At 38.0% G+C, this 71102-nt stretch overlaps 4 protein-coding genes, 1 long non-coding RNA gene and 1 pseudogene across 11 annotated transcripts; 3 read left to right on the top strand and 3 right to left on the bottom strand.

The window, feature by feature from the left end:
- Positions 1 to 3839: 3839 nt before the first annotated feature.
- On the bottom strand, positions 3840 to 7133 carry LOC149987897 (uncharacterized). The gene is made up of 2 exons (XR_016505956.1): positions 6305 to 7133; positions 3840 to 6184 (listed from the first exon to the last, which is right to left on the bottom strand). It is a non-coding gene; the product is annotated as an uncharacterized LOC149987897 (long non-coding RNA).
- An 8230-nt stretch (positions 7134 to 15363) lies between these two features.
- On the top strand, positions 15364 to 30230 carry LOC112290653 (dnaJ homolog subfamily C GRV2). 3 transcript variants are annotated; one of them, XR_016505955.1, is made up of 25 exons: positions 15364 to 15778; positions 16206 to 16909; positions 17201 to 17336; positions 17497 to 17727; positions 17944 to 18031; positions 18195 to 18400; positions 18589 to 18690; positions 18919 to 18981; positions 19206 to 21440; positions 21760 to 22122; positions 22435 to 22575; positions 22724 to 23116; positions 23479 to 23964; positions 24153 to 24376; positions 24480 to 24640; positions 24878 to 25061; positions 25453 to 25744; positions 26065 to 26571; positions 26853 to 27198; positions 27556 to 27899; positions 28065 to 28547; positions 28781 to 28967; positions 29212 to 29335; positions 29477 to 29545; positions 29737 to 30230. XR_016505955.1 is itself a non-coding variant. In XM_090255168.1 (25 exons), exons 2-25 carry the CDS (start codon positions 16524 to 16526, stop codon positions 29929 to 29931), a joined length of 7884 nt encoding a protein of 2627 aa, XP_090111294.1. In that variant the 5' UTR covers positions 15364 to 15778; positions 16206 to 16523; the 3' UTR covers positions 29932 to 30230. The 3 variants fall into 3 exon arrangements, 2 of the variants coding, with proteins under 2 accessions (XP_090111294.1, XP_024392940.1); XM_090255168.1 differs by having other exon boundaries at positions 28843 to 28967; XM_024537172.3 differs by having other exon boundaries at positions 15565 to 15870; positions 28843 to 28967.
- A 3884-nt stretch (positions 30231 to 34114) lies between these two features.
- LOC112290552 (phospholipase D zeta 1) lies at positions 34115 to 40793 on the top strand. Of its 3 annotated transcripts, none has more exons than XM_024536926.3 (5): positions 34115 to 34601; positions 35190 to 35384; positions 35722 to 35922; positions 36284 to 37432; positions 37659 to 40793. In XM_024536926.3, exons 4-5 carry the CDS (start codon positions 36311 to 36313, stop codon positions 40137 to 40139), a joined length of 3603 nt encoding a protein of 1200 aa, XP_024392694.1. In that variant the 5' UTR covers positions 34115 to 34601; positions 35190 to 35384; positions 35722 to 35922; positions 36284 to 36310; the 3' UTR covers positions 40140 to 40793. The 3 variants fall into 3 exon arrangements, with proteins under 3 accessions (XP_024392694.1, XP_024392692.1, XP_024392691.1); XM_024536924.3 differs by having other exon boundaries at positions 34116 to 34450; positions 36274 to 37432; XM_024536923.3 differs by having other exon boundaries at positions 34116 to 34601; positions 36274 to 37432.
- A 1577-nt stretch (positions 40794 to 42370) lies between these two features.
- LOC112290646 (V-type proton ATPase subunit a3) lies at positions 42371 to 50046 on the top strand. 2 transcript variants are annotated; one of them, XM_024537161.3, is made up of 18 exons: positions 42371 to 42552; positions 42694 to 42941; positions 44239 to 44283; positions 44437 to 44667; positions 44945 to 45061; positions 45216 to 45389; positions 45864 to 46001; positions 46334 to 46441; positions 46615 to 46722; positions 46854 to 47002; positions 47142 to 47295; positions 47411 to 47586; positions 47760 to 47969; positions 48229 to 48412; positions 48570 to 48653; positions 49080 to 49273; positions 49436 to 49495; positions 49742 to 50046. In XM_024537161.3, the coding sequence occupies exons 2-18, from the start codon at positions 42819 to 42821 to the stop codon at positions 49947 to 49949; spliced, it is 2463 nt and encodes an 820-aa protein (XP_024392929.1). In that variant the 5' UTR covers positions 42371 to 42552; positions 42694 to 42818; the 3' UTR covers positions 49950 to 50046. The 2 variants fall into 2 exon arrangements, with proteins under 2 accessions (XP_024392929.1, XP_090111293.1); XM_090255167.1 differs by having other exon boundaries at positions 42377 to 42552; positions 45225 to 45389.
- Positions 50006 to 54016, bottom strand: LOC112290647 (phosphoethanolamine N-methyltransferase-like; annotated as a pseudogene). The gene is made up of 11 exons (XR_016506175.1): positions 53965 to 54016; positions 53488 to 53600; positions 53100 to 53237; positions 52673 to 52954; positions 52414 to 52521; positions 52138 to 52285; positions 51724 to 52001; positions 51332 to 51493; positions 51107 to 51160; positions 50913 to 50987; positions 50006 to 50710 (listed from the first exon to the last, which is right to left on the bottom strand). The product of XR_016506175.1 is annotated as a phosphoethanolamine N-methyltransferase-like (transcript).
- A 2152-nt stretch (positions 54017 to 56168) lies between these two features.
- LOC112290791 (uncharacterized) lies at positions 56169 to 58471 on the bottom strand. Its single transcript, XM_024537474.3, has one exon. The coding sequence runs from the start codon at positions 58221 to 58223 to the stop codon at positions 56265 to 56267; it is 1959 nt and encodes a 652-aa protein (XP_024393242.1). The 5' UTR covers positions 58224 to 58471; the 3' UTR covers positions 56169 to 56264.
- Positions 58472 to 71102: the final 12631 nt, after the last annotated feature.

Raw genomic sequence — 71102 nt, 5'->3', positions numbered from 1 at the left:
ACGCGTTTGGTATCACGATTTGGGAAGGGACTCCCGATGTTTGGTGATTTTGCTAGAGGTAGGAACAACTCCTGATGGTGTTCCAAATATTCTATTCGAAGGAAGTTACGAAGGCCTCAACAATGATCAAATAACTGGGTGGTCTTCCCGCCCTGGTATGGGACACTACCGATGGTTGAGAGGCCCTATCAATCATCTTCGAAGAGAACAGAGATCAGAGTATGTGGCGAATACAATTCGTCGCATCATAGATTTGTTCAACATATGATGACCGCTCCTCGTGGAACTCGTCTCTAGAAGGGGGGGTAATGTCACGGCCATAATCATGTAAGCTAATAATTACATATAGGAATAGGTAGAAGTAAGTAAAAGTAGATAAAAATAAGTTAATTCTATAATATTTAATATAGAAGCTTCCTAGAAACTTCCTAGATGCTGCTTTGACTTCATAGGTGTCTTTAATTGACTTTTTGGATTAGAAACGTGGTCAACAAGTTGGCCATGTGCCACACATGTTGTTAGCTTGAAGATTAAGCTAACTATGTGGCCCACACGTAGAAAAACTTGCCTTGTAAGTCAAGGCATGTGTCCTACAAAGTCAACACATATTGGAGGTCCTATAGAACATCGCCACGTAGCCCCTTGTTAGATAGTATATATAGAGACAAGAGTGAAGGCTTCTTCACTCTTGTCAACTCCTTTCTTGCTTCTAGTCCAGGTTCAAGAGTCTTTAGTTTCTTGTCTTGTGGCAATAGCCATTCCAGTTTCCTTTTAATATACCTACTTGTTTATATTTTGACTTATTATATCGAGATAACCTTTTTGTGTATATTTTCCCTCATCGAGTCTTTGTCCTTGACATGAAGGAACACAAAATTCTTCAAATACTTTGTTACATTTTTTACACAAATTTATGGATTATCCTTTTGTTTGATGAATTAATTCATTAGCTGATTTTATTGAAGAACAAACACTTTGAAGACACAACACCTAGCATCAGCAAGGTTGCATACAAAGAGAGTATGGAATAAGATGTCTCTCTCTTCAAATATCTATTACTTAAAGGTAGTGGTTGCTGTCCTAAAAGACAACTTTCACTCTTTGACTTTTATACATGTGGCCCTAGGATCTTTTTGGCATCTCACGAGCCTCGAGGGTATCCTATGACACATACCAATGACTCATACTTAGTCTTTGGATATTTTCTTATTAATACTTTATCCTTTTGACTTTGACTCTTGGACCATGACTTCGTATTATATCCATTGGATGCCCTTACCATATACCAAGAGTCAAACCTTTGACCACTAGTAACATACCTAAGTTAATATCCTCTATAAGGTAACTTATTCTACTTCTATTTTAACACTCCCACTTTGGTATTGGTCAAATGACTTTTAATCCTAATGCCTTGTCAACATGTGGTGTCTATCTTTTACTAATGCCTTTGTCAACAAATCAGGAAGCATTTCCTCCATTGTACAATACTTCATATCAATCACTCCCATTTCAATCTTCTCTCTTATAAAGTGATGTTGAATGTCAATGTGCTTGGTCTTTGAATGATGCTTTGGGTTCTTCATTTGTCCTTTAATGATGCTTGGGATTCTTTGCAGATGCAAGACATCTTTGATTGTCACATTCCATTAGAGCTGCTTCTATTTGTACATCTCTAATGTCTTCCAAAAGTTATCTCAACCATATTGCCTCCATTGCACCATGGCTTGCTGCCATGTATTCTGTCTCCATTGTTGACATTGCAATTATTGGTTGTCTCTTACAATTCCATGAAATTGCTCCCACTCCAATAAAAAATACATAGCCTGTTGTTAACCTTCTATCATTTATATCTCCAGTCCAATCTATATCTCAATAACCATGAAAATTAATGTTATCACCTCCAAGGCATAATTTGAAGTTCAAAGTGCCTTTTAAATATCTCATGATTCTTTTGATGGTTGCCCAATGGATTGGTCTAGCCTTTGACATGTGTTGGCTCACAACATTCACCGCATATGCAAGATCCACCCTTGTGCCAACCATTGCATACATTAGTGAGCCCACTTTTGTCTTGTATGGAATACCTTGCATTTGACCTTCAACTTTAGCAAACTCTTCATCCGTGAGCTTCATCAACTTCAAGTTTGCCTCCAATGGTGTTCCAATAGGCTTACACTCCTCTATGTTGAATCGTTTTAACACTTCTTCAATATACTTGCTTTGGCTCATTGTAATGGTCTTCTTAGCACAATCTCTTACAAACTCTACTCCTAAATAATAGTGAAGCTCTCCCAAATCATTCATTTCATATTTCTTTTCTAACTTTACCTTCAACGGATCCATCATCTTCAATGTATTGATTAAAATGATCAAATCATCAACATAGAGGATGACAATCAATATGAACCTATTTGATTGCATAGCATATAAGGAATGATCAGCCTCACTCCTTACAAATCCTTCACTCACAAAGAATGTATTAATGCATTGGTACCATGCCTTTGGTGATTGCTTTAGTCCATATAAAGATTTCTTCAACTTACAAACAAGGTATTGTTTGCCTTCTTCAACAAATCCTTGAGGTTGCTCCATGTAGATGTCTTCTTCCAAACTTCTATTTAAGAAAGCTGTCTTCACATCCATTTGATGCATCTTCAAGTCCAATGCTGCCCCAATTCCTATAATGGTTCTAATGGTGGTGAATTTGGCCACGAAAGCAAATGTCTCATTAAAATCCACACCAACAACTTATGAGTAGCCTTTAGCAACAAATCTAAACTTGTATCTCACAATATTATCCATTGCATCTCTTTTGGTTCTAAATATCCACTTACAACCAATTGAAGATCAATTTGGTGGAAGTTGAGTCAATTACCATGTTCCATTGTCCTTGAGTGATTTTTATTCTTCTTCCATAGCATTCTCCTACTTCAACGCATCCGTAGATTTCATTGCATCACATAAACTCAATGGATCAGTAAGAAATGCAACATTGGCATGTTCTTCACTTACTTGACCAAAGATGTGGTCCTTCCACCATTCACCACGTGGTTTTCTCTCTCTCAAAGGATATGTTCTTTTATTTGAAGAAGACCCTTCTTCTTGCATTCCATCCTTCTTCTTTCTCAGTGCTTATCTTTTCTAACTCAAAGATTGATATTATTCATCATCATCATCAACTTCAATATCTTCATTGTCTTCATTGTTGGTTCTAGCAATTGAAGGCACACTATGATTTACCTTCTTTGGCACATGATCTTGACTTCTATTTCCTCCATCCTCATTGTCATCATCATCATCTTCTTCTTTTTCTTCTTTTTCTTCTTCTTCTTTCTTTGCTGAACTTGAAGATGTATCTACAAACACACCTTCACTCCCACTTAGATACTCTTCCAAGTGTTCAAAAGTACTCTTATGCTCCAAAAACTCTACATCACAACTTTTGATGATCTTCTTGGTTTCTAAATACATTAGCTTATATGCTTTGGCACCTTCACAACATCCAACAAATATATATTTTGTACTTTTTGCATCAAGTTTGGATCTCATATAATCTGGTACCTTTGCATAAGCAATACATCCAAAAATCCTCATGTGTGAAACACAAGGTTTCTTCCTACTCCAAGCTTCTTGTGGAGTCATTGATATAAGTACACTTGTAGGGCACCTATTCCTTGTGTACACCGCATTTACTACAACTTCAGTTCAATACTCATGCCCAAGATTTTGTGTATGAAGCATATTCCTTGCCATCTCCACAATGGTCTGATTTACTCTTTTAACAACTCCATTTTGTTGTGGATTGTTGTCAGGGACAAGAACTCGATGAAAGCTAAAGAATAAGTGAGACTTTTCTCAAAAAGAAATAGGACAAAATAGAAATATGTATATTAAGAAAGAAACTGGAATGGCTATTGCCAAAATACAAGAAAACTAGAGACCCTTGAAACTAGACTAGAAGCAAGAAAGGAGTTGACAAGAGTGAAGAGGGCTTCACTCTTGCCTCTATATATACTATCTAACTAGAAGCCACGTGGCGATGTTCTATAAGACCTCCAATATATGTTGACTTTCTAGGCCACATGCCTTTGCTTGCAAGGCAAGTTTTCTATGGATAGACCACGTAGTTAGCTTGTTCTTTAAGCTTCCAACATGCGTGGCACATGGCTAACTTGTTGACCAAGTTTCTAACCTAAAAGTCAACTATAGACTCCTATAAAGTCAAAGCAGCGTCTATGAAGCTTCTAAGAAGCTTCTCTAGAAGATATTACACAATTAACCTACTTTTACATACTTTTATCTATTCATATAGGTAATTATATGTATGTCCGTGATATTACCCCCCCTTCTAGGGACGAGTTCCACGAGGAGCGGTGATTATATATTGAGAAAATCTAATATGCGGCGAATTGTATTTGCTACATACTCTGATCTTTGTTCTCTTCAAAGATAGTTGATGGGTCCTCTTAGCCATCGATAGTGTCCCATTCCAGGGCGAGAAGACCACCCTGTTATTTGATCACTGTTGAGGCCTTCATAACTTCCTTCAAATAATACATTTGAAACACCATCAAGAGTCGTTTCTATCTCCAATAATATCACCAAACATCGAGAATCTCTTCCAAGGTCGTGATACCAAACGCGTTGTATCTCACCATCTATTCGAGGAAGAACATGTCGTTCTTGACGGTCTTCATCTCGGTTGCGTCATCTTGAAGGTTGTGACAATCGCAATGTCTCATCCGGTAAGTCAGCAAACGAAGGTTCTTGAGTTGAATCTGCTGGTTGTTGGCTTTCCATCTAATTAGCGTCACAAAATGCAAAGAAGTTGCAAACAAGGATAGGAAATTGAATGTTATCTTGCCTCAATCTTGTCTCTTTTATAAGAGAGGTTTTCATCTTGGTTTTAATGGATGTCGTTGATAAAAAACTTTGACTTTAGCTGATGCATTTGCTAGATTCCTGGATGGCTCCCATGTGCGCTCACTAATATCATATCCGCACCAATGAACAAGATATTCCAGCTTATTTCGGCACCGCCTTGAGTCTAATATCTCTTCCACCTCAAATTCTTCATTATTATCTACTTCTACAGGAGGCGGTGGCATTTGTCTTCTTCCTTGTATATCCACTGTCTTATATGGTTCAAGAAGAGACACGTGGAATACAGGATGGATCTTCATTGACTCCGGTAGATGTAACCGATATGCAACTGGGTTGATCTGTTCAGAAACAGAAAAGGGGCCAAGCCTACGATAGTCCAATTTGTCACAAGGTCGAGTGGTCTTGATATAGCGACGAAGTAGCCATACCTTATCACCCACGTTGAGTTGTGGTTGCTCTTTACGATATACATCTGCATTTATCTTTTGTCGTTCTTGAGCTTTCTTCAACTGCGCCTTCATTATTGCATGTAACTCTGACAACCGATTTGCCATATCTTCTGCTGCAGGATTATCAACTTTTGAAAAATCAAAAGTATCAAGTCGTGGATGATAGCCATAATTGGCAAAGAAAGGTGTTTGTTGCGTGGAGGAATGTACCGTATTATTATAAGCAAACTCTGCCAATGGCAGAAGGTTTGTCCAATCATCTTGTTGGTAGTTGATGGTACACCTTAAATACTGTTCCAAGACTTGGTTTACGCACTCTGTTTGTCCATCAGTTTGAGGATGGAAAGCTGAAGATAGCTTTATGTCCACTTTTAAAATCTTGAAAAGAGTCCTCCAGAATCTCGACACAAATTGAGTTCCCCTATCCGATATGATATCTTTAGGTAATCCATGATAGCGATAGATATTATCAATGAAAAGCTTAGTTGTTTCTTCACCTATGATAGATTTTGTACATGGCATAAAATGTGCCATCTTGGTGAAACGATCTACTATCACAAATATAGAATCATAAGATCTTGAGTTTGGAAGATCTGTGATGAAATCCATAGAAACAGAAGACCATGGTTGTTCTGGTATAGGTAATGGCTGAAGAAGTCCGTAAGGTCGATGTCGAGGAATTTTTGATCTTGAACAAATATCACATGATTGTACAAAGTCTTTGACTGACTTCCACATTTGTGGCCACCAAAAATCTCTTGATATGAGTTCCAGGGTCTTATTATATCCAAAGTGCCCTGCTGCTGGAAAGTCATGACGTGCTTGAAGAACACGCAAACGTGCTTTTCCTTCTGGAACATATAGGCGTCCTTCAAAATATAATAGATTATTCTTGAACTCGAACTTAGAAGAATCATGAGACTTGGAAGAATTATTCTTGATATCATGAACAAGAGGGTCTGAGGACATACTGGACTGGATTTGCTTGAGAAAAGTTGAATCAACAGTCAATGTTGATTTCACTGCTCGGAGATGAAATTGCTCCGGTTTCAAGAGGACCGTTCTTTGTTGCTCAAAAGCTGCATCTCCTTCTTTTGGTGCAAAATAAGAACGTCTAGATAGGGCATCGGACAAACCTTGTTGTTTTCCTGGCCGATAAGTGATAATGAAGTCGAATCTTGACAAAGACATACTCCAACGAGCTTGACGACAATTCAACATGCGTGCTGACATGAAATACTCGAGGTTCTTGTGATCTGTATACACAGTGACTGGACTAGAAGCACCTTCTAGATAATGACGCCATTCTTGAAAGGAATCCACGATTGCAAGAAGTTCTTTATCGTGGATCTCATAATTGATCTCGGCTGTTGAGAATTTTCTTGAATGAAAAGCTATCGGATGAAGTTTGTCATCTCTTCCCATTTGTGATAAAACTGCACCCAAGGCAAAATCCGATGCGTCTGTTTCCATAAAAAATGCCTTGAAAAAGTCAACACGATATAAGACTGGTGCAGAGACAAACGATGTCTTGAAGGCTTCAAATGCTACTTCCGCTTCTTGATTCCATTGGAATTTATCTTTACTAGTCAAGCGTGTAAGTGGAGCTACAACTCGTGAGAAGTCTTTGATGAAGATCCGATAGTAATTGGCAAATCCCAAGAAACATTGGACATCTCTCACAGTCTTTGGAATCTTCCAATCCATGATTGTTTGGACTTTCTTAGAATCCATCATAAGACCATCATTTGAAATGATGTATCCTAAAAAGTCAACTTGAGTAGTGTGAAATACACACTTTTCCATCTTGGCGTACAATCCTGCATCTCTGAGTTTTTGTAATACTTGACGAACATGTATTTCATGTTCTTCAACATTCTTAGAATAAATCAGGATATCGTCTAGGTAGCAGACGACAAAATTGTCTAAGAATTCACGAAATACATCATTCATGAGATGTTGAAAAGCAGCTGGTGCATTCGTGAGTCCAAAAGGCATGACATTATATTCAAAATGCCCGTACCTGGTTCGAAACGCAGTCTTCCATTCATCTCCTTCTTTGATCCGTACTAGATTATATGCTCCTCTTAGATCTATTTTTGTATAGATCTTAGCTTGATTTAACTGGTCAAGGAGTCCTGATATCAAAGGTAATGGATACCTGTTCTTGATTGTGATCTTGTTGAGTCCTCGATAGTCAACACACATTCGTAAAGATCCATCTTTTTTCTTTACGAATAAAATTGGAGCTCCTGCTGGAGATTTTGAATGGCGTATGAAATTCTTCGCTAAATTCTCGTCAATATATGTCTTGAGTTCAGCCAACTCATCTTGCGATAAACTGTAAATTGGTCCAAATGGTGGCTGAGTTCCTTCCTTGAGATCGATTGAACAATCGTATGGGCGATGCTCAGGAAGAATATCTGCATTCTTTTTCTCAAAAACGTCTTGATAATCCTGATATTGACTTGGAATGCCACTTGAAGTCTTTACGCTTTCAGAAATAGGTGCAGCATAAATAGAAAAAGTTGATCCTTCTTTTGCTGCGTGTATAAATGCTTTTGCACCTATAGGTGCGAGTTTTACTATACTAGACTCATGGTTTTTTACTTGGTTAATAGAACTGTTACTAATGCTCTGAGGAAAATCAAGTTTACGAGAAATCCAATCTATTCGAGGATTATACTTTTCTAACCATGATAAGCCTAAAATTACTGGATTAGAGGGAGATCTAATTATATTAAAAATTACGCAACTACTATGAGCATTTATTACTACATCTACAGGAAGTGTTTCGTGAGTTACATCTCCAGAAGACAACGGACGACCATCTATGACTTCTACATGTACAGGTTTAGTTTTTTGTATTTATGATATTCTATGACAGCTAGCAAATTCTTCATCTAAAAAACAAGATGAGGCTCCTGAATCTACCAAGGCAGAGGCTTTGTAATTATTAGGTCCTAAACGCACATCTATTATAAAACAAGGAGATGGTTTTGAGGAGAAGATAGGACCTTTATTAGAAGTTGTACAAGATTCCAGCCGCACGGTCCCTATTGTAGCTGGACGTACTCGTTTTCTGACATACTGTCTTCTTTGACAGCCGTACTCCTCATTTTGTAGTTACGTCGCTTCTTTAGACAATGTTGAGCAGTGTGCTTAGGTTCTCCACAATATAAGCACAATCCTTCTTGTCGACGACGAGACTTTTCTTGCTCAGTAAGAGGTTTGAAACGTACCGCATCAATTTGCATATCCTCTACTTCCGAAGGTATGTGTTGAGGAGACGTCGGTGTTGCCATTGAATTGTAGTAACGTTGAGGCCCACTTGTGCGACTCTCGGATCAAAATTCAAAAAGTCGATTGTCGCACTTCACAACAAAGTCAATTGCTTGACTCAATGTTTGAGGATCAGGTAAATTAAGCATCAATTTCTTTACCTCATATTGTAATCCGTAGAGAAATTGACTCACAAGTGCGGCATCATCCCACTTGATATCAGTTGCAAGTTGTCGAAATTGCGAAGCATATAATGTTACTGATCGATTGCCTTGTCGCAAAATACGGATCTTGTTGGTTGCAACACGAATTGCATCATGTTCTCCAAACATGGATCGAAACTCCGCCAAAAAAGCCTCCAGATTATCCAATATTAGATCTCGTCGTTCAAGAAAAGATGAAAACCATGACAATGCTGAACCTGAAAGAAGTGTACCAATGAATCTTACTTGTGACCCTGGAGTTGGATAGCTCTGGGGTTGAAGTTCAATCACTACTTGGACCTGATTGATGAATCCTCGAAACTTGGATCTGGTACCATCAAACTTCTTGGGCAAGGCAACTCTCGGTTCTCTAACACTCGAAGGGTGTTCCATTCTGGGAGAAGGGACATGGTTTGGTGCAGATGTTGAAGCAGCCCCAATCATCTCTATATCTTCACTTCCTACCATTCTTGTTGCTCCTTGTGGTGGTAAATTGAGTTGATGCATCGCAAGCATTAACTCCCTCAATTGTTCTTGCATCTGTGCCATTGCACTCTTCATTTCAACAAGCTCTGCCATAGTAGCACTTAGAAAAGAGAAGATGTCTAACAACGCTCAAAACAAATAGAAGAGAGGAATTCATAACAAAGAAAATACTAAGAACAATATCAGTTTAAAAGAGGGTAATCCGCAACTTCTAATGCGCTTATGTCTTATCAAGAAAAAGGGGTAATCCACTCTTAATCAAGAAAAGACAAAGCTCTGATATTGTAAGTGTACTCTTGTCAATCTGTCAGGGACAAGAACTCGATGAAAGCTAAAGAGTAAGTGAGACTTTTCTCAAAAAGAAATAGGACAAAATAGAAATATGTATATTAAGAAAGAAACTGGAATGGCTATTGCCAAAATACAAGAAAACTAGAGACCCTTGAAACTAGACTAGAAGCAAGAAAGGAGTTGACAAGAGTGAAGAGGGCTTCACTCTTGCCTCTATATATACTATCTAACTAGAAGCCACGTGGCGATGTTCTATAAGACCTCCAATATATGTTGACTTTCTAGGCCACATGCCTTTGCTTGCAAGGCAAGTTTTCTATGGATAGACCACGTAGTTAGCTTGTTCTTTAAGCTTCCAACATGCGTGGCACATGGCTAACTTGTTGACCAAGTTTCTAACCTAAAAGTCAACTATAGACTCCTATAAAGTCAAAGCAGCGTCTATGAAGCTTCTAAGAAGCTTCTCTAGAAGATATTACACAATTAACCTACTTTTACATACTTTTATCTATTCATATAGGTAATTATATGTAAGTCCGTGACAATTGTAAGGAGTAGAGGTTTGTCTTGCAATACCTTGAATCTTTATGAATTCATCAAAATACTTTGACATATATTCATCTCTATTTTTTATTCTCAACTCTTTGATCTTACACTCACATTGTTTCTCTACAAGAGTCTTAGACTCCTAAAACCTTGAGAAACATTCACTTTTAGCTTTAATGATGTAAATCCACATCTTTCTTGAAAAGTCATCTATGAATGTGATAAAGTACCTTGTTCCTCCAATTGATGCTATCTTCATTGGTCCACAAACATCAGAGTGCACAATCTCCAATAATTTTGTTGCACGTATTGCAATTCCACTTGAAAATGAAGCTATTTGTTGTTTGCCTTGTATACATCCTTTACAAGCAAGTGTCATGGCATTGTGGCTGAATTAACTAAGATTTCAATCACTTACCATGGATTGGAGCTCCTTCATGCATTTGACATTCAAATGACCAAGTCGTTGATGCCAAATTCCAAACTTGACTTGATCTTGTGGAAAATTACCAAATGCCGCCACTTCAACTCCATTCACCTTCTTGCAATTGATGAAGTGGAGATTTCCATCTCTAAGGTCTTTGGCAACATTTCGGCCATTCAATGTCTTGACAAAATATCCATTCATATCAAATTGAATCTTATAACCATGTCATACAACTTTGCTCACCAAAAAGAGGTTCTTCTTCATTTTTGAAACATGTAAAACTTCCTTCAATGTGATCCTCTTGATTTGGTCCTTCACAATTATCTCCACCACAATGGAGCTAATTCCAATGGCTTGCACCATGCCGTTGTCTTCCAATCACATTTTTGTTGCTGGAATTTCTTCATAAGTATTAAATGAACACTAGTATGGTGTCATGTACTTAGTAGCACCTGAATCTATAATCCACTTTGAAATAACAGCCATGGAGGCTCCTTCCCTTGCCATGAAAGCATACTCATCTCTACCAAAACTATCACTAGCATTATTTGCATTCTCTCTATTTCCTTTCTTGGCCTTGTAGCAATTTTTAGCAAAATGACCTAGTTTTCTACAAATATAGCAATTTCTCATATTTCTTTGTGAATTATCACGTTGGTGAGAATAGCTACCTTTGCCTTGTCTTGAAAATAGAGCCGAATCATCACTTGCAAGCTCATTTTCTTTGCTCTTGATCATTTCATAGGCAAGTCTTGATGTGACATAGTTCATGGTAAGCTCCTTCATGTTGATGGACTCCAATGCCACAATGAGAGAGTTGTAGGATTCGGGAAGGCTCATGAGCAATGTCAACACAATGTCCTTATCATCAACTGATTTGTCAACAACTTCTAGTTGGTTAGCAAGTACTTTTACCTTATTAACATGAGCCATGAGGTCATCTCCTTCTTCCATCTTTACTGCCAAGAACTTTCTCTTTGTCCAAAGGATGTTGGCAAGGTTTCTACTCTCATAGACGTTGCAAAGAGTCTTCCATGCTTCCGCTTGTCAGTTGCAAGCTATAATATGTGAAAAGTTTGCATCATCAAGGTTTATTGCAATCATCCCAAAAGCCTTCCTTTCACGACGTTTGTACTTCTTCTTCACCTTGATATCAACATTGTCACTTGGAGGGTCTTCACTTTCATCAACAATGTCCCAAAGGTCCAATGAAGCCAACAAAAGCTCCATTTTTTTCTTCCAATGGTAAAAGTTATCACTTCTAAACTTTTCAATCACTTTCAAGCTCTTACCTTCACTTGAAGCCATGTCTAGGGAAGGAATGTATGAAAGAAAATCAAGAAAAGAAAAGATAGAACTCTCAAAATCAACAAGAAGGTGTTGTTGCCTTAGAAACCCAAAATGCCCTCTTTGTAATTATACAAGTGATTTCCCTCTTGTACCACTCTCAATTTTACATATAAGACTTTTCACAAGTCTTATAATCTATCTAAACCTCTTTCATAAGCTTTGCCACTCTTCAATCACCCCTCTAACCACACAAAACACTTCTTATAATAATAGGAGAATCTCTTATGAAGTTAAGTATATGAAAGCACAAAGTTAGAGCACCAATTATGAAACTCAGCAAAGAATTATCATACTCAAGTTCTAAAACATCATTAAATGAAGTCTAACAACAACCAAGACTATCAATGCACTTTACAACAAGTAAGAGCAAAAACTACATCAGCAATTAGATGTATAAAAAGGGTTAGAAGAGAGCAAACTCAAACTTCAGCAACAACCATAAGATCTATTCCTCACAATAAAAAAAGACTTCAAAGTACTTCAAAACTCATAAGTAAAGGTGAATAGGCCCATAACTTATTGAAGAAACAAGCACTTTGAAGATACAACACTTAGCATCAGCAAGGTTACACACAAAGAGAGTATGGAATAAGATGTCTCTCTCTTCAAATATCCATTACTTATAGGTAGTGGTTGCTGCCCTAAAAGACAACTTCCACTCTTTGACTTTTACACATGTAGCCCTAGGATCCTTTTGGCATTTCACGAGCCTCGAAGGTATCCTATGATACATATTAATGACTCATATTTAGTCTTTGGATATTCTCTTGTTATTACTTTATCCTTTTGACTTTGACTCTTAGTCCATGACTTCGTATTATATCCATTGGATGCCCTTACCATATACCAAGAGTCAAACCTTTGACCACTAGCAACATACCTAAGTTAATATCCTTTATAAGGTAACTTATTCTACTTTTACTTTAATAGATTTCACATGTAACAAAGTATAAAAGAATAAAAATTAATTAATTAATGAATTAATGGAGGATTTATTCATTGTAAACAAAAAAGTTGGTGAACTCATGAATTCATTCACAGTTCACATGTAACAAAGTATGAAATGAAAAATAAATAAATTAATGGAGCATTTGCTTATTGTAAATAGAAAAGTTCATGAACTAATGAGTTCATTTATAATTTATATTTGACCTTGTTCACATATAATAAAGTATAGAATTTTAAAAATTTTAAAATTAAAATTAAAATTAATAGGATATTTGATCATTATAAACTAAAAAGTTGATAAACTGATGAATTCATTCTTAGTTTACATGTAATGAAGTATGAGATGAATTTTGAACAAATATTGTGAATAAAAATATATGAATCGTGAACAAAAATTATATACTTAATTATTCAATTTTAGTTTAAAAAACTATATGCACAATATTTTGGCTTTGCAGTATATCAATGAACTAGATTAGATGACCAAATTTGGCTGTGCAATACATAAATGAATATTACATGTTTATTAAGGATTCTTACATTTGAACTAGGTTAGGTGACCAAACCTAGTCATTTTAGTAAAAATTCATATTAATCTATTAATTTCTTATATATATTTATATTATATGTATATATATATATATATATATATACATACAATATAAATACCATACAAAGAAATAAATTAAAAATAAATAATCAAATAATTAATATCTGGTAATTTTTTACAATAAATAGATATTTTTTTATATATTTTTTTACTTCTATAACTTTTAAATTTTGACTTTATTATATTTATAAAAAAAAGAATTTACTAAGATTATAATATTAGCATGATTTTAATAGATATATTAATAATATTTAAATTATTATATATTATAAAAATATGGAATAAATTCTTAACTATGAATAAAATAAAATAAAAATTGCTATGATCTTAAAGCAATAATGAAAATTTGAATTCATCATATTAGAATTTTAAAAATAATCTACATAATCTTTAGTGAATAAATAAAATATCATAACCATTTAAATTAATTTGTAATAAAATAAACTTTGTACAAGATTTAATATTGTGTATTTATCTGAAGTTTAATTTGAGATTATGGCTTTAGAATTACTTTTTTTAGAAATCTATTATTCCAAACTTATTATAATATACTATCATTTTTATAATTTAAATAATATTTTGTAGGTTACACAAACTACATCACCTTAAATAATTAAAATTAAGATTTTCTTCCTTTAATACATTCTATCATTTTGGTATCTTATTGCCTAAGGTATATTTTGATTTCCAAATACATCCTATCAAGCCTAGGTCAAACTTGCCTAGTCAATTCTATATATTTCAAGGATTTGGGGATCATTGAGTGTCTCTAAAGGGATTCAATGGGGGCCCAATGCTATATATTTAACTGTCTTCAATGTACTTAAACTAAGAATGTTGTAATCTTATGTTAGAGTATGTTATTCTACACGACATGGCATAAAAATTTAAACTTTCACAACATAAAAAAAATATTTTTACAACGATGGCCATTACAATATAAACAAAATATAAAAAAAATATAAACAAACATTAAGAGGTTTAAATGACGAACATGAGATTCATGAAAGCACAACAGTCAGAGAATTGCCATGTATTTCACAAATACCTTTTAGATTTCATTTCCACTTTTACCAGCTGCAAATCAACCCTCACACAGTACGAAAAAAAACAATACTGCATTCATGTGCTCTTCAAAGCTTGCACCAGATTGGGGTTTGGTTGATTCTACCAATGTTGTTTTATCACTTAAAAAACTTGCAACACAATCTGACTGCGGAGCTGCGCCGCGATGAAATCTCAGTCATGCGAGCTCTAACCAACACCGTGGACTGCATCCGATAGCACGGGAATCGAAAACAGTGCCATGGTTCGTATCACCGTAACCAAATACATTGCAACAATTCGATGCATTCTAGACATGGATTGAAGGCAAGTGAAACATTGCAGGCATTGATGCCCTACGCAGGTGAATGATTTGGCAAAAACACATGGCACTCACTTTGAGACCGTCGAGGAGAATCCGCGATCCGGACCGTTTTGATCGATGCGCAATGTTGAGGTGCCCATAGCGAGAGCTGCAGCGCAATGCAATTCTCAACAGGAGGGCTCAATTTCGAAAAAGAGTGAGAGGAAGAGAGCGACGACATGCCATTGCTGGCTGCCGCGGATATCGACTCCGCAGGCGCGCTCAGAGAGGTCACACGGAGCCAGCTGCATTCGCACTTCAAGCGAAGCATTGGTTGCGGAGCTTGTTCGCTAATTCTAGTTATCGTTGGCCAGGAGCAAACACGGAGCCATTCCAAAACCTAAACCGCCTGGTTTGCCGCTAGGTTTCCCGCGCGGTTGCAAGCAATGCGAGAGCCCGACCCGGCCCGGTTTGGAATCGGGCTGTGAGCTAACTCTGTGAGCTGGTACTGGTGGTGTGGCGAATCCACAACGAAGGCCGAAGAATAGGAATCGAGAATACAGGCTCTCACGTCTATCGCATTTTGCAGTCCATCGCGCAATCCCTTAGATTCTGCCAGGCTGGGTTTTGTTGTTGCTGCGCAAATTCTCCTTCTAATCTTGTAGTGGCGGTTTCGTATTCAGTTACGTGGTGTTTGGAATTCTAGATATTGGGGCTGCGTCCAAAGTGGGTTGGGGCTTTGCAGGTTTGATTGGAGAAGGGACAAGCAATCGGCTCTGGCGCACCTCGGTCGTGTTTGCAGATCCATGGGGAGTCGTCGTCGCCGTCGTCTCTTGCGTTGGATAGATGGGGTGGAATTGTCTGCGGGGTGCTGCCTTTGGATTGCTGCGTGATTGATGGAGTGGCGCACGTATTGCTATCGTTTGAATTTTAGCGGTTGATTCAATGTCGTAGGTGCGTTCGATGCTGCGCGCGTTTGTTGCTTCCTTGGGTTTGGCTCCATGCCCTTATCCACGAATTTGAGATTATTTTGGAAGCTGATGCTGGTACGGGTTTTTGTGAGTTCAAGTTTCGTGCTTGGGATGCGGATTGTTTTTTTATTGGAAGAGCTGGGGAGTTGAGGAAGAATTTATACCCGATAGTCTGTGAGTAATACTTTTCTGATTATCGAGTTCACTCAATATATATATATATATATATAGATAAGCCTCGGCGTGGATTATGTGAACATTCGCGGAAGTGGTTTAGGGCCAGCTTGCTTCTATTAAGAGGGTGTCAGCTTGGAATAGTTTTCTTGTTTTTGAAATTTAGGTCTACATGCCGGTTCTGGACTCAATTTGCAAGCACTTCAATACCGTACTTGTCCGATTGCGGACTGCAGGGTTATGGGAGGTAGTAATTGGCGTGGTATATGAGCTTAAATTCTGCTCAGCTCAACCCATTCCGATTCGAGTGCTTGAGAGTATGACTCTTCCACTATTGACGTAATTTGTTGAGCTGGATGCGGTATTTCACAAAGATTGGCAATCACGGTTTATAATTAGCCTGCTGCTCCTGCAACCTAGCATCTCCCGGCGTTTAATTCACTCAGGAAGCGCTGGGGGCAAATCAGTCGGGGAGCCGCCCCGCGGCGCAGCAGAAGCCCTGGAGTTTGTGGCTTTTGCAGCAGCGCGCGGATGATTACCCCCGAGTTCTTGGCATGGAGACTCCTCAGCTCCTCCTCCCTGCCGCTCGCCCTGCCCCACCGGTCACGGAGGGCTCGACATATCAACATCAGGACCCTCCGGCCCATCAAACACCCCATCCTCTGGAGGAACCGGAATATATATGCCGGTACACCGTCACCAAACACTCGTGGCGTGGGAGGTACAAACGCGTATTGTGCATCTCCCCCACCCAGGTTTTGACCCTCGACCCCGTTACTCTGAACACCACAAACGCGTATGACATTGCACATGATTTCGAAGGAGCGATGCCTGTGGCAGGCGGGCGGGAGGACCCTCTGCAGCAGCAGGCGCTCGAGTTCAGTATCAACGTGCGGAATGACGGTCGTGGCAAATTCAGGCCCATGCGATTCTCCTCTAGGTATCTTTGCCTTCTCGCGATGCTCCTGAGGCATTTCTTTTCCTGGACTGCTGCAAAATCATGGCAAGTGTTATACCTGTGCTAGTAGTCACAATCAGTAGGATGAAGCCGGAGCAATTGCACTTAATCTATTATACCGAGGTATTAGTAACGAGCCACATACGAATTCAGAACATAAAATGCGTGTATTCTTTGACGCGATTGCGGCAGTGGAACCTATCAATCAGGCTGCTGTGACTGGTGCTGAGTATTTCATGCCAACATTCTGAAATTGGATGGAATTGGATTCAGGTACCGAGCAGCAATTCTGACGGAATTGCACAAGCTAAAGTCTTATGTAGCTCCTGGAACGTCTCCTTTCTCTTCTGACACCGCAGACTTTCCTGTACTTCATTTGCGGCGGCGTGCATCGGATTGGAGTCCTTTCGTACGTTCCTTCATTTCCAAGCATTGGGTTATTATTATTATTATTATTATTATTCGTGGAATAGCTCGGGTTGCAATTTGAAAGCTTCATCCCTGTGTTGAAATGCATGCAATGCAGAATTAGTTGTCCTCCCGTGCTCATCAAGTTCTGGTTCTGTTAGGTCATGAGAATCACTCGCATTGGCATCGAAGTGCGGACGTCAAATGATAATCTTCATTGGTGTTTGGATTTTCGTGACATGGACTCTCCAGCCATTATACTGTTGTCAGATGCATATGGCAGGCGTGGCCATGAAGGTGGAGGGTTTGTGCTATGCCCATTGTTTGGCCGCAAGTGTAAAGCCTTCACTGCAGCTGTGGGGGTTTCCAATAATGTCATATTGACCACCCTGGTAACTTGTCATCTTACGTTTTTCCTACGTTGAAGTTCTTTCAAAGAGTGTTCGTTGCCATGTACTCTGGAACGTGATATTGTGTGTCTTCTCGTTCTTCCAGTTGAATACATTGAGGACGCCTCATCCAGACTTGGTAGGTTTTTCTGTAGATCGTTGTGTAGATCATTTGAGATTTGTGACCGAATAAGTGTATTTTTATTCATCATTTGACAGACAAGAATGGCCAAAACTTTTGTTGGGGTCTCGCTTATTGTCGATTCATCACATACAATGAGTGCTTTAGAATTTCAGAAACAAAGAGGTGAGCCTTTACCTTTGTTGTATTCTCAATTTTTTGTTTGCACTTTGTTGAATCTGCACTTCTACTATCTTCAATGTTTACAATTGGAATGCAAGATGTTTGTGTGTGCACTTTTATTTCATTTTGTGTGCTTTGAGACGATCTAACCATAAATCCATAACAGCGAAGACTGCAGTAGGCGCTGAAGAAACACCTGTTGGAGAGTGGTCAGTTACAAGAGTACGCACAGCCGCTCACGGTACTGCGCATTCTGGCACATTACACGTCCTGTATGGAATCAAAGGTTTGGGTGGACCAAGTGAATCTGTAGCAAGGCAGCTGGTTCTCACTAAAAGCTCTTTGGTTGAGAGACGGAAGAACAACTATGAGGTTAGCAATTATCATGTACCAATCCCAGAGTTTATCCCCTTCATTTTACAGTAACGTACATTATAAATTTACATACGACTTGTTCCTTTTTTTGGGCGTGTTATGCTTCATCAGTGGATTTGAAATAAGTTGTGCTTAGATCAACGACGTTTTAAATCTCTAGAGCGACAAATGAATGGTTGTCTCAGGCGGTAATTGTCCGACCTTTATCGGCGGTTGCTGCCCTTGTTCGGTTCGCAGAGGAACCTCAAATGTTCGCGGTCGACTTCAATGATGGTTGCCCTATGCATGTACGTTCATTTCTAGCAATCATTTTCTTGATGTTCCATGTATGCTTCATCACCACAGCAGAGTTTAATCTAAAAGTGTGATCTTTTTGTTTCACCCCTGAAGGGGTGGGAATGTATCTGCCTGTCTTTGGACCGACTTATATACGCTTGATTTTAGATTGTAAAAGAGCTCAATGCGTTGTCGATCTTGTTGTATGTGAAGGATCAGTATATTCATCATGTGTGTAGGTCTATTCAAGCACATCACGGGATAGTCTTTTAGCTGCAGTGCGGGATACCATACAAACTGAGGTGGGTCTGATTATAGTTTTTGAGAAATATCACCTTCATGTCTTTTGAAACAGCATGTGCATAGTATTTGTTTCTTTATCCCGACGATTTGTGTGTCATTATAAGTTATTATCATCTATGAGCTCGATACATGTACTTCAATAGTTGCTCCCTTTTTGATTGATTTCTTCTCATAACAATCGTAACTCATGCCTGATTTAGTTTCAACATTCTCGTTGTGCCAGGGTCAACGCCCAATCCCCCTGTTAGCAAGAATAACAATGCCAGGACATCGACTTGATCCTCCATGTGGGCGTGTTATGACTCCTTCACCTGTTACTGCAAGCGTCCCTCATCGTTTGTTTGCTGATATTGAAGGAGAGGCCCTTCATGTTAAGCACCTCACAGCAGCAGCCAAGGACGCAGTTGCTGAGGGCGGGTCTGTTCCGGGTTCCAAAGCCCGTCTTTGGAGGCGTGTTCAAGAATTTAATGCTTGCGTTCCTTACGAAGGTTTACAGCCGCATGTAGAAGTTACCGATGTTACTCTCATGACGTTATTGTCTATGTTACCGGGCCCATTAAACCTACCTCCTGATAGCCCTCCACCTCCACCGCCGTCTCCTAAAGCAGCTGGTACATTGGTGGGCTTAGTAGCCTGCTTACGTCGTTTGATGGGATCTTCATATGCAGCATCATTTGTGGCTTCGTTGCCGGTTGCTGCAAGCCGACTAATGGGCCTTCTTCAGTCAGGGTCAGAAGCTGTGGCTATGGAAGCTGCAGGGCTTGTCGCCTTGCTCATCGGAGGGGGTCCTGGCGAGAATACTTTGTCGGCCATGACAAGAGGGGATAAGCACGCGAGTGTTATTCTTGCAAAGTCAGCAATGCTTGGTAGCCAGTTCCACATTATGATTCTTGTACATCGCTTGAAACCAACGACTGTGTCTCCATTACTCTCCATGGTAATAGTTGAAGTTCTCGAGGCAATGCTATGTGAACCGCAAAGTGAGACAACAGACCACCCTACCTTTGTTGAGATGCTGAGGCAAGTGGCTGGTCTGAAACGTCGATTATTTGCTCTATTTGGGCACCCTGCGGAAGGAGTTCGTGAAACTATAGCTGTGATTATGAGAGCAATTGCAGAAGAAGATGCTGTTGCTGCCGAGTCAATGAGGGATGCCGCTTTGCGGGATGGAGCATTATTACGTCACCTTGTGCATGCATTCTTTTTACCAGCTGGTGAACGGAGAGAAGTAAGCCGACAGTTGGTTGCTCTGTGGGCAGATGCACATCAGCCCGCACTTGATCTGCTTTCAAGAGTACTTCCTCCTGGACTTGTAGCATACCTACAAACCAGACCTACGGATGAAGATGACTTTGATACTCAATGTATGGCATCGAGCACTTCCTCGGCGAAAAGAAAGCAGCAGAGGATACTGCAACGGCGTAAGGGAAAAGTGCCTCGGAAAAGCATCCCAAACACTTCATTAAATCCACTTAATCCGTTCTCAGCTCCCCCTCTTGACGTAAGGATTGTACAACCACAACAAAATTCGAGTCAAAATTCTCCAAGTTCTCAAGAACCAACCACCTTGTCTTCAGAAGAAAATGGCCATTTCGGTGTGAAAAGCTCACTTCCGTCTCCATCTGCAGCTGGCCCTTCACAAGCTTTACCTGCTTTGGCACAGTCCACAGCCACAAATCCATATACAAGTGGGGATCAGTATTTAGGAGGCTCGATTCTTGCTAACAGTGTTCCCAGTGTCGATTCTCAGCCGCCAGCCCCAGCACCTGCCCAGATAATAACAGAAAACGTGCCTGTTGGTTCTGGTTGCCTTCTTTCCAATTGGCCAGAGTTCTGGCGCGAATTTGGCTTTGATCACTCTCGTGCTGACCTGATTTGGAATGAACGGACTCGTCAAGAACTTTGGGAAGCTCTTCAAGCTGAAGTTCATCTTTTAGACGTAGAAAAAGAGCGAACCCTAGATGTAAGCGTGGTTGGAAGATTGTCAGTGGCAGGAGATGCTACCTTCATGGAAGAATCCATGAGCCAACTTTCCTGGAATTACGCAGAGTTTGCAGTTAGATATCCCAGCCTTTCAAAAGAGGTCTGTGTGGGACAATACTACCTTCGGCTTTTTCTTGAAAGTGGGAGTGGTGCTGAAGGCTTCCCTCTTCGTGATCCTGTAGCGTTTTTTGGGGCGTTGTATCATCGATTCCTGTGTGATGCTGATATTGGGCTTACAGTCGAGGGCTCCGCTACAGACGACCTTGGTGTTGACTGGTGTGACATGGCTGGTTTGGATGGTTTTGGAGGAGGTGGAGGAACTTCAGTTCGGGACTTGTGTGCAAGAGCGATGGCTATAGTTTATGAACAGCATCATCAAACGATTGGGCCCTTTGATGGGACTCCACACATAACTGTGTTACTTGACCGTACTAGTGACAGGACTTTACGACACCGATGTCTCCTTCTCTTAAAGGTGAGGCACATAGTTCTGATGGCTATTTATCCTTTGCTATATGATCCCGCATTGAACTAGTGTCATTTTATACCTCCCTTGTGGTGGAAGTCTAAGATCAATACATATTGTTGGTTCATGTAGGTAGATTCTTGATCAGCTATTACTAGAAATGCGTGTCTACGTTCTGTCATTCCTATCCAAGTACAAACGTAGATTTACGCAATATGTTTTAGCCTCTGTCGATGCCTCGGAGTAGTCTTTGTGTTTGTGTTGGTCTGTTTAGCTACTTTTCTTTATTATTCTTATATTTATATTATGCTTTATTGTTGATGCTCAGGCTCTTATGAGGGTATCAGCGAATGCCAAGATGTCTATTGCTGTTGGAGGTTGTGTTCTTGCTGTCGACCTTCTTACAAGTGCACATGAAGCATCGGAAAGAACTGCTATACCACTTCAGTCCAACTTGATTGCTGCCAATGCCTTCGTCGAGCCACCGAAGGAGTGGTATTATGTTAGTAAGGCTGGGGTTCAAGTTGGTCCTGTGGAGAAAGATGCGATCAGGCGTGCGTGGTCAAAACAGGATATTGATTGGAACTCGAAGTGTTGGGCTCAGAGCATGACAGAGTGGAAACGTCTGCGGGATATTCGAGAGCTACGATGGGCTCTTGGTAATGGAGTGGCGGTGTTAACACCTGTCCAGGTGCGTTGGATTATTGAGTATTTTCATCTAATACTTCGGACATGTTTCATGCTCCATAGTGGTGAGTTTTCCTGATGGGGTTACGTGACAGTCAACAGGATTCGATTTTGTGTAAGAACCTCGAAATTTGCAATAGCATGAGGTCTTACTGCAAGTAAATCGCGATATTTAGAATAATGCTTGAATGTCCTATTTTGTTTTGCATGATGAAAATCTTGAGCCGTAGAGGATGTTTTCGCTTCACCCATTTGGAACTACTTATCAAGTGCAATATGCGTTTAAAGTTTTTAAGCGACACCTACTTGATTGCAGGTGGGAGAGGTGGCGCTGTCCATCTTACATAGCATGGTTGGGGTTCATTCAGATTTAGATGATGCTGGGGAGCTCATCACCCCAACTCCTCGCGTGAAACGTATCCTCACTAGTCCGCGGTGCTTGAATCATATTGCTCAGGTAATAATTTTCATTTTGTTTCCTGTTCAATGACTTTGGCGACATTTGTTTTAGTGTTTTTAATGATCTATGCTGTTATGACTGTGATATCGCCCTCTCAAAGGTGAAATTCGTATTGTTGCATTGATCCTCATCTTATGTTTTGCAGGCAATGTTGACTGGAGAGCCTGCACTTGTGGAAAATGCAGCATCATTGCTAAAGGCAATACTAACTAGAAACCCTAAAGCAATGGCACGCCTTTACAACACTGGGGCGTTTTATTTTGCTCTAGCATATGGTGGCTCCAACCTGGATTCTGTTGCAGAGCTTTTTGCCTCCACTCATTCCCATCAAGCCTTTCATGGGGGTGCTGATGCTGCAGTTTCATCATCCCTTCCTTTGGCTAAAAGGAGTGTATTGGGAGGCCTTCTGCCAGAGAGTTTGTTGTACGTTCTGGAGAGGAGCGGGCCTTCTGCATTCGCTGCTGGTCTTGTTGCTGATTCAGACACACCAGAAATCATATGGACCCACAAAATGCGCGGAGAACGTCTCATTGATCAGGTTTGTCTCCTTATCTTGGCTGTATCGCCTACTTCCTTGATGTAGTAAGTACTCATTAACATGGTTTTGTTGAAATTTGCAGTGCCAAGTAGTTACTTTGTATGATGCACGGATTCGAAACGCATGCACCTTTTCAATCTACCAGCTTTGTTTTGCTCTTTCTTGATTATGTGGTGGTTAATTCGTCTGTGTTAAAATGGACGTACGTGTTCAAGTATGCTTATCATTATTAGTCATGTTTATTCAAGTTTGATGAAAAGAATGTGTAATTTTTGATCACGAGGGAAGAAAAAACCTATGGATTACTGATAAGCTGGTGATGTGTGACTTTCGTGTCAAACGCAAATCGTATCAAATATCAGGTTTTAAAACATCTCGGAGACTTCCCTCAAAAGCTCCCACAACACTGTCATGTCCTTTATGAATATGCACCCATGCCTTCTGTGACGTACCCTGAGCTTCAAGATGAGATGTGGTGCCACCGCTATTACCTCCGCAATCTATGTGATCAAATTCGCTTCCCAGATTGGCCAATTGTGGAACATGTAGAGTTTCTGCAATCTTTGCTCGCCATGTGGAGAGAAGAGCTAACAAGGCGACCTCTCGACCTGTCTGAGGAAGAGGCTTGTTCTATATTGGAGATTTCTTCGGATGAAATCGACACTAGCGGTGAGAATGGTGAGGGTGAAGAAGAAGGTAAAGGTAGTGCGGGGAAGATTTTTGGACGTGTTGATGAAGAGATCCTCAAACGACAGTATCGGAGGTTGGCCATGAGATACCACCCAGACAAGAATCCGCAAGGGAGAGAGAAGTTTGTGGCTGTTCAGAAGGCTTACGAACGATTACAGGTGAACACAAGATCATTACTCCGGTTTCAAGCACTAGTGACTGAATTTATTTGCTTTCTTCCTTCGTATGTATGTAGTATGCTCTGGGCAAATTTCTGAAGCCTGTAAAACTGCACATTCCAAGAATGTATTTTGTGGATTCAGTTTTCACGAAGACTAAGCCGAGAGGCACGTTGGACATGAATCAGGCCACGTTACAAGGTTTGCAAGGTCCTCAGCCTTGGCGGCTACAACTTTTGTTGAAGGCGCAATGCATCCTTTTCAGTAGATACGGAGCTGTCTTGGAGCCCTTCAAGTATGCTGGATATCCAATGTTGCTGAATGTCATAACAATAGATCGCGATGACAACACTTTCCTTTCTCCCGAGCGAGCACCACTTCTAGAAGCGGCTACCGAGCTAATATGGCTTACGTAAGTGCCACCGTTTACTTTCTTTGTGTGTTTGTTCCTTGTGATTTTGTGCGTTTTCTTTCAGTACTATGAACTTGACCCTGATATGAATCGGTATCTGCAGGTGTTGTTCTTCTGCTTTGAATGGAGAGGAGCTGGTACGCGACGGAGGTATATCGCTACTGGCTACCTTACTTGCTCGGTGTATGAGTGTTGTGCAAAGGACAACACCTTCAACAGATCCAGCTGCTATCATTGTCACCAACATTATGCGAACTTTTGCAGGTAATTTTTGTCTCATTTTCAGTCGTCTTTTCATGTTTTCAAATGCTCCAAGAAGGATGCCCCAATATTCTTAATCAATTTGTGTAGCAATTGAAGGCGATAATAAATATGTTCGTTTGAGTCCTTTGCAATTCGGTGGGGTCTGTTTTTTTCCCTACTGTCTGGGATTCTTATGCATCCGTAGAGAGCGTACGCAGTTGATTTTCGCAACTCATGTCGTTGCTTGTTATGCGCCAGGTTTGAGTACGTTCGAAAGGGCACGTCAAGAGATGCTACATTACACAGGTTTCACTGTTGATGTAGTCCACTGCTGTGAGCTAGAGTTGGCCACAGCAGCGGTTGAAGCAGCATTACAAACAATTGCTCATCTGGCAGAATCATCAAAATTCCAAGATGCTCTTTTGAAGGCTGGAGTAATGTGGTGAGTCTGCTGTGTCAAGTCATTGGAATTCTTAATTTCAAGAGAAATGTTCAACATAATATAATATGCTATTAATTGTTATCATTCTGAATTCAAGAAGTTTAATTTTATAAGGACTCCTAAGCTTCTCGTCGTTTTTATAAGCTACATCTTCTATCTTTGATTTAATCATAGTTGTCATTCCGACCTTAAAGTTGAGAGCTATGTGCACATGATATAATAAGTTTCGAGTGATCTAAGCGGCAGGGCAACTACCCTGTTTCTGTTTAGTACAACATGTCTATTGTGTTTGTATTTAAAAAAATGATTCTGATTCTGAAGCATTATACTTATAGTAGTGTTTGACTTCTCGTGGAGGGCTATGCTTTAAATTTCATGCTGTTTGTTTCAGGTTCTTGATGCCGCTGCTTCTGCAATACGACTCCACTGCTGAGAATAGCTCCGCTAGTGGACCTCAAATTGGGAACCGTGTTCAAGCAGCCAAGAATATGCATGCGATGCTTGCAGTTCGAGCATTAGCAAGATTAGCTGGTCTTCTGGATGATGACCTTTCTACTCCTCCAAATGAGACTGCTGCTAAAGTTTTGCGAGAAATGTTGACTCCAAAACTGGCTGAAATGTTGAGTAATGAGTCTCCCAGAGATTTGCTTCGTAATCTCAACTCTAATGTTGAATCTCCACAGGTCCGTCGAGTTTCAATCTTCTTCGTCAGCCATTTGATTTAGTTTTCATTCCTATTTTGTCACTTTCAAGAATTTTGCCTGGTATTAAGACTACGAAGGAAAGGTTTAGACCAGTTAAGGTTGAAACTAAGTTTGTTTTGTCGTTTTCTAAGTTGCGTATTTTGAGGTGGTAACCGAATTTGTTGCTTTGTTTCATCACGTCCATTGATTTTCAGGTGCATTCATGTTCACCGGTGTCCGATTCAAACTGCATAGCTTTAGGCTACCATGATATTTTTAAGGCGTGTTTTCGCTTTTACTAACCAACGGCTGTTGTGCAGATAATCTGGAACTCAGCAATGAGAGCTGAACTTCTGAACTTTGTTGAAAATCAGCGTATGTCTCAGCTTGCGGATGGTACATATGACATGCGAGCAGCTCAAGACTTTAAATACATGGTCCTCATGAGCGAGCTTCATGTTGGTGATGTGTACTTACGAGTGTATAATGAACAACCAGATTCTGAAATCACAAACGGTCAATATCTTTGTGAGGCTTTAGTGGATTTCATCAGCGCAACTGTAGTGGAGAGGCAGAAAGTGTCGGAGGTTAAAATTGTCACTGATCTTGAGCCTACTGAGTCTCACACAGAGGCTGTGACAAGCGAAAATCCTATACCTCCAGTTCCAATTGATGATATGACTTATGCGGAAGTCCTTGCCGAGGATGGAGAAGCGAGAGGGGAGAGTGTTTCTTCAGCAGTTCCACCTGATGTTAATTCAAGCTCTTACGAGTCACCTGGAAAGACTCTTGTCAAGAATCTCACCATGGCGCTGAAAGCATTACAGGTATCTATTCCTACTTCTAGCGGCGCTTGTATCTTTGTAGTTCTTTTGCCGTTGCGATATTTCTCAATCATTGCTTCTTGAAGCTTAAGAACAAAGCAAATTAAAAGAGCCCATTCTTATTTTTTCGTTATTGAATTGAGTTCAAGTCTAGGTAGGAATCCGTTAGAGGATCAATTTAATTAGAATTTGCATATCTTTGAGCCATTCCTTTATCCGCACTCCTTTTTGGTTTTCAGCTCTTGGTCCAAGAAACAGTGAAATCTGACGTTTTTTTCTTGCAGAATATCTTGAATTCTGAACCAGAGTTGACTTCAGTATTCTCCTCTAGAGAACGACTATCACCTCTGCTCAGTTGTTTACTGGACACGGGAGCTTCTAGTGAACATGTACCTGAACTTTGCCTGAATGTCCTTGCAAGGCTTACTATGCAAGCATCATGCGTGGAAGCTTTGGTAGCTGACCGTTCAGCATTGCTTCTTCTTCTCCAGTTGTTGTACTGTGCTCCTGCTTGCAGGCCAGGCGCATTAAGGGTTCTGTATTCACTGGCAAGTACATCCGAACTTGCTTGGGCAGCTGCCAAGCATGGTGGTGTAGTTTACATACTTCATCTTATTCTACCTGGGCAAGGTCAGTGATCATCTGATCTGAAAGTTGGTCTGTCTAGAACGCATTTTTTGCAAGTCTTAACTAAAAACAAGAACAAATTAGGTCGTGTGGATCATGAATTACAGTGAAGGATTGTTATGAACTAGATTGACCATAGGTGTGGTACCTATTATCTGTGTATCTGGGAGGTGTTTCTCCATTGATTTGCGTTTTGGTGGGATTTTGAATCCATAATAATCTTATGCCTCAATGTCCGCCCACATTCAACATATCTAAAGAAACGTTGTTTATGCCTAATCGTCATTCTGAACTTTACTTACAGGTTTTCTGCTTCGAAAGTTTACCATTTTTCTGATCTGCTACATTTTCGTTTCGCAGGAGAAGTCCCCAGTCAGACCAGGATAACATCGGCATCTTTATTAGGAAAACTTGTGGGACAACCTATGCATGGACCTAGAGTAGCCATCACTGTGGCACGGTTCCTCCCAGATGGATTGGTTTCTGCCATACGCGATGGACCAGGCGATGCAGTAGTTGCGGCCTTAGATCAAAGCAGCGAAACCCCAGAGCTTGTTTGGAGTCCTGCAATGGCTGCATCTCTCGGGGCGCAGCTGGCAACTATGGCAGCCGATCTGTATAAAGAGCAAACCAAGGGTAAAGTGATCGAATGGGATCTTCCTGAGAGTTCATCTGGGGAGCAAGACGTGAATGAAGAACCACAGGTAATTTTTCATATGGTTGTTATTTTTCTCTTGTCTTAAAATTTTAAGATGGTTTTATTTTTGTAGTTCGTCTGTGATGTAGTAGAAAATTCCTCTGGCTTCTTCGGTGGTTGATATCCTCACTTCTTGTTGCATACTGTCACTCATAAGCTTTTTTGACCTCAGGTTGGTGGAGTGTATGTTCGCTTGTTCCTGAAAGATCCCAAATTCCCTCTTCGAAATCCGAAGCGGTTCTTAGAGGGTTTACTTGACCAATATGTCACAGCAGCGGCAGCCACTCATGCAAGAGATGGGTCTCAAGTAGACCCGCAGCTTCCATTATTACTCTCTGCAGCTCTAGTGTCACTCCTACGTGTTCAGCCCTTACTTGCTGACCATGTTGCCCACTTGGGTTACGTGCCAAAGCTGGTTTCAGCCATGGCTAATGAGGGTCGTATTGTCTCATCGGCCTCTTCTCAGAGTATTTTAGCTAAGAGTGGTAGCCGAAGTGGGGAATCTCCCTGGGAAGTTGAAGACGGTGAGGGTTTAATGGGAAGTCAGACTCCTCAAGAACTAGTTCGATTAAGTTGCTTGAGGGTGTTGCACCAGTTGGCTGCCTCTACTGCATGTGCTGAGGCTATGGCTACTCCAGGAATGGGATCTCCTCAGGTAATTTTATGGGGTTTTCCTTCGTGTTTATGATGCCCTCAGCTTTACTTTGGCTTGGCAATGCTTTCATCAAGAGCTGCCAGCTTTGTTTGCCAGCTTGGATCTTGCTTTTTGTTCTCATGGTCTGATTTTGCCGATTAGTACTCTTATGGTTTTGCATATCTCATTTCCTTGCTTCGATCCTTCAATTTGTCCCTGATGCTGGTTTTTACTTATGTGATGTCAAAGCTCAGACATGTTCAAAAGCAGGTTAGTTACGAAGATGTTATGATCATTTATCCTGCATGAACCGCAGATTGTACCACTGTTAATGAAGGCCATAGGGTGGCAAGGAGGTAGTGTGTTGGCACTAGAAACTCTCAAAAGAGTTGTTGGTGCAGGCAATCGTGCTCGTGATGCCCTTGTTGCTCAGGGATTGAGGTAAGTACTTTCTTGCATACCCTTTTTGGTGGAATTGCTTGTCTGCTTGTTGAGATATTCCTTGCAGTTGTGAAAAATTAAACGCCTGGAGACTTTATTGACATTCTGTAATGTAGTAACCTGCTTAGACCATGTTTTATGATTTGCTTGTTTATTTCATTAATTCTATTTTTGGCTGTTAGGTTATGAGATAACTATTTTTCTTCACTTTGATAGAGACTCTAAATTTCTTGGTTATGCGCAGAGTCGGTTTGGTGGAAGTTCTGCTTGGTATTTTGGACTGGCGAGCTGGAGGAAGATATGGGCTGTGTTCTCAAATGAAATGGAACGAGAACGAAGCCTCTGTAGGCCGTGTTTTGGCTGTTGAGGTATGCTGAACCGTATATGACCTTTTTGGAAGACCCAGTAGTAGTTTGAATTGAGGTTCTTACTTGTGAACGGCTGTTGAGAATGCTCTTTCGTGGATGTTAAGCAAGTTCCAAGTAAGTCTGGGTTGGATTGGGATGCAGGTTTTGCAAGCCTTTGCTGGCGAGGGTGCACACTCTGCGAAAGTTCAAAATGTTCTATCATCCTCAGATGTAAGAATTCTTTTTAAATCTTTTCAATAGGAAATCGCTTAAATATCTCCTGTTATTTCACTCCTGTCCACGTAGTAACTAGTGTCTTCAGGCACCTCCAGCACTTACAAGCGGGTAAACTTTTGTTTGATGTGCTTCGGGTTAGTAGTGTGTTGAAATTTCTAATTAAAGTGTATTTTTGAACCTGTCAGGTTTGGAGTGCTTACAAAGATCAAAAGCATGATCTGTTCCTACCTTCAAATGCCCAAACTGCTGCAGCAGGTGTAGCTGGTCTTATTGAGGACTCCTCCGGAGTTGTAAAATATGCCCTACCTCATCCTTCTCGGTCTGCAATAGTTCGTCTCTCCGGCTCTTATACTTCTGATACGAATGCCGGAAGAGAATGAGGCTTAATCTCCTATCTGCGACTTGTAGCTCATCATGGGTTCTCTATGTAGTTTTCATTTTGTACACTTGCGGTGTCTTCTGTTAATTTGTAATCATTCAGGCTGGTACCCAGTCTGTTAGATTTCCTAGGTTTTTATTTGCAAATCTAGAGCAGATCTAGGCTTTAATGGGGTTAATATTGGAGTTTGACTTCATCGACTTGTGATTGTTCCAGCTGGGCACCCGAGCTCCTGATTGGTTGTTCTTGTTGCCCACCATAATTGTAAATAAATTTGCGCTGCTAGATTCTTTGCGTCGATATTGATAGAATGAGAGTGCAAACCTCTTTACAAACGTTTGATATCGTGTGATTGGCTATTTATGCTTTCATTCTTGTAGCCACGATTCCATTAAGGCATTCGACAGTATCATCTGAATCCCACTACCAGCTCATGAATACAAATGAATTACACCTGCTGGTTCGTTTATGTGAAAGTGTCCATGAATCTCCTGCTTTCTCTCGAAATCATTTAATCGATTGCTCTCAAATTTTGTTTCGATGTATATCAACTAGTGCCCGTGATTCTACGTGTTTACAGTTTTAAGCACACAAAAATTGAACCCTCGCAGTTTGCAGTATTTGTAGTTTTACCCTCCACGTATTCTACTGCAGAAATTTTTGTAAGGCTTCTCTAAATTGAAATGAAAAGAGCAAGTAAGAGTATTCACGCTTTCACATGCCTCATTTGTTTTTCTTTATTTCTTTTTTGTTTAAAAATTATTAAACAATTGGGGGTTTTATATTTAGAAGACAAGGTGAGAAATCACAATTATTAAAATCTTTTGATTGGTTGAAATTGAGAAGTCTCACTAAGTTGGCTTCATATTTAGAAAAATCATTTGAAAAGTCCTAAAAGAAATAATGAGATGAATTGTATTTTTTTCTTACATGGCATGAATGGTGTTATCTCCCTAGAGTTTCTTTTGAGTCTATCTAAAAAGATGGTTTTTAAAAATGTTTAAGAAGTTTTGTCAAAAATTGCTAATAATAATCATTTTAAAATATAAGAAAATAAGTAGCAAGACTCCTCTCTCTACACTATATTCAAAATACTAAAACTTAGAAAGGATGATTTTTCTTTGCAAGGCTTTTGAACAATGACCTTTCAAAATAGACTTCTATCAACAGTGAGACAGCATGAAATGGAACCTAACCTCCATGTGTACATCAATGTGTAGATATTATGCTAGCCTGATGGATTGAAATTCAACTCATTCTCATTTCTCTTGGACAAATGAGCTTTTTTACAATAATATCACACTCCATGAATGGACTCTCTTATTCTACGTTGTAGCTTCATCACAATAGGTCTTGTATTCCATTTAGCAATGTTCCAGGGTGGTTGAGTTATATCTAAGGTGTTTTCTGTAATTTGAAAGATTAGATGCAAATATAACTAGAAATAGTCGTGTATGAGACAGATTGAACAATGGAGAACATGAGTTCCATAGTTTTATTGTGTGCCATCCTTAGCTTGTAGTAATCCCAATAGTATTTAAGTATCTCCCTTATAAATGTCAGTACAAGGTTCAATAGAGGTAGGAAGTAGTCAATACAAAAATTAGACAAGGGGAGTTCAAGATATGGAACAAGGAACAAGGGAGGAAGATGGAGAATGGATGGAATGGATGGAATCAATTATGAGATGGCAAAAAGGAGTGGGGCTTTAACAACATTAGGATGTGGCTTTAATGACATTAGGGTGTAGCTTTAACAACTTCTTAAACTTATTATATAGATAAAGCTTTAGAATTTTTATTAGAAAATAAAATTCTTTAAAAATACTTTAATCTACATGTGTTGTCATTTAATTATTATTTTAATTAAAGTCCCTTTGAAGATTTTTTTTTATGTAGTGGAAATATGTTTCTATCTAAATTATTGGTATATGAAAGATTATACAAGGACTTTTGACCCTTAACAATTTTAGGATAGTTATACAATTATTCACTTTTTTAGTGAAGATTACAAGACTTATTTACAATAAAATTTTTGACAACTTAAAAATCTTTACTATTAGATTTTGTTTCATTGGTAAGTCCAATTTGATGTGCTTATTAAATTGTTGTTGGTCTGCCTTATTACAATTTTTTTTAAATGTGCTTCAAAACACATACACACATACATATAGCTTTTAAAGGTTTTTTTAATGTCTTATTCTCATTGATTATATATATATATATATATATATATATATATATATAACTTTTAAGTTTGATATTAAAACTAAAAATTAATATTTGACTAAGATATACATGTATTTTTAAAATATGGAATTTGGGATTTGACAATCAAACTTTTAAAATAAATGTCATGGGCTTGATGAATGGGATACTTTTCAACTTGTATTCACATCATAATCAACATTTTTTCAAGTATAAATAATAAAATTTAACCTCTTTTTACAGAGTTTCTAATTGCAAGAAGAGTTGATGTCACATACATCATCTTCCAGTTCCTTGTAATACCTTTCATACTGCTTTTAAAAAATTTTCAAAACCATTCATTTTTTCTTTTCTTTTCTTTTTCTCTTTTTTTTTGTCCGTCATTTGAAAACCCCATAATATACTCCAAAAAACTTGCTCAATTACATTTTACCCTCGTGGAGTGAAGCAAAAGCCAAGCTGATGCCAAAATGGAAAGTACTCAAAATGAAAATGAGCCCAGTTACAAAACTACCTGAAAGTGAGGGGAAAAAAAAAAAAAGAAAAAAAAGAAAAGAAAAGAAGCTTAATCGACGTTGCAATAATGTGCAATAACTGCTGCAGATCGACGTCGGCAGCCAGAAAACAACAACAACAACAACAACAACTGGGGTCGAGCTTCGAGGAGTGTTTGTAGGCCGGGATCATGCGGCATTTGGGTACCCGAGGATATGCTAGCTCTGGCTAGAAACTGAAGGAATCTGATCAGAATCTGTGCACCGAGCTGTGCAGGTTGAAGGGCCGGTGACATGCAAGACATGAGAGCAGGAGCTTCGAAGGGTGTGAGCCCACTAGGATATTATGCTCTGCTCGTGTCCAACACAAACTGGACACACTGTAGAATTGAGAAGCTGGGGAAATAAAATAATTACTGGTCCGGCCTGCCATTCCAGCGCCGCATCAGTTGTGAGTGTGAATCGAGAAGAGTCGGGTGACATTCCCAGTCCTGGTTACTATGCTTTGTTGATGCTGCTAGACACATCGCGCCAGGGGATAAACCCCTTGACTACGAGCTTTGATAAGAATATTTTATTGGCATCTGAGATCAGTCAAGGGGATGCCAGGTATCAATCGAGAATATTCTTTCCCTTGCTGTGCTTCGTGAATGTGCTTCGCTGTTGCTCCGTCCTTCCTCGACGATCTAGCAGTCGCGGTCCATTTCCCTCCGGCGAACTAGCAGTCGCGGTCCATTCCTTCCAGCTAACTGGCAATTCTGCCGTCTAGCTTCCGCCTTGACGAAGAATCCTGCCGTGGTATCGTGTGAGATATCCGCCACGGCGGCGTCATCAGCCGCTTCTTTCTCTTTCCACACGTTTGAGTTGCATTCTGGCGGTCACTGCTAATTATCTATGCACAATTGTCGGTTACGAACCCACGCTTGTGTGAGCTCACTCTCTAACAGCAACATGGTTCTACTTTTTTTTTCTTTTTCGTTGCACCCAAGCTCAATCACGTTTGGTCGTTATCCTGTTGCAACATGTAGTACATTCCCGATTTCCCACTCGCACATGGTCTCCGTGCCCGAGTGTTTATGCCATGTCCTGGCCACACCCATCTCACTCATTTAGCTGAGAAACTCCCCTTCAGTTCCAGTTTCCTCTATTCTTTTACTCTTCTTCTCCCCTCCCCATCACTTGAAACTCCGATCACACAAATAAACACACAGTTCCAATTGTAAGAGTTCTAAAACCACTTCAAGTCGCAGAGAACTCACCAAATTCATTTCCAAAGCGAGAGATCCACCAACGCAATGGCTCTTATAAAGGGGCAAAAAAAAAAAAAAAAAAAAAAAAACCACCACCACCACCACCACCGCGTGCATCCATCGCCTGGTCCACGAGGAACATGGTGCCTACTCAGTTCACAGTACCTATCACGCTCCCTTCTCTCCTGAGAGGGGAATAGGTCGGGAATTGGATGGATGAAGCCGAGAATTTGAATGCCGCGCGGGTGGGATTAGTAAATAGGGGGTGGAAAGGACTACCGGGGGTGGCCTTTTTTGTGTTTCGTGAAGCTTGCAAATCGTCGTCACGACGACGATGGCTATGGAGTCCCCCTGGCGATGGCGAGCCAGCAGCTTTAGGGGATCCACACGCTGCCTGCTTTCTCACTAGCCTCCTCTTCCTCTTCCTCCGCCTCTATCCGGGGTCCCTTTATTTCCATCCCATCCGACTTTCCCAGTCGACGTTGCGCTCCGCAACCGCCAACTCGAATTGCGACCTCTGCGTTGTTTCGCGTTTCTCTGCAGTAGCTCTTGCTTGATCCGTTCTCGAGGTGGGGTGGATTGTGTTGCGTGCGTGCGTGGTGTCGAGTGAATTGAGGACCAGAGTGGATGCAGGTGGTGGTGGTGGTGATTGTGAGGCTTTGAGAGCTAGCGGGCTCTGCGGGTTTGGATTGAATTGGGTCGCGGAGGGGGAGACGCGAGGTCTGTTTTTTTCTGTCTCTTGGATTGAATTTGCGAGATGATTCTGCGCTACGAGGAGAGCGGAGCATAGCAGGTCTTAGTTGAGTGGTAGTTGCTTTTGAATCCAAGATTGTACGGGTTTCTTGCATGGGATGCTTTGAATCTAGGATGTTGTGTCGATTTTCGTTGCTAGTCCCTGTTTCTTTGTGACAATTGTAATCAGTCAGGCGAACGTGGGCGACAACTACCTGTGTTGCTGTCGAATTGCGGCGCTGTCTTTTCGCCAATCGTGCACATGATTTACACTAGAGTTGTCTGCAAATTCAAACTGCAACATCTGTTCACGATCTAGATGCTGTTTCTAAGTTTAGAAACAGTGAATGGGAATATTGTCACAATGTCGTTGATTAGATTGGACCCACCTCTTCTTCTCTTTGACAGAAGGTGATGAACAGGATTTTACTTGAGGACCTAGGTCGCGATTCACGAGGCCTGTTGATCTTAGTCTTATGCCGGAACTTATTGTGGCTAATGATGGGGTAATTCTCATTGTTGAATTTGCACATGGTTGTGAGGTTTGAATTAACTCGCGAATTCGGGTGTTAACAGAAGGAGAGAAGGTTGGAACTTTAAGTGCATCTTGTATGGGAACCTTTTCGGGGTTAATCCTCACTGTACCAGAAGCAATTCAACGGCGGAAGCACTTGAATTTCGTTTTGATTATGTGGCTACAGCGGATCATCTGCTTCAATTCATTTTTTAAGGCATTTGTTTGCGTCTTTGTGAAGCTCATTGACCTGCAAGGTTTGTCATCACTGCTTTCTTTTATTACGTATGATTTCACAATGTATGACGACTCAGTTTTGCATCGCGAAAGATCTTTGAGTTTGTAATTTCTGAGACGTAAAGCTTTCGAATGTGCTGCCCTCTGCTTTCCCTCTCTCTTCGATCTTCGCTTCGACATTGGAGTTGTATGTCAAATTTCAAGCCCTCTTATTCTTTTTGGGCGAATCTGACGTTTGAGTTGAGTCTCAAGGTGTGTCTGTGCAGCGGAATGTATCGGTATCTAGTATTGAGTGAAGCTGTTGAATGTGGTTGGTTTGAAGCTTCTTACTCGGAATCACGCATTGATTTCTTACAGAGTTGGTTAATTCGCACGCTGTCCACCACAAGGCTAACAGAAGCAGAACTCAGACCAAACTTAGTGAACTGCTGCCAACAAATTGGGTTCATGATTTAGAACTTTCAATTGGAGAAGTAGACCGTGACTTTGGATACTCAAAATCAAGTTTTTGTATGACTTGAGCAGCCTTCCGACGTTGGAATCGTTTATATCAATCAGGTACCGTTGTTGTGTCCCTGCTCTTGTTATTTATCAGCTGAATCAGTTGAAACGTGACGGTTTGTCACGACCCTTAGAGACCACAGTATGGTTGGCAAAAATGAATACTTGAAGACGGTGTTCATAATGTGGAAATCCTCAGATTTTTCTTGGGCCATTCGGTAGCCATAAAGTTTGACATTGTTGGTGATTGGCTGGTTTGAAGAAATTCAAGTGCTGGCTTGCCCTTGTTTTCAGAAAATATGGTATGTTTTGTTTCTGCATCTGGTTGGAACCTAGTTGCAGAGACAAGTTACGATCGTTAACTTAACAGTGTTGTAGAATATAACGACTATTCAGTTTTGTGTATAGTCTTTGGCAGATAATTGTCGTAGAGAAGAAACTTTTAATGCTGGATAATGCGGAGGCATTGGATGAAGACTTGGGTACCAAATTTCAGTATGCGCCGCTACCCATGGATCCAATGGAGTCAGATGTCCTTCAGGGTTCTTTTGAACAGCAGGATCCAATCTTCACGGAGCTGCCAACCGCCCGAGTTGTTGAGGTCTCTCGATCTGAGCGCAATGATCAGAGCCTAGCCTTCCAACTTGTGTACACCATTGAGCTACAGTACAAACAGTTCACTTGGCGTCTTGAAAGGAAGGCGACTCAGCTCCTGTTCCTACATTTGGCTTTGAAGAAGCGCGCGTTACTTGAAGACATTCAAGAGAGGCAAGAACAAATCAAAGAGTGGGCTCACAACCTAGGATTTGGAGATGAACATCCCTCCACATCCACAACCACTAATCTGCGCTCACACTCATCACACCATGAGCGCCACTCCTCACAAGGTGGTCACTCTTCACAACATGGGCGCAACAATTCACAGGACCACTCCCCACGTCATTGGCGGCACAATTCGCAGGATCATTCGTCACATCATGGGCGTCATAATTCGCAGGACCATTCCGCACATCATGGGCGTCGTAATTCATTCAATCTATCTGGTGAACGCCGCCTTTCTCTTGATCGGCAACAGCATTCTTCACTCAACGAAGGTCAAAATGACGAAAACCAGGAAGGAGCCCAGGACTTCACTCTTAACCCGAAGAGAGACATTCCTTCAAGCGCCGCGCTTCCTGTCATACGTCCAGCGATTGGTCGCCTCCCGGATATATCTCCGCGAGCTACTGCTGCTATGCAAAATTATTTGAATCACTTCTTGGAAAGCCTCGACATTGTCAATACTGTTGAAGTATGCAAATTTTTGGAAGTTAGCTCACTCTCGTTTACCCCGGAGTATGGACCAAAGCTCCAAGAAGGCTACATGACGGTGAAGCATCTTCCTCGGTTTCCTGACGAACGATCTTCCTCGTGTTCCCGTTTCTGGGAGTCTTGCTGGTGCTGTTTCAATACGAACTGGCAAGAGGTTTGGGCAGTTCTTAAGCCCGGGTTTTTAGTTCTCCTTGCAGATCCTTTTGTTGGAAAGCCTCTGGATATTATTTTGTTCGACATGTTGAGCTCCTCTGAGGTGTGTACAGTATCTAACATTACTATCTGTTCTATCAGTTAGGAAGGTTAGTCTAAAGCATTTGATTGAATCTTAGGAAACAGTCATCTTTAGATCCTCGGTTTGTCTTTAAATTGTGGGAATAGAATTCAGTCGTCTGCAGTATTTTTCACTTTGATATTCGTTAATTGCGTTATCACTTGTAGTCTTGCTCTCAGTAAAGAAGATGGTCGTTGGGTTCTTGCAGAATCAGGTTGCCCTAGCAGAGCCTGGGAAGGAAAGAAATCCTTTAAAATTCTCGTTTGTAGTTAACTGTGGTAATCGGGAGTTGAAGTTCCGCACAAGTCGGGCGGTCAGTGCACGTGATTGGGTGGACGCAATAAACAACGCGGCCGTGAAACCCAGTGACGGCTGGTGCAATCCACATCGGTTTGGTTCCTATGCTCCACAGAGAGGGATGACAGCAGACGGAAGTGTGGCTCAATGGTTCATAGACGGAAGAGCCGCTTTTGATGCAATAATGATGGCCATTGAAAGTGCTCAGTCTGAAATCTTCCTCACAGGGTGGTGGTTGTGTCCTGAGCTATATCTACGTAGACCTTTCATGTCCCACGAATCCTCTCGACTAGATGTTCTGCTGGAAAGCAAGGCGAAGGAAGGAGTTCAAATTTACGTCCTCTTGTACAAGGAAGTGTCCATGGCGTTGAAAATTAATAGTAATTATTCAAAACGAAGGTTGCAAGGGATCCATGAGAACATCAAAGTGCTACGGTGGCCAGACCACTTCTCGTCAGGGGTTTACCTCTGGTCGCACCATGAGAAGCTTGTAATCGTGGATCATCATGTATGTTTCTTAGGAGGGCTTGATCTGTGCTATGGGCGATACGATGATCCTAATCATCGTGTGTGGGATAGCCCTCCTTCAATTTGGCCAGGGAAAGACTATTATAACCCACGCGAGTCTGAACCGAATTCTTGGGAGGACGCAATGAAGGATGAGTTGGATCGGAACAAGTTACCTAGGATGCCATGGCATGATGTTCAGTGTGCAATCTGGGGCCCTGCTTGCCGCGACGTCGCCAGACATTTTGTTCAGAGGTGGAACTTTGCGAAGCGGAACAAGGCTCCTAATACCAAGGCAATTCCTATACTGTTACCACATCAGCACATGGTCATTCCTCATTATCTTACTGGTCAAGAAGAAGAGGAAGCTAAAGTGGAAGTGGAAGTTGCGAGGCAACAAGCTGCGGATGCTAATAAATTGGCATCCTATGCTAGTATCCCGCTGCTTATTCCCAAGGAACTGGACACCTCTAGGCTGGACACTCGTGGAAGTGGGACTCTGTTTGATGGCTATGGAAGTGGGATTGCAAAAGAATTCTCAGGGCTTCAGCCTATGAGAAGCAGCGGTAGAGTAGTGCCATGTCCAGATTCTACTACAGAGCCCGGCTTCATTTCGTCAGACTATGTCATAACTGACTCCAAAGAATCCTCTTTTAAAGAAAAAGCAGATGACAATTTCAGTTTCACGAAGGCGACTCCGCCAGAACATGGATTAAAAGAGAATCATACAGATTGGTGGGGATTAGTACAGCCTGTCTCAGATGAGAACCTCGATATGGAGGGGTTAGGCGACATTGGACCACGGTCGCATTGCAAGATCCAGGTAATTCGCAGCGTAGGTCAGTGGTCTGCTGGCACAACGCAACTGGAAGAGAGAAGCATTCACGCAGCCTACTGTTCGTTGATAGAAAAGGCAGAGCATTTTATCTACATTGAGAATCAGTTCTTCATCTCAGGCATGGACGATGACGACACTATCCGGAACAGAGTACTGCAGGCATTATATGTACGGATTATGCGGGCACATTCAGAAGGCAAGTGCTTTCGAGTGATTGTGGTCATGCCATTATTGCCTGGTTTCCAAGGTGGAGTCGACGACGCTGGAGCCGCCTCAGTCAGGTTCATTATGCATTGGCAATTCCGGACTATTTGTCGGGGTAGACATTCGTTACTACATCGGCTTCAGGCTTCTTTGGGACCTCAAGCTAACGATTACGTCTCGTTCTATGGGCTTCGAAACCACGGCCGGCTCGAAAACGGTCCTTTAGCCACCAGCCAGATCTATGTGCACAGCAAGCTCATGATTGTGGATGACCGCCTCGCTATAATCGGGTCCGCCAACTTAAATGATCGGAGCTTGCTGGGCTCCCGTGACTCAGAGATGGGTGTTGTCTTAGAGGACCAAGAGTTTGTGAACTCGAAGATGAACGGCAAACCGTGGCGGGCAGGTCGCTTTGTGCATTCCTTACGCCTCTCCCTCTGGTCGGAGCACTTGGGCGTAGACTTTTCCAATATCGAGACAATAGTGGATCCAGTTGGGGATGCTACATACAAGGAGGTGTGGATGAAGACTGCGCAGAGGAACACGGACATTTATCAAGCCACGTTTGCATGCATCCCCGCGGATAATATTCACTCTCGGTCTGCTCTACGGCAGGCGGCTGCACAAAGGAAAGAGAAAATGGATCAGAATACGATTGATCTTGGAATAGCTCCTGAACCCTTGGACCAGGATGGGCGACCAATCTCTCAATTCCAAAACAAGCAGCTGGAAGCAGTTCAAGGTCATCTTGTAAACTTTCCTCTCAATTTCATGTCAGATGAAGACCTGCGGCCAGTTTTCAAAGAAAGTGAATACTATGCCTCAGCTCAGATCTTCCACTGAAAAGGTGACCCATTCCTTGTCATCTTTAGCTTATTTGCCATCAAATCAGATTTTAATGCTTCGTGACAAACATTAGACTCTGTATCAAATTAGCTCTCTTATACATTTTAGGATATTGTGGAGCTCCCGACAAACCAAACAACTTGAGGCACATGTAGCCCACAATTCAACATTTCATCATGCCTTTTTGTTGTCGCATTGCTGTAGCTTGTAGTCATGTTTATACTGGAGTCCATATCCCTGCTATTTATTTCTTGACCAGCTCGCGTCTAGCTAACACTCGTAGATTATGTTGTGTAGCTGTTTGTCACACAACCGACACAGAGTTGGATTCAACTGAGTAGTCTATTAAAAGACAGTTGTGGGAGGTGTGAGGGTCCAAATGTACTCAACAATTGATTTCAGAAGCTCCTTCAGGTCTCGGATATGAAGAGCACTAGGCCCAATCGTGTACATAATACTGTAATTGTTGTTAATTGTTTTTGGTGGAGCTTTTAGTTAGATTGGTATAACCATTGCAAGACTTACGTGCAGGTCTAGTGCTGTGATCGTTGGCATGAAAACGAACTTTCACATGTGGCACATTTGTGTAAAATTAGACTCAAACAATCATTTTGGGTAGTATTGGATGTCATTTCAATACACATCAAAACATATTATTTCTCAATGTCTCTAATTAACTTGCTCAAACCCAGGTGTGAGATTTAACCCATGCCCACGATTTAAAAACAACAATATCGTGTTTTCGCTATCATTTGATTGTACTTGGGTGTATCACCATCTTATTATTTGTCATCCATAATAAGCCCACTAAATTCAGAGTGACTTCGAAGGCTATTTATGATGTGAAGTTGCCAATGTAGGATTATCTTTTAATTATCATAACTTGATTCCAATTAAAACATTAGACATTTTTTAGGTTACACAAATGCTGTACTAACTCACACCTTAGCAAAAAAATCAGTGGCAGTATTATCTACATCTCAATAATAGCTTCACCTTGTTGTAATTCTGTGGAACATTCTTTTAGATTGAAAAAAGTAAAATAACTAAATGATGTATTTTAAAATATGTAAAAATATGTTTCTCTTCTCATATTTTACAAATTCTGTCATGGGCCTCCCACTGTCTTCCCTTTTACAATTCTTTCTTCATTCCTACAATTCCAAAAAAAAACACTCAAGATTCATTTTTATAAAACTCTGTATTTTTTAAAGTTATGTCTTCCTGTCGACAATTAAAATAATATAAATAGTTATCACTTAATGTTTTTATTGTATACATATAAGTAATGTTTTCGTCCTTTCATTCAAATTCAAATTTGAAGAATGTATGGCATATCAAACATATAATATTTTTTAGAGAAATCGTGTCATATTATTGCTTTTCATGTCCACTCATGGTGCCCGTCAACTTTTTGTAAAACATTTCCAACAGCTTATATATATATATATATATATGTATGTATGTATTCATCAAATTGCCACCATTTCATGCATCACTCTCAAGTCCCATTTGTTTTTTTGGCATCATGAAAACTCTCTCAAGAGAGTTTACAAAATCGATTATTACTTCATCGACTACTACAATAAAGAACACTTCAACTATGAAATAACAAACATTTATCAAATTTTCAATTTTACCATTTTTAAAGTCTATCATTCAAACTGGGATATGAATACGATCGATTATAAACCCCAATTTTATTGAAAATTTCCTACATTAGATTTTATCGCTCTTAATAAAATGACATACTTGTTTAAAGCTCATCATTAAAAAGAAAAAAAACTTCACGTAATTATGCTATTTTAAAATATTTATCTGATGAATTTTGATATGTAAAGGATATCAATTTTATATATATATATATATATATATATATTTATTTATATATATATAGATTAAAAAAATAAAAATGATATAACACATTCCAACAAAACCTCGAAACATCACTAACCATTCGCAATTCAGTTTTTGTGAGAATGAATTAAAAAAAAGAGAGAAAATAAAGTCAACTTACGCTACACATCAACCTTCCTCAACCCAACTCCATGAAATCTACATTTCACACCTTAGAGATCTACAAAGAGAACCGCAATAAGAGTCGCCATTGATTCTCGGTTTCTCGTAGATATTCAGGAACAAGCCAGATCGTAGATATGCTCCACCCCCCGTCCCGCGACGCGAAGACGCGGTGGTGGCCATGGCGACAGGGCTTCGTCGTAGGAGCTCAAGCTCGCCGCAGCTGGCTGGCTATGGCTTTCCTCCGCACCGCGTCGTCGTAGCTTCGCAAGGGCGTTGTTGCCGGAATCACGCTCCTTGTCGCAACCACTAGGGTTGGTTATTCATGACTGAATGAATTCCTCCTTCTTCTAATTTCCATGCCCTCCCCTCCTCTGTCTCCTCCCACCGGGTGAGGTCCTCCGACTGCTTCCTCACCCGATCATCTCCTGTTATTTTGTTTGTTTATTTTTCCTGTATTCTATTAGGATTGGCAAGGGATTGGGAAGGGATTGGTTAGTAATCACCGCTCTCGGCGTCTTCAACGGTGCAGAGCCTTGCGGTGGAAGGGAAAGCGGTTTGGCTTGCGAGAGGAGGAGTATTTTTTTCCGAGGTTACTGGATTGCAGCGACGGGGATTGAGGTTAAGGTTTTTGTCCGCCCAGGGTTGTTGTCGAAAATGGTTGCCATGGATCTGTTCCGGTCGGAGGAGATGACTCTCGTCCAGCTTATCATTCCTGCCGAATCGGCTCACGATACCGTCACCTACTTGGCGGAGCTTGGTCTGCTCCAGTTTAAAGATGTGAGTCTCGTTCCGTTTCTCTCTTCTAGCGGTGTGATGGCAGTGATCTTGCGCAGCTGAAATTCTCTCGGGTTTTCGAGTGGCAGTACGTCATTGGCAAGCTTTGCCGTTGCATTTGGTCTAGATCCTCGCATGAGTTAGCCAGGACCGCAATTTGTTTGTTTGTTTGTTTGTTTTTTTTTTGTTTTGTTTTGTTTTGTTTTGTTTTTTTTGTTTTTCTTTTCTTTTGCAATTCGAATTATTGCCCGCTTTTTAGGATCTTCAGATTTTGTGCTGCATCAAGTGACTGGGCTATTAGTCAGTGTTTCAAGCGATTCGAAGTTTCTTCTGCCCTTCTAGGCGACTGTAGTGCTTCGATCTCATCTTCGCGTCTAAATCCTCACAATGAATTTTAGTATTGTAGCTTGCAAAAAATCAATGGCGGAAGGCATTTGGTATTCACCAGCTCCCCGGAGTCGGTGAACTGTTATGGACGAAGTAAGAAAGTACTCTCTTCTATATTCCAAAATGGACCTATTGATTGATCGATTTATTTATTTTGAAAGATTTTTTGGCAAATTAGGTGTGCACGCAATGCCGTATTGGCGATTCTCGTGTTGTTGCGTCTAGGTTCAAAGCTATAGTTGTTACAATACTGTAAGCTACCTTAATGTCTTTCTCAATTAGCAGGGGTTAAGAACATGCTCCTCTTTTTCTCTATGGGTTGAGGCGTTAGAGCTTAAATTTAAGACATGGTTTTCAGTACGAATTGCGAGTTTTCAACCTGCGCACTTGAAATATGATTCAAGGTTTTAATTAGAAAGAGCTGGTGATAGCGTGATACGTTTCATGCTTCGTTCAGTATCTTCTCGAGTAACTACCTCCTATATTTTTCATTAGAGACTATTTCTTATGGTATCTCCCCTGGTTTTTAATTCGGATCTGTGTTATTTTCTTTTAGAATGGCATTATCGGGATCGTTGGAGGTTCTGGTAGGGACTCGATGCATTAAAGAAGACAGTGCAAATCAAATAATTGATCAAATTTTCCTTACTCTAATCAGGTTTTTAGGTTGATGTAAATTTAAGCATAACTTCGATGAGCTCTTCAGCTTGGTTCTCTCCGACTCTACCTTTGGAACTTTCAGCAAACGTGCTGTGAATAACTCCAGTCGAAATAGGAGTTGCACAATTTTTTTTTTTTTTTTTTTTTTTTTTTTTTTTTTTTGTGCCCGTGTATCAATAAGTTATTGCTTTATGTGTGAGTGGGTCTTCATCTGATTTTCTTGCTCAGCAGCCCCTGGTGCGTGTTATGGCAGTTAAACCCAGAGAGGAGTCCATTTCAGCGAACTTATGCTAACCAGGTGCGTTCTCCGACATCCTTCTATGTTCCTTTTTGGTTATTTTTGGTTAGGTGTTTGTTGGTTGTGTTTTTTCTATTCTTAGTCGAGCTTAATTTTATACACTTCACACTTTGTGAATGTCGAACGTGGTAACCTGGTTTTGTATACTCTCAGGTTAAGCGATGTGGAGAAATGTCAAGAAAGATACGTTACTTTCAGGACCAAATTACAAAATCTGGTAGAACAGCTGCATACAGGCCTTTGAGGGACAAAGATATAGGTGTAGATGAGCTTGAGGCAAAACTTACGGATCTCGAGGCCGAGTTGTTAGAAATCAACGCAAATACTGATAAACTTCAGCGAACCCATAGTGAACTTACCGAGTTTCAGTTAGTGCTGCACAAGGTAACAGACCTCAGCTTTAAGGGCCACTTTGAGTGCACATTTGAACAAAAACAAAGTATGCACCTTACATTAAAATATTTTCCGTTTTTGTTGTGGCTAGCCTGGATGAAAGCAAAGAAGGCTGTTTTCTTAGTGGCGGTCAATGACCTGCTCATTGTTGTTTCTCCTGCAAATGCAGTTGGCCCTGATTTTAGTGACGATGTTTGTTTGAGTATTTCTCAATTTCGTAGAGCTTCATTTACGCAAACTGAGCTGTTGCAGTCTTGTGTGTGGATAGGCTGGTGCTTTCTTCAGTTCCGTGAGGAATGCAGCAAATACTGTGCAACAAAGAGCAGATATTGAGAATGGTTCCTCAATTGGAGAAGCTATTGATCGCCCACTTCTACAAGAACAGGTGTAGTGTGATTCTCTTATTACATGAATGTGTGATTGGGATAGAGCTGATATCGAAACAATTTCCTTTTATTACAATCCTTGTGTACGTCAATGCCCTTTCTCTTAGCATCTTGTGTGAATTCAACTTCGTCTAATAGTAGTATTTCTCTCAGGAGATGCAGACCGAGCCATCAAAGCAAGCTAGGTTGGGCTTTATTACAGGGGTGATTCCCAAAATTAAAGCAGCATCTTTTGAGCGCATTCTTTTCCGAGCTACTCGAGGCAACATGTTTCTGAAACAGGCTTCAATTGAAGATGCTGTTGTAGATCCAGCTACTGGTGAAAAGGTTAGTGCTGGTCGCAAATCATCTCTTTGAGATTCAGTCTAAAGCTTCTTAACAACACAAGTTACAGTAAGATTTTGACTTTGTATATTCTGTGTAGTGCGTGCCCCTGTATTTAAAAGAGCTTTTACGATATGTAGTCTATTTAGTGAATTTCTTAAAATTTAAACGCCCTGAGCGTCATTTTCTCATATTGAATATTTGAAGAAAACTTGACAGAATAAGGAAGAAGTGCTGATGGTGAAGGGACAAGCACCACTATTAAAGAATAGGAGAGAAATATTGCGCCGTGTACTAATTTTATTAATATATCTTTTAATGTAGGTAGAAATGGAGTGGCTTATACTTTCCCTGCCTTAACTTGCTTTATCTATACACAAAAACATAATCACGATGGGTTATGGATTTCTTTGGAGATTTTGTTGGTATTGCAGATGATGTTTCTATGATTAATTTATGTAAATGGCCAAAATACAGATAGAGAAAACAGTTTTTGTTATATTCTTTTCTGGAGAGCGCGCCAAAACAAAGATTTCCAAGATCTGCGACGCTTTTGGGGCCAATTGTTATCCTTTTCCTGAGGAGTCCAGTAGACAGGGGCATATGAAGACTGAGGTAATATATTTTCAAGTTTATTCTTGTTTACTTATTACTTAATCAAGGACTAGGATTGAAACCGAAATTCTTGTTTGGTCTAAACTACTTGTTTGCCATCACTAGTGGAAGTTGATTAGGATGTCGTGATGCTACGCTCTATCAGTCAAAGTTTGTCCTTCACTTTAATATTTTGATTTCTAGAGTTTCTTGCTTTTTAAGTCATATTTGGGACCTGGTATATAGTCTACAGTCGTGTCGTAACTCTGAATTCTGTGAAAACATTATTTTAATGTACGCTTCTTTCTGTTTTTTAAATATGTTGGTCATCGTTGAGCTTTTTTCTTGTACAGGTTGACAATAGACTACTTGACCTGCAACATACACTTGATGCTGGTATTAACCACAGAGACAATGTTCTTAACAGCATTGGAAACAATCTTGACCAATGGACTGTTATGGTAAGGCACACTGTTGACTACATTATTAACTCTACGTTGTTGATTACCTGAGCAATGCTTGATTTGAAGTTATTAATCTTGAAGACAAGGATTTTTAAGAGATATGTATGCCATGGGTTTCTTTTTATTAGTTAAGTCTTATCCCTGAAATTGACTGGTTCTTTGCTGAGCAGGTGAGACGTGAGAAGGCAGTGTACCATACACTCAATATGTTAAGCATCGATGTTACACGCAAGTGTCTAGTCGCTGAGGGCTGGTGCCCTGTCTCTGCCAAGCCCAAGGTTTTATCGTGTTCCTAAAACATCATAACTTGCGACCACACAGTAGACTTGTTTGCAGTTTTATTTTTTCTTGATGTTTTACTTGGGCATTTATATTAACTAGGTGTTTCATGTTGGTTTTGGGGGTGCAGATCCAAGATGCACTTCAAAGAGCAGCATTTGTCAGCAACTCTCAGGTTAATACGATCTTTCAAGTTCTTCACACGAAGGAATCGCCACCTAGTTATTTTGAAACCAACAAGTTCACCAATGCATTCCAAGAAATTGTGGAAGCTTATGGGTAAGTGTGCAGATCAACGATATTACGACGCGTTGAAACTGGGTTGTTGATGATCGCTGTTTTCAACTGCTAAGGGATTGTGGTAATGGTTGTTTTCCTTTCTTTCATTCAGTTCTGATCAGATGTTGTGAATATGCAGTGTGGGACGGTATCAGGAAGCAAATCCTGGATGTTTTACCATAATAACTTTCCCTTTCCTATTCGCTGTTATGTTTGGTGACTGGGGACATGGAATCTGTTTACTTCTGGGGGCTCTTTATCTTGTATTAAATGAGAAGAAACTTGGGAGCAAGGTAATTTTTGAAAGACTTTCTCTGCGCTCATGGTCATTTAAGCATCTCAAGTTGACCTTCAGTTGAGGTTTGTCTCAAGTTTTGTGGTGAAACTAAACCTGTTGGACTGCTGCAGAAACTTGGCGATATTATGGAGATGGCTTACGGAGGTCGTTACGTGATTCTTTTAATGGCTATTTTCTCTATTTACACTGGTTTTATATATAACGAATTTTTCTCCGTCCCATTTGGGTTTTTTGGAGGATCAGCGTATCGGTGCCCGGACTCACAATATTCTATTGAGAGTTGCCCGTAAGCTCCCTCTCCAGTAGTATGTTATTATTTGTGGTTGTTGAGGTTCTTTGAGAAGTCGAACACTTGTGTAAACTTGACACTTTTTTTTAGGTCTTAAATAATAGACTCGCCACAAATTTGTTGTGTGCCGAATTCGCTTATTGAATAAGTTTGGGTGTGCCTGATTTCAGGATGGCGACTACTTCTGGAATGGAGAAATGGTCATATGAGCCTTATGCGTTTGGGGTAGACCCTATTTGGCATGGATCTCGATCAGAGCTCCCATTTACCAACTCGTTAAAGATGAAGATGTCAATCCTGTTGGGCATTGCTCAGATGAACCTGGGCATTCTATTGAGCTACTTCAATGCTAGATACTTTCGCAGTGCACTTGACGTTTGGTAAACCTATTTAACCAATTTTAGAAGCATTCGTGGTGTGCAAGTTGTGCTTGTGCATTTGTCATCAAAATTTTAGTTACTATGTCATAGATGTGCCGATTGTCAAGTTTTGCATGGAGAGATGATTCTGAACATGCCATTACAAGTTTGTGTGTTCCATTTAATCAGTTCAGGTGCGGATGAAGTTAGTTACTTAATATTTATCTTTATCGAGTTAGAAAATGCTAATAGGTCCTTTCGTTTTACGAACTGAATTCAGGTACCAGTTTATTCCACAGCTGTTGTTTCTCAATGCTCTCTTCGGCTATCTATCATTTCTAATAGTTCTGAAGTGGTGCCAAGGAAGCAAGCCCGATCTGTACCATGTAATGATTTACATGTTTCTAAGTCCTACTGAAGACCTTGGTGAGAATCAGCTCTTCATGGGTCAAACTTTTGTTCAGGTACGAAAATCTTACCTCTTTCTGGGGTAAGAAATGTTCTATGTTAATCCTGCTTTTGGGTTCCAGTGAGATGTTCTTAGTCGCAGATTTGGAGGTCTCAGCCATCATTATGTCATTTTGATGGGTCCTTTTTTAATTACGGTTATTTGTTGTGCAGATTGTGCTGTTGTTAGTAGCCTTGGTTGCTGTTCCTTGGATGCTATTTCCAAAGCCTCTTATTTTGCGAAAGCGACATGTTCAGGTGCAAGTCAATTCCTTCATTGTGTGATCCTCGGCACTAATTGTTCTAGTGTAGCACTAGTCTATATCTCATTTTCAAATCGTGTTGTCTCGCACCTTGTTTGCTCTGTGTGCGCAATTGTTTTGTGCGTACGGTCTTAACTAGTAGCGTTTCAAAGTGCGTATGTGAAATGATGTTTCCAAGTCTGTATATATAGAGCAGTCAATTTGTACCTGATCTTCCCGTAATTGGTGCCTGACAAGTATTTCAGATGTCTTACACATGCCCGTATATTACATGGATATCTCTCCTGAAGAACATGTTTGTAGCATGTTGGCATTCTCTAAAATTTTGGAGTCTACAAATGTTTGATGAATTGTGTCGTTTATGAGGATGCCACAGAAGGACCTGTTTACTAAGTATCGTTGCGTTGGTTGCATTCAACAGAAAATGCAGGGAAGAGCTTACGGAATGTTGAGAGAGTCTGATACTGAATCAACTGACTTGGAAATCGATGGTGAACATGACGAAGAGGAGTTCGAATTTGGTGAAGTGCTTGTGCACCAAATGATTCACACTATTGAGTTTGTGTTGGGTGCTGTGTCCAACACTGCTTCTTATCTGCGACTGTGGGCGCTCAGGTATTTAATCTAATTGTGGCAGTTACTTCATTTGATGCAGAATGATCTTGTGTTAATAAGTTCAACATGAATATGTGTGTTTGCTGGATGCAAAGTTGTTGTGCTATATTAACCAGTAATGCAGTTCATTGATTTGTCTTTACTTGAACTTCGTCTTCGCAGTCTTGCGCACGCACAGCTTTCTGCAGTGTTTTACGACCGAGTTCTTATGTTCGCTTGGGGGTATGCCCAGTCCTGCCATTTGATTTTGAAGTTCTTATTTTCGAGTGATGGTGGTAGTGCAGGCAAACTTACAGCACTGGTACATTTATTTGATATATTAGCACTGGTCTAACTGAAAATCTATAATTATTAGAGTAGGGTTTAGGGTTCAAGACGACTGATAAAATATCTGAGACCTTTTAGAAGCTCAGGTACTAGAGTGCTCATATTGATAGATTCTGAAGGTATGATTGTTGCATTTGGCAGGTATACAAATCCGATAATCAGACTTATTGGTCTGATTGTGTTTGCATCTGTAACCTTCGGTGTGCTGCTGCTTATGGAGACATTAAGTGCCTTCCTTCATGCACTGCGTCTTCACTGGGTGGAGTTTCAGAACAAGTTCTATCTAGGGGACGGCTACAAGTTTCAACCATTTTCTTTCAGGACTCTCTCAGAGGAGGATGACCTGTAGTTTTCATCCTATCCAGATGATCAGAACTGATAATTTCCAATTATGTTTACTACCAATTGTATCTATTGATTCATAACAACTCGCATTGTTGAGGTTCTTCAAATTGTACACCCGTTTGTGCTTTCGTTTGTATAGGATGAAATTGTAGACATTTAAATAGATAGGTACTGTGTAACCGTAGTTGTAATTGGTTAGGGAACCGGGAAAGGAATTTTTGTTTTTCAAAATTGAGGTTCAGTTGTAGTATTTACTAATATGAAAGATGTGATAGAAATGAATGTACTAATGTACTGAGTTAATAAAAAATTAGTTTGTAAGTATGCTGTGCGAGAATGGAACGAAATTCATGAAGAGAAATTTATGTAACAGAATTGCATAATATTTGAACAGGTAGATAATTGTCAAATGAGGGACAATTCCATATTATGAACTAACGTAGAAAAAAGCGTTTCTGAGTAGATAAATGGCGGCACTTCACCGAAATTGGTACTTTTGTGTTGTATAGATAAAGCGATTACAATCTCTTCAAGGTGACTGAACAACGTGCACAATCCCGATTCTTTGAACACGTCCGTTGTTAATACCTTACATTAGTTACAAACATCACTGGTCTCGATGCGCCGAAGGTAGTTGGCCACTTCAACCTAGTACTAATCAATTCACAAGGGTTTGTGGGCAACGAAAAGCCCCCACTTTTGTTCATCATTTGCACAACGCTCTAGCTTGCTTTTCCATCCATTGACTATGTAATTGTAATCGTCCTGCATTTATGCCGATCACGAACATATGAGATTTTTCACATGAATCATTTGATAAAGATAGCGTTTCGACACATATGCTTCTTATTGACAGAAACTGATGACCATACCTTCCCCTTGCATGTCAGGAAATTCTGTCCGTCCACTCCAATCTCTCTGACTAATGATATTGACAATGCATTAACATTGGGAAACAACATTGAACCTCTGAGAACTCCTCGATGAACTTGTCACGCTCTTGCTCAGTTGCAGATAGCTCTCTCTTTAGGACTTCCACGAACTGCAGCACCACAATCGCATGAGTAATGTGTGGCACAGTGGACACTAAGAAACAAGTTGAAATCGAGTTGAAATCAAGTTGAATGCACCATGCCAAGTTTAACTTTCGACTGCCTTTACCTGGTCTGTCCCGTCCTCAGCATGCACTTTTATGAATCCGGAACGCTGCAGCATCTGCATACAAACAGCAGCCTCTTTGGTGAATATATATATATATATATATATATATATACATAAATACATTTGTGCGATTTTTCGTATCCCAATTCATGTGGTGAAAATATATTATCTCAGGAAATAAAAGTATCGTGTCAGTACCCTTGGATTGGTTAAGCTCTATTTTACCTGACCGTATGTCTGGACGCTGTGAAGGTCGTAGTTTCTCTGTTTGATGTATGATGCAAACTGCTCCGATGGAGTACCTGGAGCTCTGCAGTAGTCACTGATAAAAACTCGACCGCCAGGTTTCAGTCATTTGAAAAAGCGGTCGAATAATGCCGGTTTGTCCTGTCAGTCATAAATTCGCAGTATGAATATATTGAACCATTGACACAGCTCTTTCCCCAACATTGATCCATCAATGCAACCTGGTCGCTCTCAGACTCAGATTCTCATATTGGACCCATAAGGAAAAGAGAAAGAGTTCCATATCTAGATAACAAGCGATGCATGAAACTATTTCTGATTCAAAAAATGAGATTCCAACTTCGGGGTAGACATGGTGGGCAGTGGCTCACCTGGATGTGCAAAATGGTGTCTCGGCTGTAGATGACATCGAATGAAGCTTCAGGGTAGTTAATCTTAGTGCAATCTCCCACTTCAAACTCGATGGCGCATTTTCTGCCGATGGATCGCTCTAGGGCGAAGGATATCATATTTACAGACAGGTCAATGCCAACAACCTCTGCATCGTATTCCTCCGACATGTAGAAATCGCTACCACCGATTCCGCATCCCACCAGGACACGCTGTCCCGGCTTCAGGTCCAACATATTTGCAAACTCCTTAGTTGTCTCTGAAATGTGGTATCACACAAACATGATAAGTACCCATGATTTTGGGCCGAGGACACTGATGGATTAGATAGTATTCAAGCAGAGAAATTACTTGACTAATATGTAGGAACCCATCGACTGTGGCAGAGATCATACCAATGCCACCAGTGCTCATAAACCCTTCTTAGAAAATGCGCTCATAACGCATGATTTCAGTAGCTGTGTACTGTTGGGTGTCTAAAAACTGTTGGAAGCTCTTTACCTCAGGCCCTAGCGATGGTACTTTCTTCCACAACCAGCATACCTGCGGTGAAGCAACATTCGTTGGAATCAACGTCACAACCTCGCGAAGTTGATAGGGGCAAGTTGATAAAAAGTCTTTCTACATGATTGGATACCTCCGCTTTGCGGCGTGGTTGGCTTCAGCCCTACCTGATTCTGATTCTTATTGCGCACGTAAGTGCCAACACATTTGCGTTCCACCAACTCGAACTCGTAATAGGAACCATCTTCTTCTTGAATGTGTGTCTGCTCGAAGAGCTGCAATTTCACCGCAGATCGGATTTACTCTTCAGTAAAAATTATAATTTCCTAAACGATAGGGAAGAACAGGATGTGAGAGCGTACATAAAAAATTTAAAAAAAAAAAAAAAAAAAGAAGAAGAAGAAAACGGTAATGCATATCTCGTACCTGGGTGTAGTAACTGGGCTGACGGTAGTGAGTAGGATTGTTCTTCCACTTGTTATCGCAAGAATGATGAAAGCATGATTCTCGGAAGAAAATGAATCCACCAGGCCTGAGCCACTCTATGATACGTGACGTCAATCCTTCAACCTCTTCGTCAGATAAGGACATGAGAAGCCAATTAGAGAACACCAGGTCCGCAGAAGCAGAGCTGATATCCAGTTGTGGAGAAGTTACATCCGCGCATTTGAAATCGATGTTGTTCATGTGTCCGTGTACGTCTTCGTTCTGCCATCAAGGCACCCAACTCGTTAGATTTCTGTAACGTAACAACAAACATTGATAAAGAAGTCTGCCTCCAAACGAGCCTTGTCCAGAATGCAACCACCGAGTTTAAGCAAATGTACGCCGAGTTTCTGCCTTACAACACTACCTTCTTAATGAGATTTTCCATGAAGTCCATGGCTAGCACATGGCCAGCAGACTTTGCGAGATCCCCAGTGAAACGGCCAATACCTGCTCCTAGCTCAATGACATCCTTGCCCTTGTATGGTGGCAACAGCGAAAGAATCTGCGAGGGAAATGAACATCAGTTGCAAACCCTGAATTCAACGTTGCTTCACGTGGAGAAAGAGTCACGGAATCAAGAGTTTGCACTGTAGACTTGGATCATATCAAGATCCTGAAAGGGTATTGTACTCATGCAAATTTGAGGTGAGCTGTGGTACTGGATATGCGTGGAGACATTGTATTACAATAGAAAACCAAATGCAAATAAATTCATGATGGTGCAAGTTGTGGCATTGTGCGGGTCTACACACCTCAGGCCGCTCTTCCAGATCAAGCTTGGGGGCCTGAGAGTCGAGCATCATGGTCTCCACGCTGGGGTTCACAGAGTGCTCCTTCCAGTAGTTGGACTGAAGAGTGCGTTCGGCTGGAACCAACACAAACGTCGGGAGCACAGAATTAGGCAACTACAAGTCTAAGAAGCCTAATTAAGGAACTTGAAAGGAGCAGATCATTCATTCAGAAAGTAAAATGGGTCCAAACACAGCTATCATCGTGTTCCCAACACAACAATTGTCGTATGGAGTTCGGGGAGGACCCCTAGTCGAGAGTAAACGGCGGATCTAAAACAAAACACTGTGAAGGAAAAATAAGTTGCAGAACAACGACAGCTATGGTTCAAAGAGGCCCACCCGTAGATCAGCACCACATGCAGGATATATCAGCAAGTTACAATTCTCCTAAACAACGTCACGAAGGAAAAACATCCTCCCAGCTCTACAACAACGCACCAAAACCGACAGAAACATGTCTATGACCGCGGGGCTTACTGCAGGCAGCCATGATGGGCTCAGATTGTAGCAAGAGCTCAGGAACACCAATAAGCAAATCCACAAAGGCTCAGTTTCTCCCCTCCTGATCAACTTCTCGCTACCCCACCACAGCAACAACACTCCACCGCCCGAAGACCCACCTCTCGAAGCGGTCACGCCGCTAACGCACACACAATGCGATAGCTACAGGAGGTCCGGAAGCTACAAATTGTTGCAGAGCAGGATTCAGCGATGGGATGGCATTGGGTCTGCGCGGGGGGGCTGAGACTGCAGCAAGAGGCTCTCTCTCCTCAGGACTGACTGCGTAACGATAGCTCGCGATCACTCAATCCAAATATCCCATCGCGAGAGTCACGGTCAACGGACCTAGTAGAGACGCGACAAAATTCTTAGTATCTTGTCTAATTGCCATGTGGGCTACGACTTGCGCCTTCACAGACGCTTCCTTCTGTTTTGTCGTTTTTCACATGTGCCTCACACTCTGTTTTGATTTCATTTGTCAGCTAAAGGAAGAATATTCATCCTGCCTGAAAGATTTCTTCTTAATAATCTTAGACACATTTGACCCCTTCCTTTGAATTTGGATGAATGTACGTGGATGAATTTTCGAGTGGTAATAATAATCAAAGGGGGTCGTTAGTGTGTGCTGAGAATGTTTGTGTGTGTGCTTTTCGTTCAAGCCCTTCATTTCTATTCTTGATTAGATATTTTTTATACTTTTGTGAAAGCTTGTTTTGTCTGGGTGTTGGTTTTTTGGGAAAATGAATTTCGGAATAGTAGTGTATGAATCTTTGAAATTTTTAGTACCCTGTAAAAAAAAATCCAAGTATTTAAAATGGTCAATATCTATTGAAATCTAAAAATATCATTTTTTTTTGGAGAGAGGAACTCAAAAGATCTAGGATGATGATAATCAGAATTTTTACAATTGTGATTAATTATTTTTTTAGTTAATTAAGCATAGGTAATCAAATTCATAATCACTATTATATTTTTCATGACTTGATCACTAATAGTAAGAGACATCAGAAAGAAAGAATGAACTAAAAGATTTTTTTTATATTTAAGAATGCTACAAAAGGTTAATTTTACGTGTGAATTTCTTTTAAAAGTTTATTTATCCAAAAATAACTATTTTATTTATACAAAACAAACTATTTTATTTGTATATCTAAGTACATGCATATGTATGTAACTACATAGAACAAAATATAGTTAGCATCCATTCAATCTTCATCTATTGATGTTCTTTGTTCGACATTCAAAAGTTTTTTTAAAGATTTGGATGTAGTTATTGCGAGGGCAGTAAAAGTTGCTCTATTATACAAGTCTAGTAATAGCCATGTGTTCTATTTATATACAACCCGAATTTTGTCTGTTCGTCCAGACAGTGATTCTTCTTTGGAAAATATATATATATATATATATGTGTGTGTGTGTGTGTGTGTGTGTCACGTTTACAAGTCTGCTCGTTTATATGAAGATAGTTTTTCAATATATATGTGTTTCACGTTTACACGGCTGCAATTGGTGAGCTGGATGTTGAAGTAAAAAGCACTCAGTGAGTAAGTTTTTCAGCTTAACTAAGCAACACGATGTGGCCTATCGATGACATGGGCAGCGTCGAATAAGAGAAATGAAGCAACACAGAATCCAAAGGTCGTTTCCATAAGGCAGAATCTGCAGGAGAAATTACAGCATTGTCTTCTTTCCTGATATTGAAGCATTTCCACTCCTGCACCACAGGCCTTCGCGCCGGGTTGGTTTAAGCAGAAGATGGATTGAACTTTCTGCTGCGCAGTCTTCTAGACGCCATCTGCAATCGCACTGAATTTCTCTATCTCCTATCCTACATACCAAGTTCGATGCTCTTTGAACAAATTTGCCTTCATAGAATTCTCGGAAAGCGTTACAGCAGGGTGATACACCACGAACCAAAGCGTCCCAGACCAAGAGATCTGTTATGAAGATACATATGAGCAACGAAGATGGAACTACTCAAGAAGCTAACGGTTTATGTAATCCACTCCCAGACAGGCAAGTTCAGTTTGAAACAGCATTGCCCAGTCCAGTAAATGATTTTCATCGACAATGAGCAGTCAGATAGCTTACAACATACTCGAGATTCAGAACCTGATACGAACTCACAAGGAACCTACTGGTTAGAATGAAAACCAATGAGATCATGTATAATTTGCATGTTAATATGCATATGGTTATATACATTGTGGGCATCTACGAAATCTGGCTTATGAAACCTAAAAGAATTCATCTGATTCAGCAGAGGGCCATTCTTCTAAATTGCCATAATTAAGATGCCTGGTATTCCTCCTGCCACCTCTCTCTGCCTTTCGACGAGGTCTGTCTCTATCGCCAACATATGATGCATCATTACTTATTCTTTTCCTGGTCTTGTATTTTTCTCCTTCCAACAGGTTTGATTGAAGTTGAGATCTCTCTAATTGTTCAATTCGGGTAGCTAAGCTGTGAATAACATCGTTCTGCTGTTTACCCCAATGCAACACTTTTCCGACAACATCCTTGAGTTTTCGGTTTTCCTCCAACAGCTGTAGCAACAGCTCACGTTCTGACAAGGGGGTACCATCGTCAGCAGTTGAGACCTGTGGCTGTCCTACTTCCGAATTCTCGACACATTGTGTTTCTAGGGACATGGATTGATTGATGAGCGGAATCAATTTCCACTCATCACCTGGAGCCGAAGATCCTGTAACACCCTCTCCTTTCAGGGATTCACAGTCCTCGGGATTAGCCTCATGAATAGCATTTTCCGTTTCATTCGGTGATAGGTTTTCTGCTTCACCTGGCAGCTTCTCCGCTTCTTTATCTGCATCCACGTCGTCAACCGGATCCAACAGCTTCCCATCATCATTGTGATTAGCAGGAGCGACTAAAGAACCCTTCGACATTGGTTCCAGGGTAATGCCACTTGAAGGCGACGTTGTGACAGTGTCATCCACTGAAGAAGGCTCTTGATGTACACGTTCAATATTCGTGTATGGTACAGATTGGGAGGAATTGAACATCGTTTCAAGCTCATCTTTCATGGCGGGGGCAAGAGAATCCATTGCTAATGTTTGCGCTGAGGTTTGTGCCTCCTCTACAGCCATTGGAACCTCAACATCAGCCTCAATAGAGCTTGGTCTCAAAACAGATTTCACTCCTTCAATGATGCTCTCTCCAGCAAGGGATTCTCTCTGATCATTAGCATTCTTAATAACTGAATTGTCAATTTTATTAGAATCGTCCGAATGTACCTGGTGTACATGCTTCCCAGGAGTTCGATGCTCAGTGACGTTGATCCTGTTGGCTTCATTTTCAACCTCTTCACTCGCTTCATGAGGTTCGATATTTTGCATCACTGATTGTTGGGGTTCAAAGGTGACCGTACCGCTTGCTTCATTTCGAACACCAGTTAATCCATCAGAAATTCTTCCCTCGACTTCCATTTTCTCTTCACCTTCTGCATTAGTAGAATCTGTGAGACCATCAATTGCCATTTCTTTCACCGTATCAGAAGTGTCGGGCTTCTCCGAAATGCCATCATCTTGTTTACCTTCCGCCTCTCCAGATACAGTCATCGAATCGATTATCTCTTGGAAGCCCAGCAACTCCTTCGTCAACCCCTTGCGTATGAATCGGACTTCTGGATGCACGCCTTGTAGTGAATCCAAACGCAGCAACATCAACATAATACCCTCTGTCCACCTCAGTCTTTCCTGGGGGTCACTACACAGCTTCTTCCTCTGTTCTTCCTCTTTGGACTTCCGCTTAAGACTCTCGAGCTCTTCCCTGACCTTCTTAATTTCCCTCAGGTGTTTGAGAGGCTGAGTCTTGCGCACAGAATAACCACGATACGCGGCCTGAATCTTCTTGGCGGCAGTATCCTCACTCTTAAATCTCGACACCACCCGCCTCGCCTGTGGGGCAGCAGTTCGCTTAACCTCTGCTTGCGGAGCTTTCTGCGACACAGCTACAGGAACATTTCCATCTGAAACGGGGATTGTCCGAGCTGCCTTTCTACTCATAGGCTCTTCAACCACAGGAGCAAAATTGTACTCCGGTGCCATCGAAGGACCGTACTGATTATAAACGGGAGCTCGTGGGCGATTGTACCGCGGTCTCGGCTGAACCCGAGGATACCTATACGCACCGCTGTAAGGATCCCACATGTTATCGAAAAATCCTCCTCTCATCATCCTCGCGTAAATAATACTTCACACTTCCTTGTCCCTCACTCAAACTGATGACCACAACCCCAGATCAGCAGTAAATCGAGCTTAAGTCAGCACGAGAACAAATTCACAGGGCCCCCCTAGCTTTCGACTACAACAATTTCTAAACAAACCGCAACCCCGAAGTGCGTTTAGTAACAAAAAAACCTGCAATGTGTTCAAAAATCTCAGCAAGAAGTATAGATACAGATCGATTTTGTGGAGGGAAGCAGAATTATATAAACGAAAATTGAAAGCTGCGTGGTTGTCGTCCGAGCTCTCCAGAACATGGTTGTTGCTTCGGTTGCATTCTAGAAGGTGCTGCTTTGCTCTAGAATTCGACACTTCAAACTTCCATTGCTGATGTGGCGGGAAGCTTATACCCGGATCGGGGGGTGGCTCAACCCGGGCATTCTTTTTCATCCGAATGTGCATCTCCGATGAATGACAAATAGTATACTAGTATAGGGGTCATCGTATTCGTATTTTGTATTCAGTCCTGTAGTTCAGACCTCTTTTGCTGTTTTCTCACAATTGAGTAGCTTCCGCACAAATTCCAATTGGAATGTCAACCGCAGTGACTCTGCTGCGTCTGGATCCTTCTTTGAATAAATTTAGTGCTGGATTTCACCTCTTTTGTTGAGAATTTTTGGTAAGGTTTTACTGAACCAAAGAATTGTGTGACAGGTCATTCTGGTGTTTGCTTGGTTGCAATTTGTCGCACAAATTTTTAGTTCAATATCCTGCTAAGTCAATCTAAGTCAGCTAGCTTTCAGACTTGAAACAGGTGTAATGCTGTTGTATTTAGTAACATTCTGGCTCTGTTTGTATGATTCTTTTAATGGCTACTTGGGTAGTATTGTGTCTTTTGGCTCGCTCAGGCTCATCGCGGGATCTCTTGCCGATGAAAAAAAAATACTAAGGTGAATATTTCTAGCGACTTCCGTTGTAGGTGAGGTGATTGTGATTGTCTCATGTTTCAGGTGCCTCCAGTCTCGAAAGCGAGCGTGTCATGTTTGTATGTATTTCTGTGGCTTAAATGATTTCGTACCAAGTGTCACCGCTGCCCATCCGAAATCAGTCTTTTTGTATTCAGCCGACATTGTTGTTGTAATCTATCCTCGTGGAACCGTTTTCCAGCTCCAACCGAACGGACAAAGCATTACTGATCTTTAGTCTCATCCATCGCAAGCTGCCCACACCCCCGACACCTCGCAATCGTGAAGCCTTAGCCTGCTTGGCCTTGAGATTGCACGTTTTTGCAGCGATTTCTGTAGGTTTGAACCAGATTTTATTTTTGCGGGATTTCGAGGATTTCTGACTCTGTAGCTGGGCTCTGAGGTTTAGGGTTTAGGTTTATGATTTCGTCAACTTCTTCTGACAGTGGGTTGATTTAAAATCTTAGTGGGCCATTTTTGATATTTCTCCATTTATTGGAGATGTTTTAGAACACATTTAAGGGGACTGCCAGAGCAAGTGTTTGATGTCGTCATCAAGCATTTCAGCTTGGGCTAATTGCATCCCTTGTACTCTTATGGGTATCCTTGAACTGTGGTACATGCCATTGTTCTTATCTATTTCTTAGTCTATTTTTTGGATTAAAGATATTTAAAGTCTGTATGAGTTATATATTGCAGCTATTTCATTTGCGTCATTTTATTGTTCCATCTTTTATCCACTTGTATGTAAAAAATCAAGGTCTAGGTTAAGAAAAGGATTGGTACTTTTACATCTTGATTTGAGATGTGATCCATGCTTTACAAACTTTAATAAGATAGTAAGAAGTGAAAAGATGTTATAAAATGGATCATTATTCATTTATTTATTCATTTATTTTAATTCTGAGCATGCAAACTCATACCATGATTCTAACAATTATAACAAATACAAAAAATTTATTTTATTTATTTATTTATTTTATTTTATTTCATTAAATTTTGATATCCTTCGTAAATTTTTGTAAAACCAACCATTTAAGGTTGGCATATAAAATATTTAAAACAACACTATTCATACTATATATGATAAGAATGTATTCTACATCATATCTTCTTTATTAAACCTTTCAATTGATTTTTAAAGTAACATCAGCTAAATGAAACTTATTAATTTCAACAAATCAAAAAATTAAAAAATTATAATACCATTTTGTTTTTTCTATGTACAAAGATCTTTGAAGAACATCCTTTTATAAAGTTCATTAACCTAATTATTTTTTAGATATCTAAAATAAAAGAGCAATAAATATGCTATTTAAATTAAAAGATATAAGACTATTATAAATTATATTTCGATACAAAACTGATAGATGATTAGTTTACCAAGTTTTAAAGACATAAATCTAAACAAATTTTTTGAAAGACAATTCATACATATATTACTAAAGAAAAAATAAGAAAAAAATAAAAATAGATATAAGATAAAACCAAATTAGAATAGATGTTGCCAATATAAAGAATCAAGGACTTGAATTAAGAACAAAATGCAAGAAAGTCATTGACAAGAATAAAAGCAATCTTGTTTTTAATTCCAAGGCCTTAAAAATCAAGAGATTTGTGACTCAAATATTAAGTTGTAGTTTCTTTCTAATATGACTTTTTAAAAATAGGATATTAATAGGATAAATTTTAATAGTTACATAAAAAACTATAGAAATGTAAAGATCTAATTTGTACCCAAATAATTTTTTTAAAGTTTTTTAAAGAAGATATTATCAACTTAACAAGCTCTAACAACTTCTATTTATTTCTATTACTTCTAATTACTTAAGTAACATAAACATCTATCATATTAGTTTTTTCTTCTTCATTTTTTTTTCTCTCTTTCTTCTCCTCTTTCTCCATCTCCCTCCCTTCTTTCCTTCTATAGATAAGTTTTATAAAAAGCGACTAAGTTATTTCAAAGGTTGAAGAAGTCTAAGATTTATCAAATGGTGTTAGAAACAAATTCTTATCTATGTTCTATATAAAGGTAATTGATTGGTTTTCTAAGCCATTAGTATTATTCTATATCAAGGCAAGTTCATCTCATTTTTTGATTATTATTGAGGCCTTCATAACTACCTTCAAACAACACAGTTTATATGCTATTAAGTATAGTATCTACTTCTAGAAGTATCAGTGGTCATTGAAAGACTTTTCTAAGATCATGATATTATATACATTAAATGTTTCCATATTTTCCAAGAAGCATTAAATCTAAAATATTTTCTACTTCAAAGTCTTTTTTAGTGCACATATTTTATTACCAATCTTATTTCTATATATACTAGCTATAAAAGTCAAGATGAATCTTCTTAAAGATAGCAAAACTTAAGAACTATGAATCAAGTTGTAGGTTGCTTCAAACACAATTTTATAAAAATAAAAAACCTACATGATAAGTTTTAATTATAATATATTCAAGAAACTTGAATGTAAGAAGACCAATTTCTTTATGATGGTTGGAAATAAGATGGTTCAAGTAATTATCACTTTATCTTTGAATTTCTTTTTAGTGCACATTTTTTTTGTTTGCAATAGAATGATAGATAGAAGTGTGGATGGAGTGATGTTGAAGAAGATCAATGGTAGTGGATATTAGAAGAGAGAAAAAATATATGAAGATTATATTGGAAGAGCTTGCCCCATCATTAGAAAGTATGGTGCAAATTGACATAATCATGTACAATTTATTTGATAAACTTAGAACATATGTTATATGATTTTAAGTCATTTTTATGTATAATGTATTTGTAAGATTATCTAAATATGATATTTTTCAACTATGAAATACATATATTTTTATATAAATTACATATTCTATTTTCATAGTATAAATAAGTCTATAATTTTTTTTCTTTTTACATATTATATAAAAGATTATTTAAAAAATTTACAAATCTTATATCTCCTAAGCTATAGAATTTTTAAAGATATCAAATATAAAATTAGAATTAAAACCATCAAAAATAAAGAAGTAAGTCAATTCAAAAGTAAAATATAAAATAAATTAATAGAAAAAAATACCAAGCAAAAGATCCTATATTTAAAAAATGAAAAACTTGTTGAGCATTCTAAGTCTACCATTAGATTTGTAGAATTCCAAAATAAAAAGATAGATTAAATTAAAACTTACAAAATTGTATCCATTTATAAAGTCAACTTAAAATTTAAAATAGCCAAACTCTCAACATCTATAAAATTATATATTATTAAAATAATTCAATGCTATATTTAAAATATACAATTTCTAAATGAACCTGATAGTGTTTTCAAAAATTTCTAAAATTCTTATTAAATCAAAATCAGAATCCTAAAGTTGAAGTCAAAGTTGATGTATCTTTCAAATTAAGAACTTATAGAGTAATTTATTTATATTATTAGAATTATAGATCATAAAACTAAAGAGAGGGATGATATTTCAAGTCAAAATCAAAAAATAAGAAGATAAAAAAAATCAATGACATCCATATGACCTCAAATCTTAAATTCTAAAAAATTTAAAACTTAAATTCTAAAGTCTGAATATTTGTACAATTATGTTACATTTAATTCCAAATCTAAACTTGGTCTTTATAATATATCATAATATATTTAAAAAAGCTAGAAAAATAAATTTATGAAAGAAATTTGTATGCACCTTCTATTTATAATATATATGCATTAATTTTCATTAGACAAAAAATATAGTAAAGTAGCAATTGTGCAGTGTGTCATCTTTAATAATTACGAGACTGAAAAATTTTCAAATCACATTAGTAAGCTTTGATATAAGAAGGCAATTTTTTTAAGTTGATTGGAAGTAAGATAATTCAAATAATTATCACCTTATCTTTAATTATTTTTACAATGTATATTGGCTTTTTTGCAATAAGGTAGTAGATAAAAATATAGATCAATGATGATGGATATTGAAAGAATAGTATATGAAGATATTGAAAAAGATCAATGATGATGGATATTGAAAGAATAGTATATGAAGATATTGAAAAAGATCAATGATGATGGATATTGAAAGAATAGTTTATGAAGATTATTTTAAAGAAGCTCATTAAATTATTAGAAAACATGCAATAAATTAGTATAACCATATATAATCTATTGTATAGACATATAAGATAAGTTATATGTTTTTAAGTCATTTAGTTATATATCATATTTAAAAAGTAGTCTAAATATAAAATTTTGTAACTATAAAGTAAATATATAATTATATGATACCTAATTTATTGTCATAGTATAAATAAGTTTAAATTCAAAATAGTCAAACTTGTACTATCTAAAAATATATAGTTTTAGAGCAATCTAATCACATATTTAAAAGTGGACTAATTTTTCTATTCAAAAATTTCAAAATCTTTCTATCAATTCGTATTCAAAAATATAAAGCCTAATTTAAAATTAATATATCTTATAAATTAAATTTTTTAAAGAAAAAATATTTATATTATTAGAATTTTAGATCCAAAAATAATAGAAAGAGAGAAGAAATAGAATAAAGATCAAGTTAAAAATAAAAAATAAAAGGATAAAAAAATTGAATACATCCATATAATCATAAATCTTAAATCCTAAATTTTAATAAAAAAATAAAAGATTATAAAGTATATATATTTACTTATAGAAAATTCTTTTACTTTTTTATGATATAAATAATTTGTGATTTGGAATTACTAAAAATAAGTTATGAAGGTTTTAAAAAATAAAGAGTAAAAATTAATTAATTAATTAATTAGATTTTACCTTATAAATAACTTACTTAAGAAGTTGAAGATTTGAGCTTCACTAAGCCTCAAAAAGTTGTGTATATGGTATCTTAGAGGAATAATGAGACCTTGATCTTATCTTCTTACTTATATTAAAGATTCTATAATTTGTATATGACATATTGACCTTTGTTTTTATGACTATTGTAGTAGTTGTTAGTTACTATGATTTTTAATAATAAAATATGTTTTTTTTATTATTAGATCATAGTTTTTAAATATAAAAAAATAATTTTTATAAATGTGTATATATATATATATATATATATATATATATATTTAGATTTAGGAGAATTAAATAGAAGTAAAAAAATTAAAAATATCTTATGAAAAAGCTTCTTAGAAGCTAAATAGATAAAAATTTGACTTTATATGTATCTATAGGTGATTAGTTGGTTATAAACTTATCCAAAAAGTTGGCTATTTAAAATAGAAGTTTTCCACATGGCATACATGTGAAACTTATAATGCAAATTAGACATGCATCTAGTAAAATGGATGCATGTTGAAGATCCTATAGAATGTTCTCCTGTAGCTTCTAATTACATGGGATGTATAGTAGCTAATACTTACAATATTTTGATAGTTAATAAAAATGAATAAAAGACCATTTAAGATATTTATTTCAATAACTAAATATAAATATAATTATTATGAGAAATATACTAAATTATTTAAAGTAAGTATCTTTGAAACTTATTAAGCCTTTTTATGTCTAAAAATAGTTTTAAATCATCAAATTTTCTATTTTTTATGTAAAGAAAATCTTACAACTTGTATAATAGATGCTTTATTAATTTAAAATACTTAAAATCTTATTTTTTATTTATACAAATCAATTTCTACTTTAAAAATTTATCATCCTCTTTTATTTCATTATTTGTTATAATATTAAATATAACAGATATAATTTCTTTAAATTTATAGGAATGATACTTTGAAAAAAACCTTTTGCTATATTGTAACAATATTTTAAATCAAATTAATTTTTTTAAATCAAGGTATAATTTTACAGTAATAATGTAATATCATAATATGAAGTTTTTTAAAAACATATATCTTTTGATTTAATAAAAAGGCCAAAAATAATTTTAAAAAATCCAAAGAAACTATATCTTTTATATAACTACCAAACTAAAACAAAAGTCTTTGTTGCAAATTCTAATAAGAATAGATTTTAACCACCCTATAATATTTTTGATTTTAATGTCTTAAAAATTATATCATAAATAAGATTTATTTTTCCATTTCACTCAATTTCACTTATACACCTATACACCTTTTTTATTTCAAATTTCAACTTGTAAATTTCATGTACTATACTTACTAATCAAAAAAATAATATCTATATTTGCTATACTAAATAGTACTCAATACTTTGATTCATAATATTATTCTTACAATTTCTATTTTATCATACAAAAAAAAATAAAAAAAAAAATAAAAATAAGTATAATCAAAGTGTTACTTTCTACACCAATTCAAAACTCTTTTTGTACCTATATCTATGTTCATTCTTCCACATAGTATAACCATTTAAATACAAACATATCCTTCTTTCAAAAAATATAAATGCTTTTATTACAAAGAAATTTCATCCTAAATTAGTTAAATATTCTAAAATCATTAATTTATACCTTATAAATAATTATTTAATCTAAATTTAAATATATTCTTACTAAACTATTAAAATCCTTTTTTAAATCAAAAAATAATACAATGTATTTAATCACTTCATATTTTATTAATATAAAAGTATAAATTTACTTAAATATAATTAAAAATATCAAAATATGATTTATAAGAGACTATAAAATATTAAAAAAATTAATTAATTTTTAAATTTTTTTTATTATACAATAGAGATTAGTATTTTAAAATATTTAGCCTTAGTCTATTTTCATTCAATTTCTACTTATAAACTAAATCTTTTTATTTAATACAATATATTTTTAAATTTTTAATCAATAAAATAAATTTTTCTATTTTCATTGCTAATAAAAAATAAAAATGTAAAACAAAATACTTCAAGAAGTAGCCACTTAATCTTATAGAAACTATTTTCATGTGTTATGCTCATGTTCCAATCTATTCAATCCACTACACCTTTATTAGACTACTTTCTAGGTAAATTAGATTTTTACATCTAAGTTTATATAATTAAAAGAAGTAAGTGAGGTTCAATAATTTTTGTCAATTATTTTGATAATGTTGCTACTTACATTAGTAAGAGAAATGTATAAAATCTAGTTAAGTAGGTGTACAACAACTTTACAAATGATGTGACTTTGCAACTCAAGTCAAGGTACAAATCTTTATGAAAAAATGTATGTAAATTGGATATTTTCTAGAGGAAGCAAGTAAGATATAACAATCCTTATTGACTATTTTGTTAACAATGCTACTTCTACTAAAGATAATAATGTCATAGGATATAGACATGAATATATAAGAGAAGATATAGATCTTTTAGCAACTACTATAAAAGATAAGAAACTGTGATTGAAACCAAATGAGGCTCAATTGGTTTGGATTTTATTATGCTTAAGATGAAAATGAAACTAATTAATAATCATTATTCTTGAAAAAAATTAAATACTAATAAAGCCATATATTTCATTGGTATAGAAATGCATAGTTGTTATCAGTGGAGGTCATTGTAGCAAGATCCAAGTACTTGCTACATTCATAGAACTATTGTATGATATCAAGTCTTAAAGAAGCCGCATGCACTTGAAGAACTGTTGTTGTATTAAATGATGTCTATTTAAGAATATACTAGCTCTCCAATTGTGGGAAAAAAATAGAACTTACAAGAAGATGACTCTAATAACTCTAATAGAATCCTATACAAACTTCAATTAAATTATAACAATGCTAATCAATCTTTAATTAAATACAAAAGACGTCTCAAAAACTTACAAAAGAAATATAATGAAATCATAAATTAATCTTATATATATATATATATATATATATATATATATTTTAAAAAAATCTTAAAAAATATCAAAAATAGAAATCTTAATTGAATCTTAATCAAATCCTAATATAGCCCTCAAAAAACTTTAATGAAATTCTAAATCATGATCAATTAAATCTTAATAAAGACTTAAATTCTAAAAAAAAATTAATCAAATATTAAATAAATTCTAATAAAATCTTAAAAAAATCTTAATCAAATCCTAAAAAAATTCTAAGCATATTCTAAAAAAATTCTAAATCCTAATCCTAGGCCAAATTCTAATGAGATCCTAAATCCCAATCAAATTTTAATTAAATCTTAAATTCTAATCCAAGACCAAATTCTATTCAAATCCTAGTCAAATCTTAATCAATTTTAGACCAAATCTTAATCAAATCCTAAACAAATCCAAGAAAATTCTAAGTATATTTCAAATTATTACTATAGTAATTTGGAATTTCAATAAATATTCATTGAATTATGGATCATGACTAAATCTTTATCTAAAATTTGATCAACAAGCAATTAATAAGCATACAAAAATATCACAAATATATATATTTATTCCAATAGTTACTTATATGATTGTATAGAAGTAGGTAAATATAGATTAATTTCATAAAATCTTCTAGATGTAGTTTTGAATTTAGATGTGTTTGTAGGTTAGAAACTTAGCTAACAAATTAACCACATATTGGTAATTTGTGGAACAAATTAACTCCATGTAATAGCTCATGGAACAAAGTTAATTATGTGGTACATATATAGATAACTTGCCTTGCAAGTTAAGACATGTAGCTAGTAAAGTTAACACATGTTAGAATTCTTATAGAATATTGCTCCATAGCTCCTAGTTAGAGAATATATATGAAAACAAGAGTGAAGCCTTCTTCACTCTTGTCAAAGCCTTTTTAGTCCTTAGTCTTGTTTCAAGTCTTTCTAATCTTCTTGTTTTTTATAGTAGCCATTCTAATTCAATATTATATCATATTTGAATGACTTTATAGTTCCTTTTAGTAATATAAGAGTATATTAAGGATTTTTTTTATTTGAGATTCATATCTTTGACAGTTTGATAAGAATATTAACTTACTATTTTAATCTTATTTTAGAAGTGAATGAATTACTTTATTTTTATTGCTATATTTTAAAGATTGTGGACTATCCACCTTTAAAGAAATAATCTTATTTTCTAACATTGATTTTTTCTTTAAAAAATAATGGATTATCTTTTTTCATGAAAGCTTCATTTGACATTAGAGGTTGTAGATTATCCTCTTTTAATTTAATTTTTTGTCTATAAAAGAAAAGATTATGGATACTACTCTCAATGGAATTAAGAATAGATTTGCAACTATCTTAGATCTTTATAAGCTTATCAATACTCTAAGAATTATACTCATATCTTTATGACAATACTCATATCTTTATGACAAGGATTATAGTTAGCCACTATATATGCTATTAAATTCTAAAACCTCACTTGCAACATGGACTAGAATGACAAAGCCCTTATCAATCAATTTTCATATGAATTGAAGGAAAACATCAAAGATTTGTTATTGACAATGCCAAAGGTAAAATCTTTGAAATAATTTATTGCTCAAGCCATTGCATATTATAATAGATTATTTGAAAGATGTCATAAATGAAAACTTGACTGGAGAGAAACAAGTCAAGTAATGATAGCATCTGCTAAGTTTTTTGAAATTTATTTATTAAGGCCAGAACCAATACAAATTAATATGGTTGTATTAGACGATATGTCATACAACACATTTATTGTGGAATTATATTAGAATGTAGTATAAATTGGATGCACTGATTCTCATGCTCATCATGGCTAATTCATTTGTATAAGTTTTAGAGTACTCATATACAACCTATTGTACTCATTTTGAAGATGCAATTTGAGATTTTTATTAAATATTCATATTAAGTCATAGAACTTTGAGGTTGATGGTGTACATGATAATTCAGAGTTTGCACTAATTTACATGAAGTATGATGTCTTTTATAATTGGAATCATACAATTAATACCTTACAATTAATACAATAAAGATTACAATTTATATTTTCAGGTTTTAAAACCTAGATTTGTTTTACTACTTTTGATTTTCTTCTCTTGGCCGTTTTGACAAAATTAAAGTTTCATTATTAAACTTAACAATTAATTATCCACAATAGCTACAAGCTTCTCACTGTTGAAATTACGATGGTGCCTAAATGATGGACACAACAAATTTACATACTTTATTTGTATTTTCCTTCTTTGCTGGTAACTCATCTTCACGGTTGAATTGTTATATTATATTAAAGCTTCACTGGATATTACCTACTGTCAATTATCAATTGAATGGTTGAATTGCTATGGCAAAGGCTTGAAGTACAAAATAGAATTTTCTAACTTTATTGATCTTACATCTACACCAAAAGTGATTGCTTTTCAATGATACAACACATTCCATAAAATTAACACAATAAATATTTTTTTGTCTAAAACCTCAATTTTACTGCAGTCATGGGATGGATTAACAAACTTGTAAATGTTGTCGGATTGTATGAGGTACAGTTAGTAGTAAAAATGACATTGCTTGTGTGGACTTGTGCTTTGATAATTATTCTTTTACAACAATTGAAAGATGTTTATATCCTAATTAGAGAATATTTGTCTTGTGGATTTATTATTTCAGAACATAAACATAGGAAAGTAAATTAGTATATTCAAGTTGTTACAAAAATTAGATAAGTTATGAAAAATGATGAATATCATTTATTGCAAATAAAATGTACAAGAAGCCAAAAAAGGGAGGACACTTCTTGTATCTTAGTTAAGAGCTAATTAAGCCACAACTTTTGGTACTCATAATATGGAACATTCAATACATTCAACACACTTCTTTTGAAAGTGGGACTTAATTCTTTATCAAAATAAGACTTAATATATCCTTGAAAGCTAGAATCTTATCTCTAAGAAAAGATTTTGTGAAAATATCTACCGCCATTTGCTCTGTGAATATTCCAAATTAATTTATCTTTTTTTCACACATTGCTTAATAAAATGGCATTCTATATCCTAATGCTTTGTATGACTATGGTGAGCTGGATTTTTGGCAATAGCAATGGCATTTTGGTTATCTTCATAAATAAAAATCCTTTTTGGCTCAAGAATGTGATAATTCCTAAGTACTTTACAAAGCCACAAAGTCTCGCTTATTGCAGCAGCCAAAGTTACATACTTTGTCTTTGTTGATGAGACAAAAACTAATGATTGCTTCTTGCTTAACCAAGTAATAATTTTTCTACTCAATATAAATACATAATCACCAATTGAATGGCGTGTCTCTATACAACCTGTTCCATCTGCATCGCTATAGCCTAGAAGTTACAAATTTGCTTCTTTTCTTTTATATTGTAATACCAAATATTTTGTCTCTTGTAAGTAAAAAAATATTTGTTTGATTCCTTGCCAATTCCAAACATATGGATATACCATATATTGAGCAAAGTATTGATAAATAATTACAATGTCATTTTTAAGATACAATATCAAACCTAAAGTCTTTTGAAAAAACTTGACACCCTCTATATCCAAAAAGTCATCATTTTCATATTTAGTGACATGATCTTGTACCATTAGTGTAGTAATTGCCTTTGCATCTTCATCCCAAATTCCTCCAACTTTCAACAAATATACTTGGTTTGACTCAAACTAATAGTACCATTTTTTTATCTTGCAAAAAATCAATGCAAAGAAAATCACTAGATTCACCAAGATCTTTCATCTTATAGTACTCTTACAATTCATCCTTGCATTTGATAAGGATCTCAAAGTTCTTGCCACCAACAAGTATGTCATCAACATAAATGATTAATGCAAGAACTAGTTCCACAATGTACATTGTGTACAAGCAAGGATCTAATTTTGAGCGCTCTCAACTAAGATTCAATAGAGATTTATCCAAACTATCATTCCATCTACATCTAGATTGCATCAAATCATATAAAGTCTTCAGCAATTGTAATATCTTGCCTTTATATTCTGATAGAATTTCTAAAACTTTTGAAATCTTTACATAAATATTTTCTTCTTTAAATTCACCATTTAAATAAGTTGAAACAATATCAAGTTGCAACATATTTTAATAAAAG

Source organism: Physcomitrium patens, chromosome 13 (assembly GCF_059467195.1).
Source record: "Physcomitrium patens ecotype Gransden chromosome 13, ASM5946719v1, whole genome shotgun sequence".
In the NCBI taxonomy this organism is placed as follows: Eukaryota; Viridiplantae; Streptophyta; class Bryopsida; order Funariales; family Funariaceae; genus Physcomitrium; species Physcomitrium patens.
The sequence above is the reverse complement of the archived record's forward strand: the minus strand, read 5'-3'. Positions and strand labels throughout refer to the sequence as shown.

Bases quoted from the DNA above. Each gene is read 5' to 3' on its own strand.
- LOC112290653 (XM_090255168.1), top strand. From the start codon at position 16,524: ATGGAGACTCCTCAGCTCCTCCTCCCTGCCGCTCGCCCTGCCCCACCG. The intron at 21,441-21,759 runs GTGAGGCACATA...GTTGATGCTCAG, and splicing joins GATGTCTCCTTCTCTTAAAG to GCTCTTATGAGGGTATCAGC. The intron at 23,117-23,478 runs GTTTGTCTCCTT...ATCAAATATCAG, and splicing joins GAGAACGTCTCATTGATCAG to GTTTTAAAACATCTCGGAGA.
- LOC112290791 (XM_024537474.3), bottom strand. From the start codon at position 58,223: ATGATGAGAGGAGGATTTTTCGATAACATGTGGGATCCTTACAGCGGT.
- LOC112290646 (XM_024537161.3), top strand. From the start codon at position 42,819: ATGGTTGCCATGGATCTGTTCCGGTCGGAGGAGATGACTCTCGTCCAG. The intron at 42,942-44,238 runs GTGAGTCTCGTT...GTGTTATGGCAG, and splicing joins GTCTGCTCCAGTTTAAAGAT to TTAAACCCAGAGAGGAGTCC. The intron at 48,413-48,569 runs GTACGAAAATCT...TTTGTTGTGCAG, and splicing joins TGGGTCAAACTTTTGTTCAG to ATTGTGCTGTTGTTAGTAGC.
- LOC112290552 (XM_024536926.3), top strand. From the start codon at position 36,311: ATGCTGGATAATGCGGAGGCATTGGATGAAGACTTGGGTACCAAATTT. The intron at 37,433-37,658 runs GTGTGTACAGTA...GGGTTCTTGCAG, and splicing joins ACATGTTGAGCTCCTCTGAG to AATCAGGTTGCCCTAGCAGA.